General features: G+C 42.4%; 6 protein-coding genes and 1 pseudogene across 13 annotated transcripts in view; 2 read left to right on the top strand and 5 right to left on the bottom strand.

The window, feature by feature from the left end:
• The window catches only part of UBXN1 (UBX domain protein 1), a 13,203-nt gene extending 5,114 nt beyond the window's left edge, over positions 1–8,089 (bottom strand). Inside the window, exons 1-7 of one of the 2 annotated variants that reach the window (XM_042439222.1) lie at positions 7,940–8,089; positions 6,300–6,388; positions 5,103–5,156; positions 4,888–5,009; positions 2,541–2,619; positions 1,955–2,146; positions 739–790 (exon numbers count right to left, since the gene is read on the bottom strand). In XM_042439222.1, the coding sequence (XP_042295156.1) occupies positions 739–790; positions 1,955–2,146; positions 2,541–2,619; positions 4,888–5,009; positions 5,103–5,156; positions 6,300–6,388; positions 7,940–8,032 (681 nt within the window). In that variant the 5' untranslated portion in view covers positions 8,033–8,089. Of the gene's footprint in view, positions 1–738; positions 791–1,954; positions 2,147–2,540; positions 2,620–4,887; positions 5,010–5,102; positions 5,157–6,299; positions 6,389–7,860; positions 7,886–7,939 lie in introns of those variants that run through there. The other variant, XM_042439224.1, reaches the window with a different exon arrangement.
• A 75-nt stretch (positions 8,090–8,164) lies between these two features.
• On the top strand, positions 8,165–14,436 carry LOC121915215 (zinc transporter 1-like). Of its 2 annotated transcripts, XM_042439220.1 has the most exons (3): positions 8,165–8,216; positions 10,282–11,225; positions 13,183–14,436. In XM_042439220.1, exons 2-3 carry the CDS (start codon positions 10,688–10,690, stop codon positions 13,851–13,853), a joined length of 1,209 nt encoding a protein of 402 aa, XP_042295154.1. In that variant the 5' UTR covers positions 8,165–8,216; positions 10,282–10,687; the 3' UTR covers positions 13,854–14,436. The 2 variants fall into 2 exon arrangements, with proteins under 2 accessions (XP_042295154.1, XP_042295155.1); XM_042439221.1 differs by lacking the exon at positions 8,165–8,216 and having other exon boundaries at positions 10,064–11,225.
• A 2,684-nt stretch (positions 14,437–17,120) lies between these two features.
• Positions 17,121–28,263, bottom strand: LRRN4CL (LRRN4 C-terminal like). 3 transcript variants are annotated; one of them, XM_042439225.1, is made up of 4 exons: positions 28,096–28,263; positions 24,798–24,924; positions 24,213–24,555; positions 19,312–22,237 (listed from the first exon to the last, which is right to left on the bottom strand). In XM_042439225.1, the coding sequence occupies exon 4, from the start codon at positions 22,230–22,232 to the stop codon at positions 21,378–21,380; it is 855 nt and encodes a 284-aa protein (XP_042295159.1). In that variant the 5' UTR covers positions 22,233–22,237; positions 24,213–24,555; positions 24,798–24,924; positions 28,096–28,263; the 3' UTR covers positions 19,312–21,377. The 3 variants fall into 3 exon arrangements, 2 of the variants coding, with proteins under 2 accessions (XP_042295159.1, XP_042295160.1); XM_042439226.1 differs by having other exon boundaries at positions 24,338–24,555; XR_006100670.1 differs by lacking the exons at positions 24,213–24,555; positions 24,798–24,924; positions 28,096–28,263 and adding an exon at positions 17,121–19,302 and having other exon boundaries at positions 20,883–23,145.
• Positions 19,546–19,713, bottom strand: LOC121916338 (annotated as a pseudogene).
• A 1,457-nt stretch (positions 28,264–29,720) lies between the features above and the next one.
• Positions 29,721–59,760, bottom strand: BSCL2 (BSCL2 lipid droplet biogenesis associated, seipin). 3 transcript variants are annotated; one of them, XR_006100669.1, is made up of 12 exons: positions 50,056–50,134; positions 47,660–48,268; positions 45,608–45,692; positions 41,059–41,202; positions 39,756–39,890; positions 39,437–39,534; positions 38,366–38,507; positions 37,617–37,692; positions 37,310–37,390; positions 36,231–36,311; positions 31,698–34,201; positions 30,732–30,869 (listed from the first exon to the last, which is right to left on the bottom strand). XR_006100669.1 is itself a non-coding variant. In XM_042439219.1 (12 exons), exons 3-12 carry the CDS (start codon positions 47,866–47,868, stop codon positions 34,041–34,043), a joined length of 1,212 nt encoding a protein of 403 aa, XP_042295153.1. In that variant the 5' UTR covers positions 47,869–47,969; positions 48,195–48,268; positions 58,517–59,760; the 3' UTR covers positions 30,745–34,040. The 3 variants fall into 3 exon arrangements, 2 of the variants coding, with proteins under 2 accessions (XP_042295152.1, XP_042295153.1); XM_042439219.1 differs by lacking the exon at positions 50,056–50,134 and adding an exon at positions 58,517–59,760 and having other exon boundaries at positions 30,745–34,201; positions 47,660–47,969; positions 48,195–48,268; XM_042439218.1 differs by having other exon boundaries at positions 29,721–34,201.
• GNG3 (G protein subunit gamma 3) lies at positions 53,581–58,534 on the top strand. Its single transcript, XM_042439227.1, has 3 exons — positions 53,581–53,894; positions 55,814–55,919; positions 58,027–58,534. Exons 2-3 carry the CDS (start codon positions 55,821–55,823, stop codon positions 58,153–58,155), a joined length of 228 nt encoding a protein of 75 aa, XP_042295161.1. The 5' UTR covers positions 53,581–53,894; positions 55,814–55,820; the 3' UTR covers positions 58,156–58,534.
• Positions 59,761–63,187: 3,427 nt separating the features above from the next.
• HNRNPUL2 (heterogeneous nuclear ribonucleoprotein U like 2) overlaps positions 63,188–69,549 on the bottom strand; it is a 27,902-nt gene continuing 21,540 nt past the window's right edge. The window contains exons 12-15 of one of the 2 annotated variants that reach the window (XM_042439762.1): positions 68,855–68,899; positions 68,214–68,320; positions 67,549–67,656; positions 63,188–66,105 (exon numbers count right to left, since the gene is read on the bottom strand). In XM_042439762.1, the coding sequence (XP_042295696.1) occupies positions 66,037–66,105; positions 67,549–67,656; positions 68,214–68,320; positions 68,855–68,899 (329 nt within the window). In that variant the 3' untranslated portion in view covers positions 63,188–66,036. The remainder of the gene's footprint in view (positions 66,106–67,548; positions 67,657–68,213; positions 68,321–68,854; positions 68,900–69,549) is intronic. The other variant, XM_042439763.1, reaches the window with a different exon arrangement.

Here is a 69,549-nt window from a genome sequence, read left to right as displayed (position 1 = left end):
GAAAGCTCGTGCTGCCAACTTTTTTCTTTCAGTTAGTCTCAAAGGTGCTACAAGATCTCTCTACATACTGAAAAATAGTGTCACGGGGGGAAATTAACCTGAGGGATCCTAGAGGGTGAGATTCAGCCCCAGTACATAAGGTTCCCTATTGTTCCTTGTAAAACTGAGGAATTCAAGAGTGGCACACAGCACAATTCTCACTAATCTGTGACTGAAGATTTCTCACCAACTGTTAGTGTCACTTGCATGCCAGAGAATGTGAATGTAGTGTAAGCTCCAAGAGACAGAGACGGTGTGATGTAGTAGTTTGAGTACTGGACTACAGTTCTGGAGACCAGGGTTTGAATCCCTGTTTAGCCATGGAAAGCCACTGGGTGACCTTAGGAAAGTCTCTCAGCCTCAGAGGAAGGCAAGGGCAAACCCCCTCTGAACAAATCTTGCCAAGAAAACCATGCTAAGTCAGAAATGACTTGAAGACACACAGCAAAAAAGCTCCAGGAGAACAGGCCTCTATGAACCAAACAATCAAATTATACAGGAGGGCCTGAGTGTCCCCATCCCAGGGCTAAACCAAGTAAAAGAAAATCAAATCACACTTGTGTATTCTGTTGCATATAAACATTGTGATTTTCTCCTTCTACGGAAAGACAGTGTGATTGAGCTTAGAAGAGTAAAAATGGGATCTAAAGTCAAGCTCCTGCCCTACTTTTTCCCCACTTCTTTCCCCACTTCACTCACCTTCTTTGCTCGTTCAGCTTTGTCTCGTTCAATCTTCTCTCTCACCCGCTGCCTGGAAAGGTAAACAGTTTTAATGGAACAGCAGCAGGCTTCAAGGTAGCAGTTTTAAGTCAAATCAAAACAAAAATGGAATAGGATGCTGTCTTATACCAAACTAGTCTACCTGATCCATTTACTGTATATACTCATGTTTAAGTCTAGAAATTTAGATCAAAAAAATTGACCCCCCCCCCAAAAAAAACCTGAGTTGACTTATCCATGGATCAATGTAAGTACTGTATCTTAACTCTTATTTAAAAGAAAGAACTACTCCTGGTGAAAAGCAAGAGTATAATATGTGAGGCACTAACCCCCTCTACTCTCTCATCCATCCAGTCTTAAGAATAAGCACAAGGAGTTATGTCTGCTGGAATTTTGTAATTCCTTTGACATTGTTTTGCTTTGCTTCATTCTTTAGATCCTTTACTATGTGCCCCTAATTTACACTCAACTTATCTACAGGGCATAGCAAAATTCATAATTTTGGCCCCAAAACTTGCCCTCACTTATACATGAGGTTGACTTATAGTCGAGTATATACGGTAGCTCAGTACTATCTGTATTGTCTTGACAGTAGTTCTCCAGGACCTAAAAGGTGTTTTTCACATCCATCTTTAGGTCACTGAGCTACAGTTTTCACTGCATATGAGAAGTAAAATGAAGTAATATTCTTGTCCTTGTGATTCAGACTAAGCTGGTTTCAATAAGAATTCAGGAAGCTACCTTGGGAAGCCTGATCACAGTCCCTAGTTCAATGCTATCTCCTGCATGGCAGGGGGTTGGACTGGATCACCCTTGTGGTCTCATCCAACTATGATTTTATCATTCTGCACCAATTGGAAGCAACTCTTCAGGATCTCAAGAGATTTCTCCCTTGCCTTTTGCATGCAAAGCATGTGCTCTTCAATTGAGCTATGGTCCTTCCCCCAAACAGAAAGAGACTTCATGGTTCTTAATACAAATATAATTTTATATACAAATGCACGGAGCTACTTTAGATATGAGAAAATCCAAATGTGCTTCATTCTCAGAAGCTGTACCAATTGAAGTCCTGAGACTGGACAGAACAAACAGGTCGTGCCGTAGTTAGAAGATCCCTCCATTAGTGGAGCCCCACTGCCACCTGACATGGACTATGTTGAAGCCTTTGTGGTCTCACTACTCCACACATGCTCACTTGGCTAACTTCTCCTCCAACTTCTCCCTGCGCCTCTCTTCTGCCAGCTTTTTCATCTCATCCTCTTGCAGCTTCTGGCGGATGACAGAGAGTTCTTGGCCCTGCTTCCGGCGTTGCTTCTCCCGCTCAATGCTCTCCCGTTTCTCCCGTTCCTCACGTTCCCGCTGTTTCTGAGAGATCAACTCCATCATCCTGAAGGGATAAAGCAGTAGTCTTTGTTAACTGGTCAGGAAAAGGTGTTCCACTTCCACCTACATAGCGTCAACCCTCACAGAGAAACCCTAGCACTAAGCATGCCATCACTGTTATATAATCCAGGCTTCCCCCAACTGCAGCCTTCCAGATGAATAGGACTACAACTTCTATAATCCCTACTGTCCAACAAAGCTGGAGGGGGCACAATGGGGAAGGCCAATTACAAATGCAAAAATTGAAAATAACTCATCTTGCTCTCTCCTCTCCCGTTTTAAGCTGTTACTAGGTCCCAAGGCATGTATCCTGCTAAAGCTAAAGAGGGCCTATCTTAGCTAAGGAAAAAGTATTTTTCTCCTTAAGTGAAGAATACAGATATTGCCACAATGATTACCTCTTTGTCTGCTCCCGTTTCTCTTCTTCACTCAGAGGGCGTCTGTTATCTTCCTCAGTCATTTCCTTTAACGCAGGGTCTATGGGGAGAGAAATCCATTATTCTCAAATCCACGGGGCTTAGAGAAGGCAAGGAACAAGAAAGCAAATAATAAAGAGAAAGCTGTGTTACTTTGTTTCAGGATAAAAAAAGAAAGCAGACAGAAATATATTTTTTGGGTACAGTACCTATATTAATGCACAAGTCCTTGCAGTTACTCATACAACAAAATAAATTATTCAATAAGGCTTTCAATACAAGGAAATTGAATTTTGGTAAGGGTAAGCAAATGTATTGCTTTGACAGCTGAATACTAACAGACCAGCTACCTCCAAGTCTGTTTCACTTGATACAACTCTTTGAAGATTATGGTCATGGTTAAAATTTGCATCCTGTTATATTCTGCCCTACTCACACAACTGAGTAAGTGTCAAAGAACTTGCCAAATCCCAGCAGACATAACTCTTTGTGCTGACTCTTAAGGTTGGATGGATGAGTCAGTACTTCACATATTATACTCTTGCTTTTCAACAGGAGATGGTTCCTTCTTTTAAATAAGAGTTAAGACACAGTTCTTACATTGACCCATGAATAAGTCGAGTCAGTTTTTTGGGGTCAATTTTTTTCTGATACACAGGCATCCCAACCAGAAGCCATCATTGGTCCCATCCATCAATTTATCCGAATCCTATCTAGAGCCATCCAAATGTCAGCTACCACATCTTGTGCGTGCCACAATCCGTGTTCTCTATGATTTATTAAAAGCATACTTCAGTTAGCAAAGTAGATTCTTTCTTCAGCACTACTTCTTTTAACAGAAAATTATGATACCAGAGGTAGACACAGCATGGAAAAAGTAAGCACAGGTTCACAGAATCATAGAGTTGGAAGGGCCATCCAGTCCAACCCTGTTCTGCCATGCAGGAACTCACAATCAAAGCATCTCTGACAGATGGCCATCCCAAAGAAGGAGACTCCACCAGTCTCCGAGGGAGTTTGTTCCGCTATCACAAAGCTCTGTCTTTTCCTATAGCCATTGTTCCGTGTTCTAGTCTCTGGAGCAGCAGAAAACAAGCTTGCTCCGTCCTTAACATGACACCCCTTGAAATACAGGGCTATCATATCACCCCTTAGCCATCTCTTCTCCAGGCTAAACATACTCAGCTCCCTAAGTTCCTATAGCACTCCCAAAAGGGCAGCTGAGCAATACTTTTAGTCAAATCAAATAATATGCATGTCAGAAATAAACAACAAAGTCAGGTAAGCAAAATTAAGCAAAAAACATTTCAGATTTTCTAGACCACTTTAAGATTCTTTCAAAATACAATTACTTTTTCTTTCCAGAAAACATAGTTTTTATTCTGGTAGCTTTTTGACACAGTATTGAGACAGATTTGGGAGCCATGCAGCCCTTGTGCTGACTTGGTGTTGTATGAATAGCTACAATGGCTGAAGGGTTTTGGGAGCTGTCACTCAAACATTTTCCTCATAGAAAAATAGTGCTTGTCACTGATAATGTTGATTGCCCTTTTCTGCACCTTTTGTAGATCTAGAATTTCCTTTTTTAGATATTGTCACCAAAATAGTACACAATATTCCAGAAGTACTCAGGCCATGTTGTTGTTATTGTTGTGTGTCTTCTAATTTCTGACTTACAGAATCATAGCAGCTGCTGCCAAGCGGCAAAATGAAAGTAGTTTGACACCACTTTAACTGTCATGGCTGCATCCTGTGGAATCCTGGGGTTTGTCTTTTGTTGTAGCACCAGAGCTCTATGAGAGAAAAGGCTATCTATCTCACAAAGTTACAAATCCCAGAACCCTATAGCACTGGATTCAAATGACAAGAAAAAGAGATTCCACCTAAACATTAGGAAGACTTTCCTGATAGTAAGAGATGTTTGGACAGTGGAATACATTGCCCCAGAGTGCAGTGGATTTTCCTTCTCTCATGGTTTTTAAAGATGGCCCTTGAGATTCTTCCAGCTCTATGATTCTATTCTATGATTCAACAAAGACACTGAAACAGTGAAATAGTTTCCACATTTTGGCTCAGTTGTTAATCAGAATGGAAACTGAAATCAAGAAATCAGAAGAAGACTAGGACTTAGAAGGTCAGCTATGAAGGAACTAGACAAGATCCAGAAGTGTAGTTTAAAAAGTCACTTTCCAAAGTTCTGCCTCTGGATGGCAAATTAACTGTCTCCTTCCAAGTGGGAATAACCATTATAGTAAATATAACACAGGCTGCCTTCTGAGGCGGCAACATACCAGGTCTCCTTTCTCAACACCTCCACTTTTGCTCTGACCTGATCTACTTTGCACCAGCTCAGGCATCCTTCCCTCAGGAGTCTCTTCTGTACTCTGTACGTGGTTCTGGGGTGGTACATATGGCTCATCAAGGTCAGGATCATTTTCGTGCTCCATAAGCCTGAAAAACAAAAGGGCAGCATTTAGGTGATTAAAGGTACAAGAAAAGCTAAGGTGCCTACATCAGGAAGAAAGGCCCTGATGAAATACTCACCAATCCATTGCTGATTCGATGCCCTGGTTTCCCGTCAGTGCTAGAGCCTTCTCACTGTGGGAGAGGAGGACAGAGAAGATTAAACGAATCACATTTGAACTCAGGACTCTTGCAGGGCACACACAGCAAAATATTTTCTGAATTTCCACACTGCATTATCCACCATTTTATTTAATTAGTTATTCTGGCCTGTTATAGACTGCCAAAATAAAGCTGCTTCGGGTCTCTTTGGAGGTATGCTATTTAATGATGCATGGGTCCTAAGAGTCGCGCCAAAGCCACACTCTGTTCCTAAGCACTGGAGTGCAGCTTTGGTGCAGCTTCTGGATTCTTAGGATGCAGGCATCATTTAAACAGCATACCTCCAAAGAGACCAGAAGCAGCTTTATTTTAGCAGTCTGTAATAGGCCTCTGTTATTTCATTTCTATGCCACCTTTCTTCCAGGAAGGGACCCAAGGCGGCTTACAAGATAAAAACATTTCAAAGACATCACGGTAAAATTTTTGAAAACCATAGTAAGCCAGAGGTGCCAGGAATTCTGGTTTACCCCAAACAAGCAGGAATGGTATTCAATGAGTATCACTTGGTTCCTATAGGGAGCTTCTTCCCTCCAGTGTAAGAAGAATGAAGGCCCCTGGCCTGTTGGCTCTTCTACCAATTAAGAATTCCAAGCCAGTGTTTGTTTTAGGTTCATAATTCTAACTTGTTAGGAAATGGGCTCTCATGCAGACATACACTCTCGGGTTTCCATAAAACACAAGTCAGAGGGCCTCCTAGGTAATGGACATGGGACAATGGCTGACTATTCCTTATCTATGTTTTAAAAACAAATAGGTTACATGGTGAGGTCTAGTGGCACCAGCCTGAATGGCACTTGGATGAGAAATTGCCTGGGAACTGCTATGAATATTGCTTTGGTTCCAACAGAGAACATATTATGGGGATGTAATCTGTATTGATTCCACAAATCTTCACAGGCTGCACTGACCCACCCCTGAGATGCTGGAACTGTTTTATCCTCCATGTCTATGTAAGCTTGTTCTGCACTATTAAACGCTATTAATGTGTTTAACCCTATTTATTTATTAAAACACTACCCTTTTGAACACATTTCAAAGTGGCTAGCTAATTCACAGTTCTAGCATTGAAAATATGGGGCCACACATCCCAGCGCTTCCCGTGGGATAGATACATACGCTCTGTTTTGGGGGAAGCCCATTTCAATTAGACTTTCCAATGCAGTGGCCTCCATGGTCTCTGTAGCCACAACCACAGCTGGTATTTTCTGCAAGACAAACAGCAAAAGTCAATCCAAATGAATTCTTGTTATTATATTGCTCTGATATTTCGTTGTACACTTTTGGAGGTTTTCCCAAAATACTATCTATCCATAATAGAGATAACAGAGGGAAATTTGTGCATTTCAGTGTTCTTCACAGCTCTCTCATTGTGTCTTGAGTTGTCTGCTCTATCTATCCATCATCGGGAGCACAGCCTCTAAGTGGAGAGAAGGCTTTGTTGCTGTAGAGCAACAAGTCTGAATGAAATGTCCATAAAACAGGTCCTGCTATCACCCCACATCCCATCCCATCCCTTCTGTAACTTAACAATTGCCTGAAAAAGGAGGGGGGAAAAGCAGCACACGGACTGTTCAATGCCTTTTTAATGCCAATTTAAGGATAAGACATTGAGAAACTGGAGCCATGTGTCCAAAGGAGGGTGTCTAAAATGATGAAGGGTCTGGAAACCATGAAGCCCTATGAGGAACGGCTGAGGGAGCTGGGGATGTTTATCCTGCAGAAGAGAAGGTTAAGGGGTGATATGATAGCCCTGTTTAAATATTTGAAGGGATGTCATGTTGAGGAGGGAGGAAGCTTGTTTTCTGCTGCTCCAGAGACTAGGACCCAGAGCAGTGGATGCAAGCTGCAGGAAAAGAGATTCCACCTCAACATTAGGAGGAACATCCTGACAGTAAGGGCTGTTCAACAGTGGAACACGCTCCTTCCTCGGAGTGTAGTGGAGTCTCCCTCCTTGGAGGTCTTCAAACGGAGGCTGGATGGCCATCTGTCAATGGGGATGCTTTGATAGGGAGTTCCTGCATGGCAGAATGGGGTTGGACTGGGAGGCCCTTGAGGTCTCTTCCAACTCTATGATTCTATGATTCTAAACAAGTTTATTTCTATACATCAGTAAATACCTTTAAATAGGCATTCCCCAAATCATGTGCCAAAGTGCCCCAAGAACCTCAAATGGTGCTATACTAAGCTGGTCTGTCATCCCTGGCTTTTATTTGCTGTCAGCTTCACAAACAGCGCAGGTGTTACACAGGTGAGTCTTCCTCTTCTCCCTCGCCTCCTCCTTTCGCTTTAGATCTCTCTTGTGGATTAAGTCATAATATGTATGAAATAAGTCACAGCATCATGGCAGTAGAAGGCAATGGGAAAAGAGGGAGACAGCCTGACAGGTTGACAGACGGAATACAAGGAGCCAGGGCTGCAAAGGAGGACAAGGCACCGCCAAAGGGAGGGAATTCAAGAAGAGCTAGTAACACTCATATGAATCTGAATCCCTGCTCCTTAGTCAGGCTCAAAATGGAGGACGTCTGGGAATGGCTCCTGGGCGGGAAGTGGGGGATGGAGGACGCGTCCTGGAAAAGGAGGACGGGCCTGGTCCTGCCCGAGGGAGGCTCCCTGAACCGCCTCCCCTTCTCACGCCGCCTTCCATATTATTATTATTATTATTATGAGGCAGGAGCACCCTCTTGCTTCTGAGTCCTTCTCAAAATGGCGGCCGGGCTCCCACCCGCAGCCCAAGGGCGCCAGAGGGACCTCCTCACCCCAAAGACACTCTCTCTCTCGCAGCCACACCGGAAGCGGCCCAGGCGGCTCTCTAGTTCGCCTCCCCCTCTGTTTGGGTCACGTGGCGCCATTTCGCCGGAAGCTGCTACGGCGGCCGACGAAGGAAAAAATTGCTTCTGAAGCAGACTAGGCCCTTTCGCAGTTTAAATGGAAAAGAGGCTTGGGCGCCACCTAGCGCAGCAAAACGGCATCGACGCCTGGAAGAAAATGGAAGTGCCTCAATGCCAGAGGAACCAGGGCTGCAGAGAGAGAGATGTGTGTGTGTGTATATAAATTAAATATATATATATAAATAAATAAAATAAATAAAAGTTTATATATATATATATATACACACACACACACACACACACACACATTTAATTACTATATAATTATATATATATTATAATATATATAATTATATAAAATTATATATATTTAATTATAATTAAAATATAAATTATTTATATATGTGTGTATATATAAATTAAATATATATATTTAATTACTATATAATTATATAGATAGATAGATAAATTATATAATAATTATATATATTTAATTTTAATTAAAATATAAATTTAAATATTTTTAAATATAAAATATAATTTTAACGATTCCTCCAGTTTTCCTTGTTGTAGATACATATAGAGATAATTTTATTTTTAATATTATTTCAATTGTTATTGTTTTACTTTACATATATATATATATGTGATGAAATGGTTTAAGGATTGTGGAGAAAACACCTTCTTAGAAGAATGGGAAATCAACTGGCAAAAAAGGTTAAAATACTCCAGTTGTGTAAACCTAAGAAAAATATTACAAGGTACAATTTAGGTGGTATCTTACACCAGTTAGAGACTCTAGTGTCTAGTCAGAACTAGTCAATGCGATTAAACTCTGGGAATCATTGTTGGTTGTGAACTTGTGACACCAGAGCTCTACTGCTTTGGCCTCACCTTTGGTTTCTACTTTTGGCTTTAGTATGAACTAAGTGTTTCATTCACTATAACTCCCTCAGTCCACCTGGTAGTAACCCTGTTGTAGTTCAAAAATGTAATTTCCAAAAGTTTTGGAGGGAACCTTCAAGTGATTTTTAAGCACTCCTCACCTCTACTTTTGTTCATCAAAGACCATCTTTAAAGCTGGAGTTGCCACTTCATTTCCATACACAGAGGATTTGGGATTTGAATTTACCTTCTCTGACACCAATGGCATATATAGGTCTGTCCCTGGCTTTATACTCTACCAAATGCATCCGATGTAGTAAGCTTAAGTCTATAAAAGATCATGCGGCTAACTTCTTTCAGTTAATAGTAACAACAACAACAGAATTCAAAGATATAGCACCTTTGAGACTAAATGCACCTGAGGAAGTAGACTTAAGTCTATGAAAGCTCATGCTGTCAACTTCTTTCAGCTAATAATAATAATAATAATAGAATACAGAAATATAAAGGTCTTATAGCACCTTTGAGACTAAATGCATCTGTGGAAGTAGACTTAAGTGTAACAAAGCTCATACTGCCAACTTCTTTCAGATAATAATAATAATAATAATAATAATAATAATAATAATAATAATAATAGAATTGAAATAGAAATATAAACATTGGCTTACCTTGTGAGATGTTTGTTTTCATTGATGGGAGAGAAGGTATCCTTTGAGACTAAATGCGTTTGTGGAAGTAGACTTAAATGTAAAAAAGCTCATGCTGCCCACTTCTTTCAGATAATAATAATAATAATAATAATAATAATAGGATTCAAAGATATAGAGATCTTATAGTGCCTCTGAGACTAAATGCATCTGAGGAAGTAGACTGAAGTCTAGGAAAGCTCATGCTGCCAATTTCTTTCTTTCAGTGAATAATAACAACAGAATCCAAAGATACGGGGATCTTGTAGCACCTTGATTCGGTGGAAAAAGAATCTGTGGCTACTGAGGGCCAGCTGTACCTGAAGAGGCTTTTGGCCAAGAAACAAGGGAAGAATGCTGTAAAATGAAAGAAATCTCTTTATCTTGATGGATTTTATTAACGTAACTTCGTTATCTTTTACTTGGGGTTCTGAATGCATAGGGCAATTTGAAAAGGCAATGCTGGCAGGGAAAACAATTCTGTCACGAAGAAGTTAACATTGCACTGGCAAATACATTGCACTGGTGAATACAAATGCTTCATTTTAACTGATATGAGCCCCCTGTCATTTTCTGGAGTGTGACCTTGCATGGACTTTCATTGTATCCCAGTTGGCCAAAAAGGTCCTCCTCCCTCCTCTCTCCTATTATGTAAAGAGGGGAATTAGATGAATAATTATGATTCTCTCTCTGCAGCTGGTGGAAGCCTGGGCCTGGAGCCAAAGGAGGGAGAGCGAGAAGCCGCCTCTTTAAAGGACCCCTGGAATCCAAGGGGCAGTGTGCAGTGACTATTCCGAGTGCAAACTTGAAACAAGTGCAAATGCAAAAAAACACACCAACCAATCCTGGGGGAAGCAGCAGAGGCCAAAAAAACAGAGCTGTCAGAAAAGGGCCAACAAAAAGAGAACACGAGTGACTTAGGAAGCTGAGGAACGGAGCAGTCCATCTCAGGATGAAATGAGGGACCCGAGGAACACAAATGAGTGACCCCAAAGCATGAGCCCTGGGATGAGTCAACTGCAAGGTAAAGACTTAAGCGCAGACTGAACCAGAGACGAGGCTGGACTAGCATCCAAGGCTAAAAGAGGAGGTGAAGGTACAGATGGGAGCCCACCTAAGAAGGAAGCCCTGGACAGGTGTGGACGTCTTGTCCCCATGGACTGTTGATGCCACAGCCTGGCCTGTGGTGCAGTTTTGTATCTCCTTTTGCTTCTTTCTGGTAGAAGTGGTGGCCAGCCGGGTGACAGGATCCCTGCTGCTGCTTTCGTCTGCGTTCCAGACCCTGGAAGGGGCACTGACACTAGCCGTGTCTTTAGCAGACATCTGGCTGGCTTCTGGAAGGTACCTCAGCAGGAGAAACACCTTTGGATGGGCCCGAGTCCGGATTACGGGAACTCTGGTCAGTGCTGTCTTCCAAAGTGCCTTGTACCTGACTATCATCCCGGAGTCAATTCTCAGGGTTGCAGCTCCGCAGATCACAGAGCATGCCTCGGCACTAATGGGGATTGGGGCAATGGGGATCCCTATCCACTTGGCCAGAGCATGGCTGAATGAGAGGCAGTCCCAAGATGGGGGTCCCAGGCCCTGCTGTAGCAGGAGGAGAATCACCCAAGCTGACAGTTCTTTCCAGGAGACCGAAGGTAAGCGTTCATTTGAGTTCATGGGATGGAGATGCAGGGAAGGAAAGAGGTAGGGAGCAGCATGTCAGTTTATACTACAGTCAGAGCTTTGCATCTGCAGGGGATCTGTTCCAGATTCCTCCCGCAGACATGAAAAAAACATAGGACCTCAAGTCACATTACAATGGCAGCATGTCATGCGCACGGCTGCATGCACATACCGACAATGGGGCTTGCCATCCATGACCATGGATAGCGATGTCCCGCTGTATAGTGGGTCTGCTCTTGTTTTTATTTTCTTGTTTAAAGAAGCATATCCCTTCAGGATGACTAGAACCCATGATTAGCTGATGTAACTGATGTTTGACAGGACCAGAACCAACAAAAGAAAAGAAAGATAATACCCATCTTTAATGTGTTCAGAAACGGTCTGTGTCTGAACAAACCAACTGAGGGTGTCTCTGGGTTTTTGTTTAGAATTTTATATTTATTAACTTTAGAACATGCAAACAAATTCTTAACAAATAATCTTCATACATAAAAGAAGAAACTGTACATATGTAATATCTATATATATCTGTAATGAAAGTAAAACTAGTAGCGTCAGCATGGTGTAGTAGTTTGAATGTTGGACTGTGACCCTGGTGACCAGGGTTTGATTCCCAATTGTCAAGTCAATTCCAAAAGTAGACATTTGGAGGAATGTGATGCACAGAAGCAGAGGAATGTAGAATCATTCTGTAAGCTTGGAGCTAGACAATTGATTAAAAGCTTTCTCCCCTGATGATGAGAAAATATCAGTCCACAGAGAATGTGCAGGAGACCTTGGAAGATTCAGCACATTGAATGGCCCCTGCCAATCCTCAGAGGAGATGTGTGGCAGTGGTAGGAGACCCCATGTAGAGGATGACAGAATGTCTTGAGAGCTGTGTTGCCTGTCTGGGGAAAACATCTGTGCTGTAACTGAGAGGTTGACAATACTAGTCAAGCCCACTGACCATTATCACTTCCATTTGGTCCATGTGGGAACCAATGACAGTGTATGGCATAGATCTCAGAATATCATAAGGTATTATAATGCTCTGGATAAGAAGGTGAAGGACCTTGATGTGCAGGTTCTCACTTTTTTGTCTCTCCTCCTAGTTGAGGGACATGGCTCAGGAAGGGAGAGAATAGTGGAGGTGAACAACTGTCTCCATAGATGGTGCTACTAGGAATGGTTTGGCTTCTTAGACCATGATCTGTGGTATCATGAAGATGGGCCTCTGGCAAGGGATGTGTTGCACCTCATAGCAGTTGGCAGGGATGTTTTTGTTAAAAGTCTCACAACATGATCAGGAGGTCTTTAAACTGAGTTGTGTGTGGGAGGGAGACAGTATTCCTGACAGCAGGCATTCATTAAGTGCTGGAGATAGTAGCAGAAATATTAGAGAACTAGGCAAATAGTAAAAGAACCCAACAGTGGGATGAAAAAAACCTTAAATGAGTAGACAGGGGAAATGGCCCATGCTCTTAGATGTCTTTACACTAATGCACAGAGTATGTGAAATAGACAAGATGAAATTGACATGTATGATACAATAGGCATCACTGAAGCCTGGTGGGATGAGTCGACTGGAATGTAGTAACAGAAGGGTATAACCTATGGTATGGTTTTCCAAAGAAATAGACAAAAACAGGAATGGTCTGTTTATAGACACTTTTTATAGGCACTGTGATATAAGCATTTCTCCAAGAGCCTGGCATCCATGCTTTCCCTAATACTCCATCACACACCTTCTTAAGTGGTTGAATTAACTAATCTTGCAATTTCTTATAATATACTGCATGTAGTCCATCTGGGTCTGTAGTGTTTTCCACTTTAGACCTCGCGGGGGAGGGGGGTACTTTTTCAATTTTCATTTTTATGATGTATTCCCAAGGGTAAAAATATCTCAGTACTATTCTATTTGAGCTGTTTTTCCTTCCTCCTCCACAGACCTGCTAGAGAGTGGATCCTCAATGAATCGATGGCCCTGGGTAGCAGAGCTCAGCCCCATGGTGCTTGCAGATAAACCTGGACAACTTAGACTTGACTGGATGGTTGCCTGCTTAGGTCCTATTTCTGTCCTCCTATATTCTGTCACTTACTACCTACTAGTACAAACGACTCCTTGTGTTAGTCATACAGCTTGCTTCGGCCACTGCCTTACATGTTCAATCTGGAATACCTCTGAGCACACACAACTGCCTTGTTGGCTGCTTTATCTGGACCCTGGGTTTGCCGTCGTCGTGGCTGTCACCCTTCTGTGCATTGCATGGCCAGCCTTGCGGGTTTGCTTCCTGGTGCACCTCCAGGCTGTGCCGGACCAGCTGGACCTTCACTTATTGGAGCAGCACCTGCGTGCCACTGAAGGTGTGGCAGCTGTGAGAGACCTCAACATCTGGCAACTGGATGGTCCCACCAGCTTGGTAGCCTCAGCCCATGTGTGCTGCCTTGACATGGCTAAGTATGAAACTGTGATCAACAACGTGCAACAGGTGTTCTGTGAACACGGCATCCATGCCACCACAGTGCAGCCACATCTTGACACTTGCTCAAACGGGACGCATCATGAAAAATGTGATGTGCCCCCCCTGCAAGAAGTGCCTGACCGCCAATCCTGTTGAAGTCACAGAATATGAAACTACAGTGTGAGCACAGCAGGCAAACCCTACTTGAGGGGAAACGGATGGGATGAGCAGAGTACGTTGGAAGCTTCTAGAATGATATACAATATTATCTATGGTTTCTGCTGTCAGGGTCCAACCTCCTAGCTGGATGCTCCCATACAACCCAAAGGTAGCCACAGAAGGCCCTGCGAGAGCTATGAAGAACCAATATTTTGTCAAACGTGGTTGGATTACAGAGCCCATCAAACATGATCAGTGACCATGTTAGCTGGAACTGATGGGAACCACAGATTTTCCATCTCTAGCTTATAGGAAAGATCAAAAAGATGAACAGTGAGCTGTGATGAGTAAGATTTGGTGTTACATGGCTTCTAGAATCCTCCAGCTACCTTGACCTGGGGATTCTGGGAATAGTAGGCCAAAATCTCCTCTCCTTCCCAATGCACAGGGACAATAAGTTTAATTTAGATATATATGTACAATTCTGCAAGAGCTCAGGAAAAAAACCCTCCAGAAACTGATCTCAGTTTTCTAACCCTAGTAATACAGTTTATAGAATAAATCATGCAAAGCACAAGTATGCATGTCTCTTGGACTACAGATCTGGGATGGGAATGGTAGGGGCTTGAGTCCAACACAGCTGGGAGGCAGCAGGCTGGTAAAGGCCACCTTTAATATTTAACTCCCACTTTTCTTTCTGCATTCTTCATCCATACACACAGTTTTGAAATTCTGATGGGATATTTTGTCATTCCAAACATCCCCAAGAGATCTCTGCATGTGGAAAGGTATTTCTGGAAACTGTTAACATCTTTCCCTTCTGGCAAAGCATAGCCTCCAAACACTATATATTTTGTGAAGTTGAAGGCTTTCATGGCTGGCATCCATAGTTCTCTGAATATGTCAGCCACAGATGCTGGCGAAACATCAGGAATAAACTCTTCTAGAACATGGACACATAGCCCCAAAAACCCACAAAAAACTATATTTTAACCATGGAAGTACATACAGCCCAGGGCACTGGATAGACATTGCAGTGGAGAGAGGTGGATGGTGAGGGGAAGCTGGGGACGGTAGTGGTAAGTCAAGGATCTGCCAAGGCTGCTGCTCGCTTTCAGGAAATTTGGTTGTTATTTGCATCCCAATGAGTTCTTTCAGTCCTGCTATGTCTGAATGAGGTTGGCATTTTCTTTATAGATGTGTGCCTGACTTACGGCCACCCTAAGGTGAACCTATCATGGGGTTTTCTTAACAAGATTTGTTCACATAAGTTTGCCACTGCCTTCCTCTGAGGCTGAGAATGTGACTTGCCCAAGGTGGCTAAACAAGGATCCAAACCCTGGTCTCAGAGTCCTAACCCCAACAGCCAAACCACGACATCACACTAGCTCTCCAGTATTTTCTGCCTCTTGACGTTGGGTGTTTGTTTCAACAAGCCTTTCAAAGACCGACTCGCTATATATGGCAAGAATACATGCGTTCTGGTCAAGCAAAATTAATAAAAAGGAGAAAAACTGATTTGGTAGCAAAATGGATAAAGGATGCTTGGGATTAATTTCCACCAGAAAGAGTAAAGAAGTCATTTTTGAAACGTGGCATTTGCAGTGCTGTGGAAGGCACAGAAGACAATGCCATCTATGAAGACACAGATGAATCAGCAGTAGATAATTCTTCAATTGATTGCAATATGACACTTATGCCAATGACGTCACCGAATAACAGTTCCACCATTTATTCAGCTATTCCAGCAATGAAGAATTGGGCTTTGAAGGATTTGAATAAGACGTTTATGTACATTTGTCTTCTGGATTAAAAGCAGGCAAAATTATCACATTAAAGCTGAAGGCTGTAACCACTACTAATATAGTCACCATTTTCTTTGCACTAGCTTTACAACCTTTATGATATGCCCCTATGTTTTACCCCCAACATCCATGGGTCATATCAAAATCCATAATTTTGGCCCCAAAACTTGGCAAATCTAGCTCAGAAGTAGGGTGTTGTTTTTTTCATCCCAAGGGAGAGCTAGACTTAGAGTCCTGGCATCTTGGCAGCAAGCCTGGATGCAATTAATTTGCCCATTAGTCAGAGAGTGGACTGAACTGTTGTGAAGAATCAATGGAGCTTTGTCAGCCACCCGTTTGGGACCTGTCCAATTTGCCCAATTGGCAACGCCTTTCACCTTGCTTAATATTTCAGTGTCAACACTGCCAGGCTAAAATAAGATTTCAGAGGAAGTGTACATAAGGGAGTTCAAGATAAATACAGAATGAATATAGAAAGGAAACAGTGGCCGTTGCATTTGTGGAGCTAAAAATGGCTACCTGGGTCATTTCTATATAGAAGATCATCCAAGAGTGCAGCGATGGGTGGGAGGGATAGGGCAAGTGAAGGCCCCCAATGAAAATTCTGCCCCCCATGAAAATTTCTTTCACTTTTCAAATTTCTAGCATTGCAGCATCTTAAAACTTTATTCAGCCATTTAGAATTAAAGTCTAGGCACTCCCCCCCCCACAAAAAAAAAGGAGTAGGCAAAGTTTTCATGGGAGTTAACACAGAAAATATAAGTCCATGGTGTTAAAAGAACTCTCCTTCTGTACCATATTCCAAATTAATTGGTTTTCTTCCTATCAGCTTTCTTCACTGTCAAGGTGTAACGGGGTAAACTTAGCAAAGTAACCACCCTCCAGCAAACTCTGGCTGAAAAGAATGGAACACTAGGAAACTATATGGATTTGGTGGGAGATAGCTGTAGATGATGTATAGTGTCTGGAAGACTCTAGATCAAGGGAAGTCATAGTACCACTCTATTCTGCTTTGGTCAGGCCTCACCTGGAATACTGTGTCCAGTTCTGGGCACAATTAAAGAAGGATGTTGAGAAGCTGGAGCATGTCCAGAGGAGGGTGACTAAAATGGTGAAGGGTTGACAAGAGACTTAGGGAACTGGATATGTTTTACCTGGAGAAGAGAAGGTTAAGAGGTGATATGATAGCCCTGTTCAAATATTTGAGGGAGTGTCATATCGAAGATGGAGCAAGCTTGTTTTCTGCTGCTCCAAAACTAGGACATGGAGCAGTGGATTCAAACTACAGGAAAAGAGTTTCCACCTCAACATTAGGAAGAACTTCCTGACAGTAAAAGCTGTTCAACCGTGGAATATGTTCTTTCAGAGAGTGGTGGAGTTGCCTTCTTTGGAGGTTTTTAAACAGAGACTGGATGACCATCTGTTGGGTGCTTTGATTCTGTGTTCCTGCCTGTTAGGAGGTTGGACTGGATGGCCTTGGGGTCTCTTCCAATTCTCTGATTCTATGAAGAGCCAAAAACCAATATAAGCACAGAAGGTGTGGTGAAGAGCAATGGGGCAGCCCTTCAAAAGGGCAGAATGCCAAGCCGGTGTGAGGGGTGGGGAGAGGTTAATGTGAGATAGGAAGAGAACCACAGAGAGCAAAAAGAGCCATTTTCATTGATGGTTGGGTAGCAAATAGTGTGGAGCAGTGGCCGACAGCCTTCACACAGGCATTGATCCCTTGGATTTATCCTGCTGTGGCAGGACCACTTCAATGTTGGCAATACAAAGCACCAAGCCATGGGCAGGACAAGTGAACAAAACTAGCTGCCTTTCAAGGAGGGAAGAAAGAGCAAGCAGTGGGTAGGAATGCTTAGATATTAGCACCATCTAGCGGTTCCCTGACCTGCCCCCCTTTTCCATCCCATACCAAGCATTCCCATCAACTTGGCTTTGACAGTTCAAAGTGCCTTTTTCTCTTCTTTTGCATCTCTTCCCTCATTAGCCAGCTTCCTAACAGATAAAAAAAAATCTCTGCCTCGTGTCACCACTAGTGCCACTTAACCCACCATCTAGTATTACAAAGCATATACAAAATATATGGCTAGTAAGCATGGCAGGACCTCAGATGCTTACAAAGATGGAGATTTAGGGATGCATGTTCCATCTCCAGCAAGAGGAAAGATGGGAAGTCAGGGGAGTTGTTGAAAGAGTGTTGACAAAACTGTTAGATAATAGGTGTTATGTGAAACTGTCTACATGTGAATTCCCTAAGGACAAATGATATTATCTGGGGTACTGTATTTCTACAATTGGTTTTGAAATGGACCCTGAGAAGGTCACAGCCGTTTTGGATTGGGACCATCCTACAGATGCAAAGGCAGCTGCAAATATTTTTGTGGTTTGACATTTTTTATACAGTCTATTCTTAACTTTGCACAAGTGGCATTGCCACTGATTCACTTGCTTAAGACCAAAAGAAACAGCAAATAACAGGGTCCGGCCTAACCTAAGCCCAGCACCAAGTGAAGGCATTTGAGGAGTTTAAGAGGTTGCTCAGTTCTTAGCCCATAAACACTGCCTTTTGTGGTTCAGGTGGATGCTAGGGAGGCTACCTTGGGAACAGTTTTGTTGCGAAAAGATGATTGAGGTTGTTAAGACTATGTGCTTACTTTTCCAAAAAGTTCTTTGGGCCTGAATTCAATTGGTCCGTGAGGGAAAAGGAACCTGCAGCCATTAAACAGGCATGTAGGGACATGGTGGCATCCATGTTTCGTGGAACCTTTGGACTACTTGGCTCACCTGGCATCCCTAGGTAATTCTCTATGTAGTGAATATAGCCCTTGGCCTCAGAGAGAAGGTCATCAAAACTGTAAGCCTTCTCCCAGTGCTGTGCTGTCATAGCACTGTGGTGGTTACGGGTTGGGGTTATTGAGGAAGCCCCAGACAAGTAGGGAAAAGGAGAGTGTGCAGCCTTGGGGAGGCTTTTACTGAGAAGGAAAGTAATACACTGCCCAGCCACAAACACAAATCAGACCATGCAACTGAACTTGAACTGGGGGCAAATGGCCTAAATCAAAATAGTATTCAATGATTCCTAAAGAAACAGATGTTACAAGACCTCATTGACAAGGACTTGGTGCAGTGGTTCATATGCTTTGCAATGTTGCCCATGTGAAAAGAAGGCTTGAACTTTGAGGATAGTCACAGTCTCTTCAGGCTGAGCAATAAATCGAACCCTGTTCTCCAGAGTCATAGCCCAATGCTCAAACCACTACACCATGCTGACTCTTAAGCAAAAGAAAAAGAAAAGAGGTCCTGAACACTGAATTTCTAACTGCAGTGTCTGCCCCTTTATTTCTTTTGCAAATGAAGTATGTGCAATTCCTCACAACTCAGATGAACAGGTGCCAAATTTCAGGGCTTGTCAATACTTGAGCCAAGCATTGAGAAACGTTTAATGAACAGCAACAAGCTTTCGTCACATCTCTAGCCATACTTGTTGGGTGACTCTGCCCTGCTCCCCTCTGGCTTTTTAATGAACCAAGAAAGTCAAGGATCTAGTGGACATGGGGTGCTCACCTCTCCATGGATCCTGTCTACATCCTTAGGCTGTTCTCTCTCTCTACTCTCTACTAGTTCTCTCAGATCAGATGTAACTGTAAAAAAAGATGGTGCAAAAGCAGAAACATATTGGAAGGACAAAATAGCAATCAATTTTCCAAACTGGCATAATTATAATGCAAATTTGAGTAACTTGCATAATTATAGTAGTTTGCATAATAAGCAAATTTGTGGAAGTGGGATATGGCAACCTGTTTGCAGTGCAACCTTATACATGCCTCCTCAGATGTAGGGACTTTTGAATTCAGTAGGGCTTATTTCCTGGAGTACATATTCCCTAGTTTTAGCTTTTCCTCCACCAATCTGCAATATGGAGTTAATGCTGCCTTAACTTACAGGGAGATTGTTACAGAGAAAAAGTGAAATTAGCATTTGCTTCAAAACGTTTGACACAGACTATGCTACACATGCTACAGTTGATCTTAGCCAAAAGGCTGAGAAGCGATATAAGAATATAAGAGAGAAGATGGCAGTGACTCAAGCTTGGCATCTTTCCTCTTCACCTGCATTTGAACAGAACAGAACAGTAATTAATATTAATTAATAATTGGAAAGAAAGAAACAAGTGCCCTTGCTTCTCTCCCTCTTATATTTCCCTGAGGCCTTTGACTACATTTTGCCTTGGCTACATTCAGAGGTGGGCACTTGTTTCCGGATATTTCCACCCTTTCGTCTAACAACATGTGCACATCTGGAAAACATCTAATTTTCCAGAACACAGCTTGGCGGCTTGTGTGAATCCTGCCTGGGCCAAATGACAGTAAAAACTGTATTCCTGTCCTGTGCTGACATACAGTGCTCCAAAAAAGAGTTTGTCCTATTTCCGTAACTCATTAAGATTTGGTGGGAAATGAAAACAAGCAGCAACAAAAGGAATTATCCCATAATTACAGTTCAGAGTTTTATTCTTCTCTTATTCCATAGATTTGTATCCATATAGTCAGTTATGAGATGCCACCTGTGGATGATGTAAATGATTATTGCAAGTTCCAAATTGCTGAATGCACAATTTAAAAGTCTAGCCTAGGCTCAAGAGAAAAAGAATCTAGTGGGTGCTGGGATGAGCCCACCCTATTCTTCTAAATCTCACCCATTCCAAAACTAATAAATAAACTGTCTTATTCCAATTTAGATGACTGATCTATCTAGTTGATATCTTCTATACCACTCTTCCTCAACATAGTGCTTTCTAGATATGTGATGGACTACACATCTGGATGCATTGACCTAGCACTGTTATCTTGAGGATTATGAAAATTACAGCCCAACATATTTGCAAGGTGCCAGTTAGTGAAACCCAGCCAACTTTAATGGGCAGAGGTTCTCTACAGTTTCAGGCACTGGGTGGTGGTGGCCTTGCCAGGAACTGAACCTGGAATCTTCTCCATTCCAACCATGTATTGTCCCACTGAACTACACTCTTCGTCTTTATAAGAACATATGGAGCTTCTTTATACCAAGTCAGACCACTGGTGCACGAGTTAAGCATGATCTACAAACTGGCCAAGCTCCAAGCCTTCAGACAGTGGTCTTTCTCAGTCGTATCTTAAGATGCCAGGAATTGGACCTGGGACGTTCTGCAGGCAAAGCAGTTTTTCTGATAGGCTTCACTTACACCTTGATGAGAGAGGCAGTGAAGGAAACCATCTGTCTTCCTCAGAAAGTATTGTTACAAGTACTATGCTGACCACTGAATGAGTAACTGTGAAACCAATTCATAAAAAGACATTCTTTTCAGTATGTGCGGCTTGAGGCAGTTGCCTCCCTCTGCTCAATCATCCATACACAGACTTGTGAGTACTCCCTAGTAACCCCAGAGATCATAGGGTGGATATATACTCATTCTCCAGCACTGAAAGTATGAGTTGCTGAATCAGACTCAGAACTAGTATCTGCTTTGTGAAAATCTCTAGGCCAGCTGAACGTAAACAACAGTTATCAATATCATAACTCATAATTCTTCAGCAAAACAGAAATCATCTTTGTGGCAGATGTCAACAGTCATATTAATCTTCCAGCCTTGTGAAATGGGTCTTTTTGAGCTTCCAGCCAGATCCTGGACAAGACAGAGAAGACCACAAAAAGGACTTTTGGAGGACCTTTCACAACTTCAGAAAGAGGTGTTGGCTACCCCACTGAGACCTGGCTCACCATCCAGGATGTTATGCAGTGATCCATGGTAAACACGTTTCTTCTTGTGGTAGCAAAAATACCAAACCAAGATAGATATGACCACGACAATGAGGGTACAAGCCAATCCCACTGCGATATAGGCATATGATATCTGATGGGAAGGGGTCCAGACAAGACGACAGGGCCCACGCTCCTGAAAGCCATTGTCTGTAGGGCTGGAACCAGCCTGGTTGTAGGCAACAACACAGAACAGATATTCCTGGCCAGGCAACAAATCTGAAACAGCTGCCAAGCGGAAAGTGCTGTTAAGGGCAGGCCCAGAGATGAAGGGCCCATTGACTGGCCGGTACCACAAGCGGTATTCTTGCACTGTGGAAGAGGGTGCACACCAGTGCACACTGGCCCCAGCTTCACTCACATGGATCGTCTGCAAACGGGGTGGCTCAGGTGCCACAGTAGGGTCTGTGATTCCAGGGCACATGCATTGGCTGACTTTGCTCAGTTCCATGCAGGGAACTTGAAGATGATGGCAGTGGTTGTAGTTGCAGCGGGGAGGCAGCAGCTGTGGGTGATCAGGCCTCTTCGGCTCTTCGGTGAGAATGCTACCATAATCATAATAGTCGTCATCTGAATGGTCCTGAGGCATCTTTATGTGAGCAGGTGGAGATGTCTGTCCTTTATTCATGGCTGGGATGTTGCTCCCTGAGGCAGGCAGAAAGATGTGATTCTCTTTCAGGGGAGTGGGCAAGGGATGCCCCAGGCTGGTTGGTGAACCCTGGGGCCAAAGTGTCAAGGTCCAGGACACAACCAGAAAAAATGCCGGGATGGACATGACTCCTATTAATAGAGGGATGAAGTAAAGACATTTCATTAATAAAAAGAAAACCAAGTATCAGTACAAATGCCACTTTACAGCAAAAGCGGGAACCCTGAGCCCCTCCAATTTCACCAACAATGATCAGGCATGATGGTAATGGTGATCCAGCAACATCTGATAACATCAGGTTCCCCAGTCCTCCAACACAGAAAATGGCCCAAAGAGCATGGAGATGAAAATAGATACCAGTAATTGGAAAAACTAATGAACAAAGGGAATGAGAGATAGGTACTGTATAAGGAAGGATGTGGGCAAATACCATTAAAGTATGCCTAAAAGCTTGTTTATATTCATGGATGGTGGCCAAAACTGTCATACTGTAGACATTTTTTCTGTGACTGAAAACTCAAGTACAACAAAACCACTTTATGTTTGCTCCAGGACACTGATGAGAATATTGTCATGGGCTTACAAGTTGTTCAGAACTGCAGCCACTTATTTGGGTACTGCAGGAGAAGCGTGAAGGCAGATTGCTGCTCTTTTAGGGAAAGAACCATAGTTAAGTGGTGAAGCACATGCTTCGTGTGGCCACCAGATTGAATCCCTATCTATTTCCACCTAAAAAAGAAACAGGTAGCAGATAGGAACGTTTGAGACCCTGCTTGAGATCCTGGCCAACTGCTGTTAGTCAGCAGATGATACTAAGACAGAAAAGGCATCACTTTTGTGTATTTCTCCATCATATCTCTCCTTTAGCCATTTTCCTTCCAATGGAAATATAGTGACATACCAAAACGAGAGACAGACATTAGCATAGGGAAAATGACATGCAGATGCAAACTAGGCAAGTGTCATCTTACTCTGTCTGTTCAAGTCTTGCGGTGACCCTATCACAGGGTTTTCTTGGCAAGATTTGTTCAGATTTCCTTTTCTCTGAGTCTAAGAGTGTGTGACTTGCTTAAGGTCACCCAATGGGTTTCCATGGCTGAGTGGGGATTCGAACCCTGGTGTCTAGAGGCATAGTCCAGTGCTCAAACCACCACATCACACTCACCCTTTCTGTGTATGGGAATCTGACAGTGATATCAGAGCAGGATTTTGGGGCATAGCAGGAGGGGGAGCCCAAAACGAAGCAGGTTTTACTTACCACAGTTAGTAGGGGAAATACACATCATTTTTTACTAAATATTATTAATCCCAAAGCCTTAAAATATCTGACTGCACTTTGTGTGTATGGATGTGTCTTCAAGTTACCTATTGACCTATGACAATCCCATCAATTCCACAAGGTTTTCTTAGGCAAGGAATTATCAGATTGTTTCGCTAGTGGGGAAAACTTTTGGAATTCGTTAGCCATCAGATCTGGCATGCATATGGCTCCATTTTGACACCACAATGACCTTAACATATATTTAAAAGTTAAATAAGTTTTGAGGCCAGAGGTGAGGGTTTGTTTTTGTTTTTAAAGGTTCAAGTGTAGCATAGTGGTTTGAATGTTGGGACAATGACTCTGGAGATAAGGGTTGGATTCCCAGCTCAGCCATGAAACTCACTGGGTTAGCGTGGGCAAGTCATACTCTTTCAGTCGCAGGGGAACGCACTGACAAACCTTCTCTGAACAAATCTTGCCAAGAAAACCCTGTGATAAATTCACTTTAGGGTCACCATAAGTCGGAAAAGACTTGAAGACCCAACAACAACAAAATAAATGAAAGAGCAAGTAAAGAATTACTGTCTCAGGACTGTAGCAGGTGGACAACTGAACAAAAGCTGAATAAGCTATTAAAGCTTATATCAGTACCAGCAATGTGATAGGACCCTCCATCACACCTGAAGGCAGTGGGGCCAAGTTGGAGGTCAGCAATCCATTTCTGTCTCCAAGAGGAGAAAGGTTAGGGGTGTCTCAGGAGGAACAACCTAAGAAGCTGTCTCTCAATATTTGCTGCCCAAGCCAATTCATTCCCTTTGCAGAGAGTCAGTATTGTCTTCACTCACCTGGAGTGTAGATGGGAAGGTCAGCACTTGGTTGTCAGGCAATAGCAATGTCAGTGAAGAATCTCCTGGACCAAAAATGTGACAGTTGAGAACAAGACAATAAACCAAGAAGGAAGGTAGCAGACCTGTTGCCTGAAGAGAGATGGTTTTGTCATCTGGGTTAACTCGATCCAGGAACTAAAACCAGTGAGATGCAGCGGACAAACAGCAGTTGCCTGAATCAAGGTGGGCCTGTGGCTATCTGGTGTTGTTGTTGCCTCTAAGTTGGGAGTCTGTTTGGCTTTCCAAGGGAGGTGGTCTTGTGATCCATGGAAATGGTGAGACACGTTCTTCTTACACTTGCCTGGCGGGGAACTGACACACAGTTAGCTCTTGTGTTTCTGCCGAGGAACGTTTATATCCTTCCTACTCATAGCATGACCTCATCCTCCCCCTCTACAAACTCTACCTCCCCCCTTTCCATTTACAACTAGGCCCAGCCGGTAGGAAGGAGCAAAGCCAGGGATGTGGAAATGACTGTGGCTGCCCTGGGCAGACCCTCCCAGTTCAGGTGTCTGCAAAAAAATAAGCTTGAAGATTGCTCACATCCTGCTCAGCCATATATCCATTTCAAGAAACAAGCTTTGCCCATGAGAGAGAGAGGATCTGGGGAGCGGAAAAATCCAGAAAGAGGGTGCGGACCTGTTTCAAGTCCAAGAGTAAAGGATTATCCCTAGACAGATGACAAAACAGATGATATTCATCGCAAACAGACAGGCAGACAACATTTTCCTGGTAGCAACCCAATGTCTATGAACTGGCTATACTCATCCAGGTGTCAGATATGCATTACAGAATCACTCAGGAATGGGTAGCCTTCCATCCAAAGTGGGACTAAGGTGCTGCACCCACACCACAGAAATAATCCAGTTTGACATCACTTTAACTGCCCTGGCTCAAAGCTAGGGAATTCTGGGAATTGTAGCTGGTGCCACAACAAACTACCTTTTCCAGAATTCCACAGCATTGAGCCAGGGGAGTTAAAGTGGTGTCGAACCAGATTATTTCTACAGTGTGAATGGACTTCAAGAAGAACGTAAATTGTACAATTCTTTCTTAATTGCAAAGGGAGGTCACCTCATGATCCTTTACCCTACCACTCTGATATTGTTATCCCCATTTTACAGATAAAGAACTTGAGGTCAACAACTGAGACAATAAAGGCAGCCGAGAGCCAGAAAGTAGATAAGATGGCTATCTTCAGATGTTAGAAAAGAACTTTCTTTCTTTCTTTTTGGCCTACAGCTCATGGTGTAATGTTTTGAGTGTTAGACCATGACTCTGGAGGCCAGGGTTTGACTCTCAGCTTGGCCATGAAACCCACTGGGTAACCATGGGCAAGTCACACTCTCATATCCTCAGGGGAAGGCAATGGCAAACCTCCTCTGAACAATCTTGCCAAGAAACCCCCATGATGTTTGTCTTAGGTCGCCATAAGTCCAAACAAACTTGAAGGCACACAAACACTGTCATGTTCCTCAAGCCAGCTTGGACAGTGAAGTGTAGCCAATAAACAACTTCACAAGGGCCCGTACATACAGGCCAAAATAAAGCTGCTTGGGTCACTTTGGAGGTATGCTGTTTAAATGAAACATGCATTTGAAGAGGCCAGAAGCAGTGCCAAAGCTGTGCTCTAGTCCTTAGGACTGGAGCACGCTTTGGCATGGCTTTTGGCCTCTAGGATGCTGCATCATTTAACAATGCCTCCAAAGTGACCCGAAGCAGCTTTTTTGGTCTGTCTGTACGGGCCCCCAGCTATAACCTCCCCACCATTGCCCAGGACTGGCTCTACCTTTGAGAAAAAGACAAGGCAACCAAGTCAACATATGCAGGGTGCTTGAGAGATAGTAGCCCTCTATCCTTTGCCCTTTGCACAGGGTGAAAGTAGACTCCTGTCTCATGTGGAGAGGAGGACCCTTTACTGTTGCCATATGGCAATAAAATTCAATCCACATTTCTCCTTAGGGCAGCCATCAGTCAGAAATGAAGGCATGCAACAAGAAAGAGAATGATTACCAGAAATGTATGATTACATTAAAACAGATAAATTAACATGATTGATCAGAAATTGATCAATTGAGAAATGCCAGCAAGAATGGTCAGACTTGATTGACTATTCAAAACATACATAAAGAGGAAAAGGTCAAGGTAAAAAAAAAATCACTATAGAAATGGATAAAAGATAGAAAAGAATAGCAAAAGAACAATAAAACAGAATTTCAACAGAATACAAGTACAGTACAAATGAAAGGAAATAAAGTAGTTCTCACAACTACAAGAGAGCCAGAGTGGTGTTGTGGTTTGAGTGTTGGACTAGGACACTGGGAGATCAAGGTTTGAATTCCATCTCTACTATGAAACCCACCAGGTGACCTTGAGTGAGTCACACTTTCTCAGCCTAAGGGAAAATCAATGGCAAACCCCCTCTGAAGAAACTTGCCAAAAAAACCTCATTATCGGTTCACCTTAGGATTGCCATAAGTCAGAAAGGAGTTGAAGGCACACAACAACAACACAAGCTATTATATCCAACAAGCAGAGGTTAGGCAGTCATTTTATTTCAATAAATGCATATTTTTATGTATGTTCAAGTAAGCTTTTGTTATCCGCTGGGGTTTGGTTCCAGGACCGCTCCCATGGATACCAAAATCTGCAGATGCTCAAGTCCCATTAAATACAGTTGCATAGTAAAATGGTATCCCTTACATAAAATGGCAAAAATCCAGGTATGTGTGTGTGTGTGTGTGTGTACATACCCACACACAGAGACACACATATATGGAACATAGTTAGGAATGTTAGCAGAACGTGATCTTGGTTTCATTTTATGTATTAACTTTTAAAGCTGTTGTGCAATGCCTTTTGTGTGGTTTAGGTTTATGTAGTTTATGTAGTTTAGCACATGAGAGCCAGCTTGACGTAGTGATTTGAGCATTGGACTAAAACTCTGGAGACCGGGGTTCGATTCCCAGCTCGGCCATGAAACCCACTCAGAGAGCTTGGGCAAGTCACACGCTCTCAGCCTGAGGGGAAGGCAATGGCAAACCTCCTCTGAACAAATCTTGCTAAGAAAACCCCAAGATACATTTGCCTTAAGTCGGCAACGACTTGAAGGCACACGACAACAATTTTAGTATGTGTTCTAATGAGATAAGTAAACATCAGCCACATGCCCACTTTGTTTCTTCCAATGGAATGGGCAGGGCACCCCCTTGCCCCATCCTCAATCTACTTATCAGCTACAGTTATATGGTTAGTGAATAAACAGGGCTACCAGACAAGCCATTTGAACTGACAATTTTAGCAATGAAAAGTATGTCTTCAGCTGCTTTGAGATCCTTCTAAAGATTATCTCCTTGTTACTTAACACAAGCCATAGCTTTTTAACAAAATTAAATAAAAATGCCATGACCCACATTTCAAATTATTTTATTCCCAGCTGATCCATCTCCTCACCAAGAGTCTTGTCCCTCATTTTAAAAACTCAGCCCTTGAGAAAGAATGCACCATTTTTCTTAAAGGAAAGCATAATTAAAACAAACTTTCTTAATCGACATTGCCAAAATATGAGGGTTGGGCTTGGGAGGACTGACTCAAACAGGCAGGAACATTAAGTAATTTCTGAAGGAAGGAAGTGGGGCATACAATTCAACTAGAACATTTGTATTCTACAAATCTGATTTCTGAAATTTGTGCCTAGTCATGATCACTGGTTTCTGACTCAGCAGCCTTGTGCATTCCTGTATAAAAGCCGATTTTGGGGGGGGAAGAATGGCTTTGGATGAGTATGAATCTGAAACATCTAGTCAGTCACAGATTTTAGGCTTAAGTTTTGCTTACATACCGGAGGGAAATTCCAATGAACGCCATGTCATTACGAATGAAAAAACGTTCTCTTTGCTTTTTGGAAACAGCTTGCTCAAAGCCCTTCTCAGAACTCCATTTAAGTGTTCGGTTGGCAAGGAGTGGTTTGGCTCTGTTCAAGAAAGAGGTCTCCATGGAAAAGGGATATTTGGTAGAATCATTTTTGGCAGTCAAGCAGAACAGGCGGTGCTTATTATGCCTAGCCAGCACCTTTGTAGGTCTTTTAGAAAACAGATGGCTTAGATGCAAAAAGGGAACCTGATAAAATAAATGGAATGAAGAAGGTGGGGACGTACATCTATAGTTTGCAGTATCTCCAATCAGAAGGTTCTGAGACCTATGCTGCAACCGTACTGCAGAAATAATCCAGTTTGACACTGCTTTAAGTGACACAACAAACTATAAAAGTTTTCCAGAATTTCATAGCATTGATATAGCATAAGAACCAATTCAGGCAATTCAACCTGTGAAAGTGAATGCCTTCTTCATTTATCAAGAAACTAGCTGAGGAAGTCTGGGGAAAAAGAAATTTGCAGCGTGAGCTTCCCTAGACTTCAGTCTACTTCCTCAGATGCCTCCTAAATGTATCTGAGGAAGTAGACTAAGTCTACGAAAGCTCACGCTGCCAATGTCTTTCTTACAGTGAGTCCTAAAGGTGCTACAAGATCTCTCTACGTACTGATTCTACAGACTAACATGGCTATACCTTTGAATTCTACCACTGGGTTAGGTGCGTTTCTTGCCATATTTACATTGCAATTAATATTTGGCATTACTGTAGTCTCAAAGGTGCTACAAGATCTCTCCACATACCTAGCCAAGCGGTAGAGGTAAAGACATCAGTACTGTAGATTGATCAGGACTAACCTCTCTAAATAGTATCTAGACAGATCTGTTAGCACCTTTGAGACTAACTGAAAGAAAGAATTTGGCAACATGAGCTTTCGTAGACTTCAGTCTACTTCTTCAGGCGCATGATTAATTTCGTAGACAAGTCTACAAAAGCTCATGCTGCCAACTTTTTTCTTTCAGTGAGTCTCAAAGGTGCTACAAGATCTCTCAGCATACTGATTCCACAGACTAACATGGCTACAATATATATTTGAACTCTCTAAATAGCGCACTAGATGATTAGTCCTAGATAATAATCTTTATTTTCATTGGAGAAGATTTTTGATACAACTGAGGTCCCCTAGACACCGTGGAGCAGCTGATTAAACTATTCAGGCTCAATAAAAATAGGCAAAGATAAAGCCAAAATCAGATTGCTTTCAGCAGCTTGCACTACATGAAACCATATTGTTCCTGATTTACAGACAAATAACTGCCCCAACAAACTGCCAAATATATTGCTATACTGGTATTGATAAGGTACAGTAATATCCAAAAGTCCACAAAACAGAGTTACCATAATCGGACAAACAAAAATGCACAAAACACATAATGCATCAACCCCTTTTTCTCACCGTGTGACACATCTTCCTTTTTTGTTGTTTTTGGGATTTTGGATTTTATTTTACTTTGTTGTATGGCAAAGATGGCTACCCATGGATATATTTTTCAGGTATTGCTAAGGTTATTCTAAAATAAAGAAACATCTAGAAATGGATGCCCATCAACAGGTTTATTGTAATGGATGCTGTTAAGATATTAACAGTGTTCAAGGAGATGAACCCTTGAATGCCAGTGTACACACAGAAACCTGTTAAGAGATGTATAGTTCCTCAAACAGATAAGAATGTACTGTATATCTGAATGGACAGTTGGCTAAATTGTATTGTTAAATGGTTATTAATATGATACGAGGGACAGTTCTCTGTACATGTGAAAGCATTTATGAAATGTCTCTATAAGAGATTAAAAGACTGAGTCTTAAGAAAATCCTTATGAAAGTGAACATCTGGAAAGCCACATGATGCAACATAACGTGTGATACCTTATATGCAATGGAATGGAATGAAGCTGAAGTGCCCAGACATTGACACATCTGTTTCTCCCTATGGGGAATGTAAATATTTCTATATCTATATATCTACATATAATAAATAGCCTAAAACAGTACCAAAGAGTCTGCTCATTTGCCATGCAAAGATCCTGAGATTCCAATATTTAAGAATGCTGAAATTGGAAGGCTGATGTTAACTCCATCTTGAGTTGCACACCAGCAGCTGATGGAGGTGACCCCAGACAGAATCCAGATTAGTTTACAAGTGGCAAGGACCCTCAGCCCCTGAGTGTTAAGAGACAGGGATGGGAAACCATGCCTGTTTTACTACCTCACTTTCTCCTTGCACCCTACTACTGCTACTTTCTGGCTGGGTCTGCACTTCGGAAATAATCCAGTTTGACACCGGGGGGACTCAGTGCTCTAGAATTTTTGGAAGTGTAGTTTGTAGTGGTACCGGAGCTCTGTGACAGAGAAGGCGGAATGTCTCACAAAACTACCATTCCCAGAATTCCATGGCACTGAGCCATGACAGTTAAAGCAGTGTCAAACTGGATTATTTCTTCAGAGTGGATCTGGCCTCCATCTCCTTCCTCCCCCTCCCTGCCTCACAGCACTTTCCCTTCCATTTTATTCTCTCACCTTGTGTCTCCGTAATGCACTCATCCTTGTTTCTCGACTGTTTCTCATACTGCTCTCTCATCTCTCCTATTCTCTCCCTGCTTTGCTTCTTGCAGTTTGCTGCTTGCACCGCTTGCTGTTCTTTCCCTTATGCTTGAAATTTCCAACTCAACATGTTTCTTGTGTCACTGCCAGTACAGTATTAAAATAAAATAATAATAAATAAATTGCAAGTTTAGTTCACTTCTCTACAAGATATGGCTGAGGAATGCCATCTTGTCTTTTGCTTCAGACAGCAAAATGATTTGGCCCAGCCTCAAGCTTTCTTCAGTGTCAAGGCAAGTGCTGTTTCATACAACACATTTCATATATGTTCTAAAATACAGTTTGAGGGGCAGGAACATAGTTCCATAGCTGCTTGAGGGAAGCCAATGAGGAATGAAACCAGCCACAATCACAAAAAGAAAAGTGGTTTTAAAATAAATGGAGAATGCCCAAGAATGTCTTGCTGCCTGAGACAAAACCAATGCCAAATAACACAAAGACAGCAAATGATTTGGCACGTGAGGCAGAAAGTTCTCTAACAACTTCTCAAGGATACTAAAAATACAAGAATGACAAAGTAAATAACTAAGAAATGTCTGTCTTTTAACAACACACCAACAGGGTGGCTAGCCCTGGGAATGTTACCCCAACAGAATAATGTATTTGTCATATTGTAAAGCTTCCATAAGATAATAAAATACATAACAACCAGCAAGACCTGTTTGCGACCAAACTTTGCTTGTGGGCTTCATCGAAGCAGAGAGCAGCTACTTGTGGGAAAGAAGATGCTAGATGTTATGTACTTACTATGCACGAAGAAGTGGAACATGCAACATAGCTTTAAAATTAAGTTGTAAGAGCTAAAAAGTAGTGTTTCCCTCCCTCCATGCAGAGTTTTCAAATCAGTAGAGAATGCATAAACACTGGAGAGTTCTGGAGTTTAAGCTGAGCAAAACAAAAAAAATACTCACACCTCATCATTGAACGCTGGAATGCGAGCAAAACATTATAGGAATATGACAAAAACATGTGACTTATGCTCATTGCCAGTTGCTGCAAAACAAAACAAAACACTGTGCTGTGTGTGTCTTCCAGCAGAAGAGGGATAAACTCTTATAGTGGGTACAGAGAGAGTAACAGAGACTCACAAATCACACCAAGCTGGACCAACAAAAGGGCTATTCTGAGCTGTTACAACATGCATAAGCCCTCAAGGGTCAGGAAGGTCACTGTCCTTGGCTAGACTGAAAAACAAGCAAGCTTGGGTGGGATTGTTTTTTATATGAGGATTCTCAGAAAAATTCTATTAATTGTAAAAGCAGCATCCACCAGCCCAAAATCAGAACATGTTGCTGTTCTTCCAAGTCTGGGTAGCGGGGGAATTAGCACTCATCCACAAATTAGGCAAATAGAATAGAGTTGTTCTCATTTTGCATAATTTATTCTGGTTTAATAGTCAAGGAGGAGGAAAAAGATTTTTCCTAGGGCAGGACCCTGAAGATCTCAGCAGGCTCTTTGCCAAGATATTTTCAAGCATGTTCTATTAGCCACGAGGGCCAAAAATATGTCTTATGTTTAAAACATTATAGCAGTGCAGGCAAAGTGCATTGTTCCTTTTGGACTGAAGCTCCTGACATTCTTCACCACTGGCCATACTAGTTAGGGCTAATGAGAACTGCAGTCCAAATACATCCACAAAATCTTAGAAACTTGCATGAAGTTAAACTGCCCTATCCCCCATTCTACCCTCTCATTCCCTGCTCTCCTTACTCACCAGAGAAATCCAGGTTCAACACAAGAGTACTACTTTTAAACAGGCAAACTGTACTGTGATAACCTAATCCTTGTTAAAGACAAGACTCTACCTGTTACTCAAAATTACTTAATCTACTGTCAGGGGTCATATGCATGCTGCAGTTCCATACTTCTTCAGCAAAAAGCAGAATGCAGAATTCAGATTTCATTTATATATAAAATATAGCCCATATAATTCCAAAAAAGCATTTTGTAACGCTTCTGTGTAGCAACTGGTGAGATCTCATGAGCCAGAGAAGCAATAAGATAAAACATACATTGGTTATGGATTGGGCCTTCAATGCTGGGCTTCACCTCTCAGAAGCGACGTGCAAAAGTAGACTGTATGCTCAAGTTTTACATGCAAAAGACCCCAAGTCAATCATTGACATCTCATCAAATGTGACAGGTAGCAGGTGATAAGAAACATGCTAAGACTCTGGAAAGCTGCTAGTAGTCAGCAGGTAACAGACAGCTGAATCAGCCATGATTTGACTCTGTATAAGACAGTCTCCTTTATAATTATTTTATCACGCAGCTTATACGTAGTCCTCCACAAAGTACTACTGTACTCTGTCAACACATGGCAGGACAAACATGATGCTGAGTCCAGAAAGACTACAATTACTGTAAGCAAAAGGGATTAAAATGTGATCCAGCAAAAGCTGATGGTGCCTAAATTCTCCTTCCTATGTTACATTTCCATATGCCAAGATTTCAAAAATAAGTTCTAATTAATAAACCCATATTACAGAAGCATAATGCAAACAAAATTACCCCATGTCAGACACATTTGCCATCCATATATCAATGTGGAGGACTGTGCATTTAGTAACTTAAAGGCATTTTTTCAAATACTACTGTGGAGGCTATAAGTGTGCTTTTAATATATTATCCTTTATAAATTAGTATTTGTTAACTGAATGCTGCTAAAAACATTATATATCTATATCCTGTTTACTGGTGCCCATTATTAATTCTATTAGTGTTCTGTGATTTTAACACATATTTTTGAAGCCTATCTCAGAATTCCACCTCTGAAACAGGTTCCACCTCTGCTACAAATGCTTCAGTGCCATTGTTAACTCCATGCCTGCTGTCTGAGGACTAGCCTAGCTACATAGGGAGCAACCTGTCACTAGAACATTGGCCACCATGAGGTAAGTTGGCCACCTCAACTACAGACACAATGGTAGGATAATACATTTGCAAATTTGAGGGACTACCTGCCACAATGAAATCACATATCTTCAAGGTACCATAGTCATGGCTATAAACTATCTCAACTCCAGTTCCTACAGTCTCTATAACATACTGGAAAATAATTGCTAACAAGTATACTTTTATTTTTTGGTTAGCAGGTTTGTGAGCAAAGAATGGTGGGGTGGGGAACAGGAGTCTGAATGTGAACACAAGATGAGAGCAAATGCTTTCCCTGGGAGAGCAAGGCTTCTGGTTTGCATATACTATAAGGAGTGCCAAGACCAAGGAAGGGTTGGTTCAACAGCAATCTGAACCCATCAGGAACTTGAGCAGATATTTCTCTGACGGATCTCCAAGCCTGGTGTAAGAGATGTGGCTCCTGGAGGCAGCAGATTTGAGGGGTCTCCTTTCAAGGAAGGCATTGGTAAATTGGCTTCAGTGAGCAGTGAAGAATCATCCACAGACTCAAACTCAGTATCTGTATACAGACAATAAAAAAATAGTTACTGTAATGTACTGGAATAAAAGAGGACAAATATGTGTTAAAATACGGTACTGCAAATGACATAACAAAAAGTGACACTGAAGGGTGTTCAGCACCTGCTTGTACACAGAAGGTCCCAGGTTCTATCTGTAGACAAGGCTGGGAAAACTCTTGAGAGCTGCGGTCAGTTCTTCACCTGTGGGCCAGGGACTTTCAGGAGGCTGCAATGTTTTTACAGGTTGTCCATGAAGGCTGCTCAGCCTACCTTGTCCTCGCAACAGAGTGACCACTTGTCAGGAGCCAAGGCAAAGGCTGGCTGGGCCCAAATGCTGCCTGTCATGTGGCCACTATAATGCAGGGAGGAGGCAGGCCGATCAGCTGAGAGACAGCGGAGCTGACAGCCATCCATCCAGCCTTTGCCCTTCTCTTTTCCCTCTCCCTCTCTTCCTTTCCAGCCAGGAGCAATCCAGTTTGTCTATCAGAAACATTTAATTCCCCCCTCTTTTTGGCCTTCTTCATCAGGAGGGAGTGAGGGAGGGATGGAAAAAAGAAAAAAAAACAGAAAAAGAGAAAGAGGGAGAGAGAGAAAGAATGAAAGAGTGGACTAGTAGGCAAGCAAGCAAGCAAAGGGTCTAGGACCGCTCCTCAGCACTTATGTCAACAAATACTAACCTATTCTAAGTTAACCAGGGCACTTACACACAACGCAGCTCTCTGCTACCAGCTGCCCATCTTGTATCCTCCTCACTCCTCGATCTCCCTTCTCGCCAATAGCTTCATACCATCCTTCCATGCTTTGGCACCACACTGTGTCTGCCTCATTCCAAGGCTGATTCCATCAGACCTCAAATCCTCCTACTCCACCTCTTTTCTACTTCCCAGTTCATTTCAGATCCCATCAAAAGATTCTGAAGGATATGACAGAATCTGGAAGAGTAGCTATTGACTTTCACGTGCACAAGTTCCTTTTGGACAGTGCTTCATGATCCCTTGCCCCTGGGGAGCAGAGTTCAATCCACTCCAGACTCAGAGAACAGGTTGAACACACAGGCCCAGCCGGTCAGCCTTTCTCTTGATTCCTGTCATCTGGCCATTCAGTTGCTCAGTCCATCTCCTCCCTGGAGTAAAGCAGCCACATGTCAGGAGCCAAAGCAAAAGCTGGTCACTGGGCCTACACATTGCCATTCAATCCACTCCAGCAGCCAACTGACAGAAAGAAGAAGGAGAAACATCTTCCCTCCCCCTCCAATGCATCTGAGGGAAAGATTAATGGATGGTGTAATTGTTCACGGTTCTGTGTTGTTGCTGTTTTAAATCTTAAGTATTTCCAGGAAGGGTTCCATGCCAACACAATATATTTAAGGGGGTTGCCTTGATAAGGAAAAGGTTAAGAACTACTGATATAGATAAACCTGAGTTAGAGGAAGTAAAGATCTGACTTAGCATATGGTAGTTACCATGTTTCTGTTATCCAGTAGAGGGTTATTTGCTTAGGAAGGAGTGGGGAATGTATGGCCATCTGGATGTTGTTAGAATGCAACTTTCAATGGCTATAATGCCTAGAGGTGACTGAAATTGTAGTCCAACAGCATCTGAAGTAGCATATGTTCTCCAGCGTGGAGTAAGACCCTTTCAGATTGTGACAACAGATGAGATCCAAACCACAGGCTTCCAGATTTGCAGTTCAGTCTCTAAAGTGAAGAGCTAAGAAACCTGCCAGAACTTGAGTTTTCCCTTTTAAGGGAAACATACCATTTCCTGTCAATCTATAGACAATGTATGTCATTGTTTTTGTTCCATAATACTAATGGTTCTGGAATCTTTAAATAATGAACCTTCTTAAAATTGTTTTTCAATTCACATGTGGCACTGGCCCATATAGCCAAATTCTCGAAGATAAACATTTATTGTGAAATGGACTTTTACCAGCAATAATTCCAAAGGGGGGGAAAAAATGCAATGTTCTGTACTCAAACACTTATCTAAAATCAGTGAAAATGCCTTGACTGAAAATACCACTTACCATCATTCACCTCCTTGTCCAGGCTGGAGTTTGTTCCTGAATAAGGTTCTGGAAGGTTGCTCTTTTGGTCTTTTATCATAGCTATATGAAAGCAAAAAGTGATGAAAGAGAGAGTGAGTGAGAACAAATGGCTTATGGCCAGAAAGTGTGCTATAAAACTGAATGACGACGAAGGAGTGGCAAGGAATCACTGCCAAACATCTAATACACAAATACATCTAGTTATTTGATTGCTTTGAGAGAATACACCCTAATATTTGTTTTCTTTCTCTTGCTTCCAAAATAAGATCTAGAATAGAGAGGCTGTTTGTGGTTTATCAATTCCATTTAGGGAATTCTTGAAAAACTGTGTCTTTACTTGATTCTGCCCTTAACAAAGATGGTGGCCATTTTGACCAGGGACAGAGTATTGAAAGGGCTAATAGGTACATAACTGAAGGGCTGCAATTTTTATAATGAATTGCTGGTGCAGTCCTAAAAAGATATAAAGGGAACCTTTCCAGCAGCCATGTTTAAATTTTTCACAAGGTGGTGCTTCTTTTGGCACTGTGCACGCTTAATAAAAAACAACTGAGACCAAATGGGGGTAGAAAAATGTGAAAACCACGAATCTAAAGATTTCTTTAAAAGTGGGTAAAATCTGTCATGAATTTTAAAGTTGTGGTTTGTCACAGTGACTGAATTTCTCATGAGGAGGTTGCAAAAGCACTGTTTGTACATAAACCAGAGATTGCACGTGGCCTATGCCTGAAATTAGGACAAGTTCATGGAAATGAGTAATTCTAGCTATGAGAAGTGAAGTCTCCTTGTTTGAAATGGACACTCCATGTTCAGATGCATCCTACCCCTGAATCAAACATGATGCAAATGAACATGACTTCTGTCTTCTGATCATTTGGTTAGAAAACAAGAGAAGCTGCTTTTATGGAGTATAACCTTGCTGGAGAACAGTCTAAAGAAGTCACATTTCCAAGCTCTGAAAGACACTGTCAGCATCCTTCAATCTGACCTAATTGAGTATACTGTTTCTAAGTGGCTGGGACATGAGAACTGCCCAAAGACAAAACTGAAAAGCAGACCTGATTTCAATAGCTCTTCTCCTTCAGTAGCCCCCAAATCCTCTGTCTGTGGTGGGGTAATTGCCTCTTCTTCCCGAAAGTCTATGGGAGAAAAAAACTAGCTGTTGAAAGTCACATTTCCACTTTGAAAGGAGTCACAAGGCATGGGGAATGTCCAGCCTTCCAGATGTTGGACTGCAACTCCTGTCATCGCCACTGGCTAGCATTGATAAGGGCTGCAATCCAACATCATCTAGAAGGCTGCATGTTCTCTATCCCTGCCATACAAGAAATCCCATGGCCATCCTTGATCCCATGTTCACATTACCTTCTTTAGAGATCACAACCCGCCGGCAAACATCTTCAGTCGGTTGTAGGGATTCAGATTTTTCCCGGAGAGACAGCTATGAAAAATTGGAAACAAGAAAACAATTTAGCAAAGAAGTATATACTTATCTATTCCATTTGCAATATTCATTTCAGATATAACCTATTCACACAAAATAGAATGGAGAGAAAGGGATAGATTTGGTGGGGTGGTTTACATGGATTAAATTACTGTTGCAGGGGTAATCCAAGGGTGAGTAACTCTTTTTACAGAGTTGGATGATTTATCCAGGCTTGCATACTGGCAATGGACATGGTTAAAATCAGCAGTGGATGGGGTCAGAAAAGGTGAGCTAATTCTTTCTCCCACAGGCTGTTTTGGAAGGGACTGGCTATTCTTGCAGAAACCTGAAAGCTTTTGTAATCAAACTGAGGACTGTTTGCAGCCTTCGGTTGCCCATCTGTCTTAAAATCAACAGAAGACCCTCCCCACACAATCCACCTGTGGGCTTTTTCTGCTCTTCACAATATACTTTTGAAGAAGTGGAAATCTTGAACATTAGAAAAGAGATAATTTTCACAGAGGGGTTGGTCCCTTCCAATTCTATGATTCTATGCAGACCATGATGGACTTCCAGACTCTGCTCCAGAATGTGCAGTAAAAAGGAAATCTTCTGCAGTGGCCCACTCTGATTCATGGGGAAGGCACCATAAGCAGTTTTAATGACCCACCCATGTCCCATCTCAAACCTGCACAGTAAGAGACTCTCTGGGCCACATGCTGCCCCAGATCCACTGCAGATAGCTGAAGAGGACGATGACACTCAGGAAAGTGAAATTGCTAGCAACCCCCAAAATGGCAGACGTCATGGGGAAGTTGTAGAGCAGATACCTATGGGAGAGAGACCAGGAAGGGTAAAGACCCTCTCTTTTGACATTTTGTTCCTTAGTGTGCTTTGCAATTATCCCTCTTAACAACTCTGATCAATTCCGTTGACAGCAGTATACCTCCTGGAATAAGATGAGAAAGACTTCTTGCCAGTTGAAGTTTTGGGAAGCCACTGCCAAGTGGACATAATGACTCAGACTACTAAATGTTGTATGGACTACAAATCTCATGCTGGCCATACTGTCAGGGATAATGGGCAAAAATCTATGGTTTTTAGTATGCTCCAGTAGACAGAACCTTTACTGGAGAGTGTATTGTTTGTTATTTCATTCTGTTGTACTGATGGTTTAATGTTTTTTATCCTGTTTTTAATTTGTGTTTTTAACAACAAATTTAGTTTAACTGGACTTTAACTTTTGTATTAAGAATGTTTTAAACTGTAGTATGTTTTTAGAGGCTGTACACTGGCTTGAATCCCATGATAGGAGAAAAGCAGCATATATTTAATAAATAAATATTTAACTCATTCAAAGAGAACTGTACTTTGTGTTTGCAGTCCTGTTATGCTACTATTATGCCACTATTCATGTGTAAGTTCATGTAATAGAAGCATGATTCCTTACCCTGCTAGTTACAGAGGAGACAAGAGAATGTACTGTGGATGGGTGGATAACCACATGTTTTTCATGTAAGAAGCATCAGGTTCAACTCCTGATATCTCCAGTTAAGATGATTACATGACTACAAGTCAGTAAAAGTACAGTATTAGGGTAGCTGTAGCAATGCTCTGACTTAACACTACAGCTCCAAAGTGATATACTGCTTCTCAGCCTGGGATTCTGCACACCTCTCCTCCAAGCCCAATCTGAGAAAATATGTCCAACCCTGTAGCCCTCTCTAATAAGCTTATCTACAGGCGAGCCCAAACTCACCGCAGTCCAGTAAAATGGGCATGGATTCGCAGTTGGGCACCATAGATCTGAATCTTTGTGGTCTGTATTTCAATTACAGCCCCAACTGTTGGATTATACTACAGAGAAGGAAAGAAAAGTCAACAGTTCAGTGTTTTGGAAGCTGCAGAACAGATTAAATAAATAAATACCAAAATTGTAAGGATATCCCTCCCATAAACATTTCTGTGAGGCAAACACCTGCCAAATATCTAGTATGAGAAACTCAAAGAGCAGGGAAATGCAAACTCCAGTCTATTCAGAGTGGCAAAAGACTAAGGAACAGAATACCACTTCTTACCGAGTCCTCCTTGTAGTCAGAGAACAGTTCAACTTCCAGCATCTGCTTCTGCTCTGTGAAACCAGCTAAGAAAAGGCTGGCAAAAGCCAGGGTGTCAAGAATCTGAAGCAGGCTTGACCGATAGTGAAGCATTGCCTAAACAAGGGAAGCAGCAGATTTGGTCACTGGGTCACCATTGAGAAGGTGCCATTAAGGCTATGCATCTAAGGATCTTATCCTTTAAATGTTATTGAAGCTTCAGAAACAATCCTATTTCACCCCTAAATACTACAACATGATGGGTAGTAGAAATACTGACGATACAAGATCAACCTCTTGAGATACAAAACAAATGGCAATTGAATACAAACCAATACATTTTCCTTCATCTACCAACCTGGTTGGGGTACAGTGCTTTAGCCAACATTTTCAAAAAGAAGAGAACATATGCTGATGACTTTCAGAACAATAACACAGATTTCCAAGAAAGCTATTAAGGTGAATTTCCCCAGCCTTGTGTCCCCCAAATGATTTGGAGTGTATCTTGTTTTTTTGTTTTAACATTGCTAACTTGAGGACAGGCAATGTCTCATTTATTTTCTTTGTAAGCCTTTTTTGGTTGACGAGAGATGTAAAAATGAATAAATTAGGGACAGGGTGTAGGAGGAGATTGCACAGAATACAGAATGACACTTTGGATATGTGAGCTGGGAGATGTAATGACTTGGGTGGGCATAGATTTCTAACTACTTTGCAATTGCATTCATTACAGACATTTCAGTTTACAGTGAATTTGTTACCACTGTCTATCAAACACATCCAGGACAAGCTCCAACTTGGCTCCTCTTAAAGCTTTTTCTAAATATTGGGTCTACTTGTGTATCTGTCAGGAGGTCAGTCAAAGTGTCTAATTCCCAACTATTTAAGTACGGCAGCAACAAAATAATCCTCCCATTCATCCACCCCTTTATATTGTAAGTCTGCAAACAGCCAGGTATGGATTTTTGTGGGGAGGGTGTATAAATGCTGTTAAGTTCTTGTACTCAAACTAAATTCCTGCATTTAGAAGCCTTTCATTCAAAAGTGCATATCTTGTGTACCATTTGGTGGATTTATCTAGTAAAAGTAAAACAGAGCCTGCACACATGAATTTTACTTATTCATGATTTGATGTATGCAGCCCAAGCCCTTTTTCCAGGCAGGTTTAGAAATAAGCAATGTCTGCTCCTACAAGAAGCAATGCCTCTCAAAGGGTAGCAAACAAACAAGTTCTTGAATGTCAATGGAAACAGTTCATCAACACACAACTGCAACTTGGACATACAGATCTGGCTGAGGAGGAGATGATGCGACCGCCTTTGGTGTAACATGAAATAACCACCATGAACATCCCTAGGTCCTGGTTGACTGGTGACTCTGGTAGCTCCATCTCCAGTGAGATGCGATATGGCTGGCCATACATAAGGACCTGGAAAGCAGACAGGAATACATTAAGCAACTATGGACTTATGGAGGACTTTTATTTGTTTATGGCACTATCAGGCTGCATGGCTACCAAGTTTCTCACAGATGCTTCCATATCATACATATAAAATAATATATATTTATACTAACAATAGTATATAATTGATATAAATATATATAATTGATATAGATATCAATAAAAATAGTACAAAATAGTCCTGTAGCCTCATGATTTATAATCTGAGAAAGACATGGCACAATAGGGATGGAGAAGAACATGGAAAAAAGAATATACAGGCAAAATTGTAAAATCTTTTGAGGTTTATGTAAGCTCATATTTAAGACAGCAATAATGCAGACTTCTTAAAAGTCTTCTCTTTTTGAGGACGTCCAGAGAAGGAGACCCCACCATCTCTAGGTTACTGGTTCCATTACCAACTGCACTTACTGTCAAGAATTTCATTCTAATGTTCCACCAAAATCTATTCTCCTGTAACTTAATACCATTAGACCTCTGGGGCAGCAGAAAACAAGCCTGCACCCTTCTCTCTGTGGCAGCCCTTGAGCTATTTAAAGAGATCATATCACCTCTCAAGTCTTTCATATCATATCACTAAGCCGAACATAACCAGCTCTTTCAACTCCTCCCCATTTTTGTCCATACCTCTTATCATCTTATTCACCCTTCTCTGAATTCTCTGCAACTTGGCTATACATTTCTTAAAATAAGTTGATGGAAGAAATACAGAATTTGGAGGAAAAGCAGAAGAAAATTTTTGATTATACTAAACTATTATTCTGTGGCCTTTTATGCAAACTGAAAGAATCCTTGACTCAGCACTTATAAACGTGAAAGTAAGCCAACAGCTGCAGTGAGAAAACATAGAACAAATAGTGGTCACAACATCAATGCTATGACTAAAAAGAGGGAAAGAGCTGCCTCACCCATGCTATCAGATAATCAACTTGGCTCTGACTTGAATAACAGAAGGAATAAGATTCTATCTAGCAAAGGTACAAATAACAATCGCATAAGATAGAAGAGTTTGTTGTTCTAAAGCTGTCTTCTATTTCTGACACTTCTAACATTCCTACTTCAAATAAATTTGCACTCATTGAGAGGGGGAAAGAGAAGAGGAGACTGGGTTAAATAAGATGGGGGTTGAAAAATTGGAAGATATAGTTGCAGCCCCAGTAGACAACAATATACCATTTGACACCAAATTAATAGCTGAACAACGTACAGTTGTCCCTCCACATTTGTGGCCTTGACTTTTGTGGATATGATTATTTGTGATTTTGAATAATATGTTACCTCTAGAAATCTCTAGGGCAGGGTTTCCCAACCTTTTTGACTTACAGAGCCTTATTAGAATCAATTTCTATGGTGGAGTCCCTAAAAGGCCTAACCTATGTCTTGCAAGTTAATGGTATTTAGGAGTAGTGTTATTTGGTGGAGGTAGGGTTAGGTGGAAGTGCACATAGAGCCGTAAGGGCTCCTCGGAGCACAGATTGGGAGCCACTGCTCTAGGGCCTCCAGCACAACTCTGTCAGAAGCTGACCACTTCTCTAGGCATTTGTAGGTCCCCCAGCATGAGTCCATGATCAACTTCTGGCAGATGTTGACTACAGAGTTGTACTGGAGGACATGGAGATTCCTAGAGAGGTGTTCTCTTAGGTAAAAAGAATAGGGGTTTTTATTTGCATTTTTTTCCACATTCACGGGAGTCCTTCACCCCTAACCTCAGTGAATGTGGAGGACCACTGTATATTAACAGCCCAAACTCTTCACATGGGCTGCCCTAAAATAACAGAGGTTTTAACAACTTTGGCTCAGCTAACCTTACTGCTGGGGCAAGGGCAACTAAACACTAATAAGCCTGGATAAACACCAAACCTACAAACCAACTAACCTGAACTAAGAGGTGGATTCAATGGAAAGATAATCAAGAGGCTTGTGATGAGCTGAATCAATCAACACCTAAGAAATAAGACTATCTATTCTAGGATATCACCTATTGGTCCTGTCTTTACTTCTGATACACTGTCAAATGCACACAATTGAGTTACCTCTATTTCTACCAAATGACTCATTAACACAACCTGTTAAGGCCCTGGCCCCCAGGACCAAGACAAATGATTTGTAATGTCTTTCAACACTCTTTAAAATGGTTAAATTTTAATAACATCAAATGTGTATCATATAATGTCAGAGCAGTAACAAGGAGCAAGATTCTCCAACAAGTCAAGTGTCTAAAAACAAATATTCTATTTTTGCAAGAGACACACACCAAAGGCATAGGTCCAGCCTTAACTTTGAACTAGTTTGGGAATCAATATGCAGTGGGAGGTCTGGGGACGGACAGAGGTGTAGCTGTTTTATTTTACAAAAATTGTGTTTTTATTTTAGAAAATGTGAAAAGAGATTGAAATGGTAAATTCCTTTGCCATTATCCTTTCAGGTTTAGTACTTTTTACATCCTTAGCTCTAGACAGATCTCCTTCATTTCTGAGTTTCTACAAACATTCATTGAAATAGTGGTGGGTGATATTATAGTGGGAGGAGATTCCAATCCAGTATTAGATGGGTTCCTTGAAAGACATAATAGGACTAAAGATAAAGAGCACAATACGCCTTCTCCATTCTCAAAACGTCTTAATAAGACTGAATTGATAGATCCTTGGAGAGTTCTTCAATACTCCAAGGGAGATTATACATTTTTTTTCAGTCCCACATAATTCCTACTCTAGGATCAACCATTTTTTCATTAACAAAAAGATAGTACGTACCTCCAACCTCCTGCCATGCAGGAACTCACAATCAAAGCATCCCCAACTGATGGCCATCCAGCCTCGCAGGAGGAGATTACACCACTCTTTGAGGGAGTGTGTTCCACTGTCCAACAACTCTTACTGTCAGAAAGTTCCTCCTACTGTTGAGGTGGAAACTCTTTTCCTGTGGTTTGAATCCACTGCTCTGTGTCCTATTCTCTGTAGCAGCAGAAAACAAGCTTGCTCCCTCCTCAATATGACATCCCTTCAAATATTTAAACAGGGTTATCATATCACCTCTTAACCTTCTCTTCTCTAGGCAAAACTCCCTAAGTCACTCCTCACAGGGCATGATTTCCAGACCTTTCATCATTTTGATCACCCTCCTCTGGACACACTCCAGCTTCTCAACAACCTTTTTTGAATTGTGGTGCCCAGAACTGGACGTGGTTTTCCAGGTGAGGCCTGACCAAAGCAGAATATACTTATGATTCTTTTATTGCAGTCAAGAATTGCATTGGCTTTTTTAGTTGCCGCATCACACTGTTGACTCATGTTCAACATGTGGGCTACTAGGACTCCTAGATCCTTTTCACATGTACTTCTATCTAGCCAAGTGTCTCCCATCCTATATCTGTACATTTCATTTTTTTCTGCGTAAGTGTAGTATCTTGCATTTCTCCCTGCTGAAATTCATTCTGTTAGTTTTAGCCCAGCTTTCTAATCTATTAAGGTCATTTTGAATTTTGATCCTGTCATCTGGAGTATTAACTACCCCTGCTAATTTGGTGTCATCTGCAAATTTGATAAGTATGCCCTCTCCAAGTCATTAATAAAGATATTGAATAGCACTGGATCCAGGACAGAACCCTGTGACTCCCCCCCCCACTGGAAACGTCTCTCCAGGATGAGGAGGAGATCTTGGTGAGCACCCTTTGGGTTCAATTGGTCAACCAATTAAAAATCACCTAAGAGTCACACTGTCTAGCCCACATTTTACTAGGTTGTACCATCTGCAGAGCCAGTTGTTTATCTCCACTCTTTTCCTCTCCTTCTCTGGACCATATCCTTCCACTGGGAAAAGAGATGAGATGACAATCAGTGCATCCAGCTCTTTCAGCTTTCTACCCAGAGCCTCGTAATCCCTTATGATATTCTGAAGGCTGTGCCTTGCAGTGTCATTGGTACTCATGTGAACCAAAAGGAAGGGATAATGGTCAGCAGGCTTGACAAGTCTTGTTAGCCTCTCTGTTATGTCATGGATTTTTGCTCCAGGAAGACAACATACCTTCCAAAACATGCTGTCAGGCCTGCAAACCACTGTACCTCAGAGAGGCATCCCACCACCCCCACCACCATGTGCCTCCTCAGAGATCTGGCAATAGTCATCCCCTGTGCTGATTCTACCATGGTCTCCAGCATATTCCCTATGGACTAGTCCTGCTGCTCTTCCTCATCATCACTCATAAAAGAAAGAGCTTGAAATCGATTCTGTACCTGCAAGCTTGCAGAACGATCCCGGGTTATCCTACTTCGATGTGTCACATTCCTGCAAATGTCTACCTCCTGTTAATGGGGACAAACTCCTCTCCAGAGGCATTTCATAATGCAATAACTCCTCACACAGTTTAACTCACTTGTTGGTCCCGACTGTCCTTGATGAAAGAAATGTTGGCAATGGGAAAGGAGCACAGTTCTGGTCCAGAAAGGCCACAGTCTGTCCTGAAAAAAGTGGAAGCCCCCCAACCACAGCAAAAGGTCACATTCAGAATATAAAGCGCTTAACTGAATCAAACTGATAGTTCAGCATCTTGTTTTCCAAGGTAGCCAATAAGACATCCCTGCAAAGCTCAGAAATAGCGCACATGGTCAAGAGCCATCTCTCGACATTTACTGTATATACTCATGTATAAGTCTAGAAATTTTAGTCAAAAATTGATCCCAAAAACCTAAATCAATTTATCCATGGGTCAATATAAATACTATACTTTAACTCTTATTAAACAGAGAACCATCCCTGGTAAAAGGCAAGAGTGATATCTGTCTTGGAAGTACAGGTACTGACCTCTCTCTGCTCACTCTTCCATTCATCCTTTAGTGTGAGCCAAAACCATTATGCCAGCCAGAATTTTGTAGGTTCTCTGGCATTGTTTTCCTTTGCTTCATCATTTGGATCCTTTGTTGTATGTCCCTAAGTTTTAACCTCGACGTATGCATGGGTCATATCATAATCCATAATTTTGCCCCCCAAACCTGCCCTCGACCTATACATGAGGTCGACTATGTCTTCGTAACTGGTATTCAATATAACACCGCACCAAGTTATGGAGGATCCATCTAAGACATTATGATTAGGAAGAACACCTATACTGAACCTGAGCACAACACTTGGTTCTCCTAGTGACCAACAAGTGGAAAGTAAGCAAAATAAGGATATCACGTATTCTCCATTTGTATTTTCCAACAGGTGGTATTTAGATTTGCTCTGAGTAAGAAGACTAAAGTCCTGCTTCTCAGCAACCGCTACTCACAGCACTTCCTCTGATCCTGCAAAAGACGCATAGGCAATATGGCAAGTAGCCATGGGCAGCCTTATAGTATGTAGTCTTATTCTCAGTCTCTTCTCTTCATTTTTTTGTTTCAATCCCTTGCAAAGCCATCACACCATCTGTAGTCTAAAACTAACTTTTCTAACATCTAGAGAGAACCAAAATGCAGGGGTCAAGGATTTACTTGGTAAACAGGAGTTGTACTTCCTGGCATCTCTAGTTAAAAGGATCTGGTAATTGCAAAGTGTTAACTTGTATGTGCTTTGAACCCCAGTTACAATGATTGTGTGCCTTCACCAGTTAGATGCTCATGGCTTGTAACATTCCAATATGTGTTTTTAAAGTAAGTAAAAATATCAGTAATTAGAAAGCAAATCTTTACTTGTAGAATTCTAACTATAATGGCAACGAAATACATTTCTGGCCATAGAAACATCTACCAAGTACTTTTAAAATGTAACTTTCCAAACTCTATAAAAATGGGCATGGCCTAAGGATAGGAGCGTCCTGATTTCTGTTCCAATTACAGTGCTACCTCGGGTTACGAAATTAATTCGTTCCGCCGCTGCGTTCGTAACCCGATACATTTCGCAACCCGAAAAGGCTTTTCCGAAGCGCGGCTAGCGGTCGCATTTGAATTTCGCGCCGAAATAAATTTCGTAACCTGAAAAAAATATCGTAACCCGGAACAGTTTTTTCCAATCTAACTTTTTCGTATCCCGGAAATTTCGTAACGCGATCAATTCGTATCCCGGGGCACCACTGTATAAGGTGTCCACACATTTTGTTGCTGTAACCAGTAGAATAAGAGTGGGCAGATCATGTTTCCGGGACTTATTTTTTAGGTTTTTAAACAAAATCTTAAGGTCCACAATCAAATTTCTCAAGTTTCTGCTTTGGCCTAGTTCTTTACCAACTATTATTGTCTGGAACTTGGTGCAAAAGAAGTCTAAGCCCTGGTATTTATTCCTAGCATTCAAAATCAAAGAAATGTGCAGTGTGTTGAAGTTTTCTGTTTTTAAAATGTACACTGCCTTGAATGCACTGTCAGAAGGAGAGATATAAATTCAATAAATAAAGATTAAACAAAATGCAAGAACCAGCTTCTCCTCCATCCACTTTCCCTCCACAGCAACATACCTGAATTGGTAATGTACAGGGCTGACATAGCTGACCGTTGGCATATAGGAGTAGTAGAAGCTCCCATAGAGGAAGATTGAGATCCAGAGGAGAAGCAGAAGAACACAAAGTAAGATGGCCGTCTGCAAGACTGTACGGCGTACGCGGAGCATAAGTAGTGTGGCCACTTCTTGGACCCATACCAGGAAGGGTCCAGAGCCCTCCGACATGGCACCAGAAGGAGAAGGCAACAGAGAGGGATCCAGGGGAGCAAAGTGAAGAGCACTGTTGAACTGACGCACAGAGCAGGAAAATGCCTTCCAATGGCACACTGGAAGAAAGTAAGAAAATATAACAGTGGTTCCTTGCACAATGTAAAAGCTAGTAAAAAAAAAAAAAGAGTTCCCTTAATCCTAGCTGGACGGCAACCAGGCCTCCTACTCAGGGGAGCGAGAATGACTTCTGGTTTGCATGCCACCCTGCCTGTGTCTCTTGGCTTTTTGGAAGTTGTTTATATCCATGTGAGAGATGAAGAAGATGGAAGTCAGCAGCTTACAGCATGGCGAATGATGGAGTCACTTAGTGTACCGTCATCTTGGGAAACAGGCACAAATGTTGTCTGGAAAAGGCCTGGGTAAAACAAAGATACACAAAGCAAGGATTAGCACTCTTTTTATCACAGGGAAGGGAAACAGACAAAAAAATTAAACAAGAGCAAGCATGAGCAATGAGAATGGGATCAGTGAGCTAGCACAGTTGGTTAAAGAAGGACCTGGAGAAAAGGGGGATTTGAGCAAGGGATTTGAAATCTCTGGGACAAAACATGGTTAAACAGCAAAAGCATGTTGCATGGGATGTAGGAATCACATTTCTCAAAGTTCTTCCTCTGACCTAGTTCTTCACCAACTATTACTGTCTGATAGTACCAACTGATAGAGCCAGTGTGTTAGAGTGGTTTGAGTGTTGGACTAGGACTCTGGAAAACATGGTTCAAATCCTGACTCAGCCATGGAAACCCACTGCATGAACTTGGGCAAATCGCACTCTCTCAGTCGCAGAGGATGGCAAAGGCAAACCCCCTCTGAAGAAAACTTCCAGGAAAATCCCATTAAAGGGTCACCATAAGTTGGAAACAACTTGAATCCACACAACAACAACTACCAACCGATAGTACAAACTACTACTTCAGAAGGCAGCCAGAGGCTCACATGGGCCTCCATACAAATAAGCAATTTAAATCCCTGAATATGGAATATATACTAGGGCAAACCATGCTCACTTTCCACAATACATGCAGCAATATACTTAGATATGGAGGTATGGATATGTAATTAGTACCACTTGGACTAATGTGTAATTAATTCATGTGTAATTATATGTGTATCTTACATATAGGGATGCAACTAAGGCCCCATACAGACAGGCCAAAATAAAGCTGCTTCGGATCACTTTGGAAGTATGCTGTTTAAATGATGCATGCGTCCTAAGAGATCGGAAGCCGTGTCAAAGCCATGCTCTAGTCCTAAGAACTAGAGTGCAGCTTTAGCACAGCATCTGGCCTCTTAAGATGCATGTGCCGTTTAAACAGCATACCTCCAAAGTGATCCGAAGCAGCTTTATTCTGGGAGATGATGTCCACAACACCTGAAAGATCAAATTTTGGAAACTACTGTACTAGAACAAGCTTAGGAAGACAATATTTTCCCTAGGAATCCACCACTGAGACCCAGGTGCAAACAGTAATTTGGCTAAAGCTCAGGAATGGGGAAACAAACTCAAAATGAGACTCAGGGGGTAGACAATTAGCTACTACACCTGTACAATTACTTACTACGCTTAAGAGCCACGGACTGAGCTAACCAGCATGCAGAAGCACAAATGCAATAATGTTAACACAAAATTCTGAACACATCCTTAGTGCTCAGAAGTCACACAACAATAACATGAGCAAGTCACACTCTCTCAGCCTCTGAAGGCACACAACATAATATGCAAGTCACATTCTCTGAACCTCAGAAGAAGACACACAACAACATGGGCAAGTCACACTCTCAGCTTCAGAAGAAGGCACATAACATGAACAAGTCACACACTCTCAGCCTCAGAAGGCACACAACAACAACAACATGAGCAAATCACACTCGCTAAGCCTCAGAAGAAGGCACACAACAACAACATGAACAAGTCACTCTTTGAGCCTCAGAAGAAGTCATATAACAACATGAGCAAGTCACACTCTCTCAGCCTCAGAAGAAGGCACACAGCAGCAACAACAACATAAGCAAGTCACACTCTCTGAGCTTCAGCAGAAGGCACACCACCTCAACCCCCCAAACTGGGAGAAGCTGGAGGAGAGAGACCCCTGGGCTCCTCCATCCCTGTCTATGGCTGAAGGGAAGGAACGAGAAGGGGGAAACCTGCCTCCCTCCGAAGGCGCCCACCGCCTCCTCCTTCTTCAGTCTCTCCAAAATTGGGCCGAGGCTCTTCCGGGTTTAGCCCCGCCTCCTCCTCCCCCGTGTGTCTGGCCAAAGGGAGGAGGAGGACCAGCATCCTTCCGTCACGTGACCCCAGGGATGCTGCCTCCGCCTCGGCTTTCCGTTGCTATGGCAACCGAGCAGCCACCGATGTGGTCCAGGCCTCCAAGAGAAGCCTATGGGAAGAAGCGAAGGGAGTTTTTCCTTTCTTCCCTAGAGAAGCAGCTTGGTGGAGTGGTTTGAGACCAGGGTTCGAATCCTGGCTCGGATATGTAAACCCACTGGGTGACATTGGGCAAGTCACACTCTCTCAGCCTCAGAGGAGGGCAATGGCAACCTCCCTCTGAAAGAACATGCAACGAAAACCCCAGGATAGGTTCACCTGAGGGCAGCCATAGGTTAGAAACAACTTGAAGGCACACAACAACATCTCTGGCAAGTCACACTCTCTCAGCCTCAGAGGAGGGCAATGGGAAACCCCCCTCTGAAGAAACATGGCAAGAAGACCCCATGATCAGTTCAATTTGAGGGATTCCTTCAAAGCACACAAGAACAGCAACAAAAATCCCTTGCAACCAGGGCTGCATCCACACTCCAGAAATAATCCAGTTTGATACCACTTTCAACTGCCATGGCTATGGAATTGTGGGAGCCGTCGTTCTGTTTGGACGGTTTAGACTTCTCTGTCGGAGAGCTCTGGTGCCACAACAAATTCCAGTTCCCAAGATCCCATAGCACTGAGTTGTGGCAGTTAAAAGTGGCGTCAAACCGGATTATTTCTGCAGTGTGGATGCAGCCTTTATGCCCTAACCGCAAAGGAGGGCGAAGCACCGCCAAATGCAGGGCATTCAAGAAAAACAGAGGACATTACACGACATAAGCTAGAAACACCCATAGGAATGTAAATTTATGCTTCTTAGACGTGCTTAAAATGGAGGGCATTTTGGAATTCCTCCTGGACAGAAGGTTGAAATGTAGAGCATGTCCTGGAAAAGGAGGACACATATGGTCATGCTTGTGAGGCTGTGGAGAATCCACTCTGGGTTTTATTGCAGCCCTTAAAGGAGCTTTCTCGGTTTGTAGAGTAAGGTTCAGTATTATGGGAAAGCCCTTTAAAGGATAGCATGGAACCAAGAGTAGATTTATTGTACACTTGGTGTGTAATCCAATGCTGGCCACTGTATAATTCTAATATCGGAATCACTATATTGATTTCCTTCCATGAAACAACCAACCGCACATCTATGTGATCAGTAAATATAGTGATTTGTGAGTTCTGCGTATATGGATAAAAACTGGAACCATTGTGGAAGTAATACTCCTAACTTTCCTTACTCATGAATGAATCTTTCCTCTGTCATCTCAAAAAAACAAAACAAGTACTTTTTGTTCTTCTTTTGATTAATTCTATGATGACATTTGCATGCATTTCTATAATCCTGTAATTAAATATGGATATGACTGTATTGTTGTTGTTTGTGAATTTTATTTTACTAATCGCTCAGGGAGACACCATAGAAACAAATGCAATACATGAAACATAGCTATTGTCAGTTCATTAACTGATTAATATCACAAATTGGCTAAGATTTCTTTACCTGCTAATAGTCATGCTACTCATATTGATAATAAATGTAACAAATAACACACTATTAAAATAAATGGTGCCACAGAGTAAAATATGGCTGGGGAAACTGTGGTCCTCCAGATGCTGTCAGGGGATCCAAACTGCCTTATCTATTACCATTGGCTATGCTGCCTAAAGATGATCAATAGCCTGTAAAACAGTGGTCCTCAAACTGTGCCCTTTAAGAGTTTAGTTTTTGACTTCATCTCCCAGAAGCCTCAGCCATGTTGGCCAAGAGTCTGGGTTTCTGGGAGCTGAAGTCCAAAATCCCTTAAAGAGCACAGTTTGGGGAGGCAAGAGAGAAAGGAGGAATGGAAGAAGCAAAGGTAAGAACATATATATTTATAGTGAAGTCCTATGGATCAGAAAGCCAGAATGGTGTAGTCAGGTTTGAGTGTTGGATTGTGACGGAGACTAGGGTTCGAATTCCCACTCAGCCTGAAACCCAATGGGTGATCTTGGGCAAGTCACACTTTCTCAGCCTCAGGGGAAGGCAATGGCAGACCTCCTCTGAACTAATCTTGCCAAGAAAACCCCATTATAGATTTCCACGTAATGTCGCCATTAGTCGGAAATGACATGAAGGCGCGCAAGACACACACCTATAGATCAGCTCAGTCAAACTCTGAGCGGAGAACAGAATGTAGACTGGAGTGATGATGCATGATTTAACTTTAGTATAGCAACCACTAAAAAAACCCACTTGAAATTACTGAAGTCTACTCGTCCTTGCTTCTTTACTACCTCTTTACTAAGAATTAAGTCCCACAACATTCAGTGGAGTATATTCTCAAGTATGTGAGGGTAGGATGGAGGCTTAGAGCCCGTACAAACAGGCCAAAATAATTGGCCTGTCTGTGCAGGCCCTTAGACTCATCTGCACTGGGTCATAAGGTTTGAGGCAGTTAGGTCTTTATCTATGGGTAAAGGACCCTAGGAGAGCTAGCATGGTGTAGTGGTTTGAGTGTTGGACTACGATTCTGGAGAGCAGGGTTCAAATCTCCCTCAGCCGTGAAAACCCACTGGACAGTTTTGGGCAAGTCACACTCGCTCAGCCTCAGAGGATGGCAATGGCAAACAAATCTTGCCAAGAAAAGCTCATCATAGGTTCATCTTAGGGTCACCATGAGTCGAACAGGACTTGAAGGCATACAACAACAACAACAACAACAACAACAACAACAGACCTTAGGCATGCCACACTTGCTCAGCTTCAGGGGAAGGCTATGGCAAAACCTTCTCTGAACAAATCTTGCCAAGAAAACCCTGAGACAAGGTTGGCATAAGTCATAAATGACTTGAAGGCACACAACAGCAACAAAATATAATATCAGCTGCTTCTCTTGATGTAGGGCTTCATGTCACAACCAACACCTCATCATGCAGAACCAAGAGGCAGCCTCCGGTCAAAATGCGCTCGCTTTCCTTTGGCAGGGTGTGTTTTGTTATGTGCATGCCCACAGAGAATGCAGGCACAGCACATCTTCCAAGTGCCACAGGGAAGGCAGCAGATTTTGGAGCCGATGGCGAAGGGGGAGGGAAGGAGGAGACACAGAGAAAGCAAGCAGTGCATTGATGTCAGATTTCCAAATGAAAGAGCCGATGTCACTATGTACTGCAGCTTCCATGTGTTCATACCACCACCTGCAAAAGGGGTGAAGGGACCCAAATCTCCCTGTTTCTGGTCCTGTTCTTCCTTGCTTCCTCACTACCTCTTTGCTTTCCTCTTAATGATTTTCTTTGGTGGCAAGCCAGGCTTTTTCAACTCTTAAAATAGCTTGGTTTTCATAGAAGCCCATGTAGGTGTGGGCAACTCCACCCCTTCCTCCTGATACAGAGATGGTTTGGTCCCAGCATTAAGTGGTTTGCAGCATCCTCAAGGTACTGGACCACTGAACTAAGCCTGGGAAAGGTGAGCAGAGCAATTGGGGAAAGGGAGACAGGGAGGCCAGTTTGGACCCAGCAAGGTGGTGGCAAAGGAGAAGAACCAAGGAGCCAAGTGCTGTCTGAAAACTCTCCCTCCCTTGCTCTGCTATCACCCAATATCATCTACTGAGGAGAAGGCAAGAGTCCCCCACCCTCCTTCAGAGCTTCTGAATACCTAAGGCTGAAGAACATCCATTTTATTTGCTCTCCTTTTCTTCTATTCTAGCAGGTAATACCAACAGAGGGTCTTTATTGGGCGGGAGAGCTCCATCCAGGTTGGCATGTGTATATGTGGGTGGTTCATACACTGGGCGTCATACTTGAGATCAATGGCAAATGGAGACTTCTTCAGGGCAGGGACCTGAAAAGATGCCAACAGCAAACCAAAGGAGTCAGATGAGGAGATGCCATATATAGCGTTGCATTTTGCACTAGGGAAACAAAACGAAAGGCTGTTTCTTGGATGGATGGCATCGGGTGGGCAGAGGGGAATGAGTGAGATCTTTGGGCAATCTGTTTCTCTTCCCATCTCTCTCTTGTTCCTTCCCCATCAAGGTAGGAATAATAATACTGGTGCTCCTATGACAGTGGTTCTCAACCTTCCTAATGCCTCAACCTTTTAATCCAGTTCCTCATGTTGTGGTGATCCCCCAACCATAAAATCATATAAAATATGTGTTTTCCGATGGTCTTAGGCGACCCCTGTGATACAGTTGTTCGACCCCCAAAACGGTCGCGACCCACAGGTTGAGAACCGCTGTTCTATGAGATGATGGGATATGTGTTTCAGTTCCAAGGCAGCCATCAGAATGGCCATCATATCTGCTGCCTCTCAGTAGATGTTCCTGTGGGGTGGTGGCTGCATCTGACAGAAGAAAAAGTAACAGGGGAGGGATTTGAGGGCAAGGGTAGAATAGGGAGGACTCAGTAATTGGAGCTCTAAGGTTTGTTTTCCCTTGAAGGACAGATCTTTTAAAAAGGAGGATGTACTGGGGGGGGGGTGTTCTTGGACTAAAAAGAAATCCATGTGGGGGAAATGCTAATGCACCCAACACTGAGGAACAACAATGGCAATTCACATCTATGGATGGTATACTGGTAAAGGTAGGCATGTTGGCTATATTGATGTATACTGCAATCTATATTAATTAATTGTAAGTTGCAGGCAGGGTAAGTCATATGTTTTCGTCTTATCTTTCTAGAGATCTAGGGTGGCCAAAAGATAGACCTGGGGCAATATGCAGACTTTTCTTGTGGCCCTTGACCAATCAACTCCCTCCCTCTTCAATAAATGCTTTCATTTTTGCAATTAATCTCTCAGATGTTGTCGGTTCTATTCAACTTGTTAATATAATTCCATCCATTTCCAGCTTTGTAGGGTGTTTGGGGGGATTTTCTTTCCAGCTTTACAGCCCTTGGAGATTCCCAGGGGAAGAAAATTGGCTCCTGGGTGTGCTGCAGTTGCCTACTCCTTCTATAGATGTTTGGTATTCAAAAACATGGAGGTGCTGTACAAAGCTGGGGATGATGGGAATGGTATAACCCATTAATTAATTAATTAATCAATCAATCAATTGTGCAGCATCACTACCATCAATGCTAGTTCTAACTGCATAATAGATTCTGAAACAAACCATTTAGTCCAGCATTCTGTTTTCCATAGCCAAATGCCCCAGGAAGTTGCCAAGAAAACTACTATTCCATTAGGTGGAGGCTATTTCATCAGTGAGTAAATGTTATGAGATGGCAGAGCCAGTGTAGAGGGAACTATGTGATGCAAGGTCTCTTCTGCCTTCTAGTTTGTCGGCTGCCTTTAGATGTGGTGGTAGATTCTCTCCCATCAGTTGTGTTGGGAAAAGATTCAACTGCCAGTCCAGTTCTTGAATTTGGAATGGGAGTGAGATACCATCTTATTCAGGCAGACAAATGGCTTGATGTTGGCCTGGCTTCAGATAGACCACTCTTGTTCTATCAGAAGTAGATCACTCCTGAATTTGGAGGCTCACTTGAGCTCTGGCAGCTAAAATCTGTTGCTGGATGTTTCCTTTGTGAATTGGACCGATCTTTGTTGAAAAGGCCACTTAAAAGGGGATGGCCCCTTCCACCTGTTGTAATAATTGTTTCTTGACTCCCTGCTTCCCTTTGCAGAATTACCATGAAAGGTGAGACGCCAGTGAACAGCACCATGAGTATTGGACAAGCCCGCAAGATGGTGGAGCAGCTCAAGATTGAAGCCAGCATGTGCAGGATAAAGGTGGGAAAGGGGATTGAACAGGGTGGCGCTATAGGGCAGCAGGGGATCACTTCCTCTTAACAAGGTTGAAGGACCCAACTAGGACATGCGCTTTATGCCACCCTTCCCCAATTTGGTATCCTCCAAATGTCTTGTGTTACAACATAAGGCTGCCATGAGAAGGTAAGGAAAAGGTGGCCATCCAAGTATTGCTGTACTGCAGTTTCCATTAACCCAAGTCAATATGGTCAATGGTGAAGGATCATGGGAATGGTTGCAATTGTTATGAGTCATCATGACAGCTCAAAAGTTTGGCAACCCTATGAACAAGAGATCTGCAAGAGCACTTATTCTTAACAGCCCCGGTTAGGCCTTACTGACTCAGGACTCTGCTTTCCTTGATTCAGTCTATGTTATTCTCAGCTCGCATATGTCAGTGGTGTCACCTGGCACAGCGGGGTGGCCAGGGGGGCAGACAAGGGAGGGAAGGGAGGGAGCTGGATTGGCTCATCCATGTAGGCGAACTAAGCAGCCTCCTAGGGTGGCAAAATTTAGGAGCGGCTAGACAGCTTTTTTTGTACATTTTTTTTGCATAATTAAACAATATTAAAGTGAAACCCCATTACAGCAAGCAACGTAAAAGCAAGCTACCATATGACGATTTCTTTGAACAATGGCCAAAACATAAATGTGTGGCTCCTCCCGTGCCCTTCATATGTTTTTTAATTGGCTTTTTGACTAATTCTCAATACTACGACGAGAGATTGGAACCTAAGTTTTAAGTCATGTTTAGCTTTAACAAATGAAATAGCGGAAATCAAGGGGTGAAAATAATTATGATGGTCGACAGGTGGTGCCAAAATATTTATCGCCGAGGATGGCCAAATACCTAGTGCCGGTCCTGGGAGGGAGGCTCACCTCCCCCCGTTGTCTCTGTGCAGCTTCCTCACGAAGAAAGAATGGGGTCACAAAGAGTGTGTGGACCACACCAGGTGACACCCCAGTAGAGGGGTGACCACGGTGGGGCCCTCCTCCCACTGCAATGGAGGCAAAGCCAGGGGGCCAGGCTCACCCCTTCCCTTTGCCTTTGGGTGGCTTTCTCATGAGGAGGGAGCCACCAGGAAGACCAAGCCCACCTCTGCTCACCCCCACATGATTCCCTCCTCGTGAGAAAATTGCATGGAGGCCATTCCAGGTGGGCTAGGCTTATCTCCCTTCACCTCCATGTGCTTTCCTTGTGATGAGGGAGCTGCACTGGGCAAAGCCAGGGGGAACATGTTAACTCCTCCTCCTCTTCTGCTGCCTTGGCGTCCTCCTCAGGGAGAGAGACACTGAAGCAGAGAAGAAGGTGTGGGTGGCTGGCAACAACATTGTGTTGCAGTGGGAGGAAGGTCCCACCAGGTGTCACCTGGTGCTGTCCACACCCCGCTTGGGATGCCACTGCTGTCAGGTGAACTTCAACTTACGATGTCATATCATATCATAGGTCATTCTATGAATGACAGACCTCCCACTCGACCCATTATCAACAGTCCTGCTCAGGCCTTGCAAATTCAGGACCGTGGAGTTTGTCCATCTTGAATGTGGTCCTTCTCTTTTCTTACTACTGTATCTTTTATCTTGCCAAATATCATTGTCTTTTCTAATGAGTCATGTCTTCTCATGATAAGCCCAAAGTACAGCAGCCTCAGCTTGGTCATCCTGACTTATAGAGAGAGTTCAGGCTTCATTTCCTTTAGGACCCATTTGTCTTTTTGGCAGTACATGGGATCTGACTGCAGAACTCTCCTCCAGCACATGATCTAAAGCTGGACATCCCAAGCCAATAGCAAGAGCGAGTAGCAATAGCAAGTACATTTCTATACCACTTATCAGTGCACTTAAGCACTCCCTAAGTGGTTTACAATGTGTAAGCTAATTGCCCTAACAAGGTGGGTACTCATTTTAGCAACCTGGGTCCTAATTTTAGCAAGCCTGAGTGGAGCTTGAGCCCTTGGCTGGTACTGAACTCGTAACCTTGCAGTTTGTGAGTGAGTGGCTGCAGTACAGATGTTTAACCACTGAGCCACCAGGGCTTCTAACCACAAGTCAAACCATCTAACCACTGACTCTCCTTCTTGACCCACAGGTATCCAAAGCAGCAGCTGATCTGATGACATACTGTGATGCCCATGCCTGTGAAGACCCTCTCATCACCCCTGTGCCCACTTCCGAAAACCCCTTCCGGGAGAAGAAGTTCTTCTGTGCCCTCCTCTGAGCAATGTCTGGCATTCCTCACTTCGACCCCACCCCAACCAGTTTCATGGGGCCAGAGGGCACAAGGCCCATTCTCCTTTCCTTTCCACTTCCCCTGAGACACCCAAACCATCAATTAGTAAAGGAGGCCGAGAGTATCTGCACATCTAAGCCTTTACCATGGAGGGGCAGATGTAGCTGTTTCTGCTTGCAGCCTCCCACCAAACCAACCGCAAGATCGTGGTGTGATTATTCCATACACTTCACCTGAGCACAATAACCTCTACAAGCAAGATGGACACAGCACCCCACCTTCCTCCAAGAAGGGAGCCTCCATTCAGTTTAACAACAAAGGAGAAGAGAACGGCACATTGTTTACTTACTGTGAAGTGTATTCTGGGTTGTTGGGAGGAGAAATCTGCAAAATCTAGATTGTCTCCAGCATTTCCCACAATGAGATCTGAGAGTCATTCAGATCCATGACAGTGTGCGTAGGTGTGTCCAACGTGGGTTGTTTTGTGGCAAAATTCACCTTCAACGACTTCTTCAAGCAGATTTAGTTCCTAGTCAGAGCCCTGAAGCTGTTCCTGTCTATTCTCCCAGCCCCTCACTTCTACCCAGGAAATGTTCTTGGGTTTTCCACGCCAGGCCCAGGTGGTTTTGTGCAACATCCATTCATCCATCCTGTATCAAAGAGCACAGAAAGGAATAAAATTAACTGGAGACACTAAACAGAGTCCATAGCTTGGGATGGTAAAATGAGAATGGTTGTGCTATCTAAGGACGCTCTCTAATGAAGGTATTTCTAAATCAAATCACACCTTCGAGACCCTCAAGATAAAACACACACAAATGGAGAAATCCAAGAGGTTAAATTGCATGCATTTTAAATTTCTGCCTTTGAATTTAGAAAGGAAGAACAGGCCAAAATACTCCGGCAACAAAGACAGTGAAGGTGAGGATAGTATACATGTGATTTTATCATATGCAAGGGCAGCTGTGCAAATAAAACAAAAGCCACAATTCACAAAAGGGCTTTATTGGTCAGTCACTGGCTTCTTCATCAGGCAAAAGATGTTTTAAAAACTCATAAAGGAGGGAGGGGAAATGACAGGTGTTTCAGGCCTACAGTTTCTATAGATGTTGTTCAGTTGGTTTGGAGGGATCCCATTGCATGCCAAGGGATCAACCATATGGGGATTAACACAAAGGACAGTAACATTTAAACTCCATTAGCAGGTAAAATGATTTTACCATTAGGGATGTTAAAACTCTGATGCCAAATTTTAAGGAAAGAGAAAGTGTCCAAAATGCCAAATCTAAAATTGATAACCATTGATGTGTTTGAAATGTTTTACTTTCCTTTTTCACTTTTTATGTTGGAGTTCCTCCAACTTTTGGTTCCTAGATTAAATGCAGTAAAAATATAATTTTGTAAAGCGGCGGTTCTCAACCTGTGGGTTGCGACCCCTTTGCGGATCGAACAACCCTTTCACAGGGGTCACCTAAGACCATCAGAAAACAGTAGCAAAATTACAGTGGTTAATCTGTTTTCTCTAGGGATCTTTAGGTTGTCCAGTGCAACTCTGCCAGAAGCTGACCACAGAGTTGTACTAGAGAACCTAGAAGTTCCTAGAGAAAACACTACTCTAGGCATTTGTAGGTCCTCCAGATGACTTCTGGGCCGGCAGATGTTGACCACAGATTGGCACTGGACGACCTGGAGAGTCCTAGAGAGGTGTTCTCTTGGGTAAAAAGAATAGTGGTTTTTCATCTAGGCTTTTTCCACATTCATGCAGGTCCTTCACTCCTAAATGCAGCAAATGTGGAGGGACCACTGTATTCTTAATGGCAGTGCTAGAAGTAATCTTTTATGAACACCAGTCTATGTCTGTTTTAATAGCCTTGCTCAGCATTTTTGATTTCACACTCTAATTAGGAGGGGAGGGAAATCCCTACTTGTTCAGTCACTATTATAATGCCCTAAGGAGTCAGAAATTCCTGTTGATCTTGAATCAGACAAGTACGTAAATGTAAAATACAGTGGGCCTTCGGTATTTGCTGGGATTTAGTTCCAGGATCCCCATCGATGCCAAAATCCATGGATGCTCAAGTCCCATTATATACAATGGGGTAATAAAATGGTGTCCCATGAATAAAATGGTAAAATTTGCTTTGTGGAACACACACACACATCCATACCTTAATATTTTTTAATCCGCAGATGGTTGAATCGGTGGCTAAAGAATGCCATGGCAATGGAGGACTGACGGTATATGCTTCTGAATGACCCGGTCCTGGAAAGATGTGCACAGAACATACTGTATTTATTTCCACACTAAGGCTGCAAAGAAAAGGGCACCCAAGGACAGTGTGGCCAAATGTCATAACAACAAAGGAGGATAAGGCACCGCAAAATAGAGCATGCTCAATAAAAATGTCAGACATGATGAAATAAAAGCTCAAAACACTCATATAAATGTAAACGCATGCTTCTTAGTTGTGCTCAAAATGAGGAAATGTTGGAATTCCTTCAGGAACAGAAGGTTGGAATGTAGGACATGTCCTAGGGGAAAAGGATGCCTAGTCACCCTTCCCAAGGATGTACTGTATATCCCATCACCCTTCCTCAGCCTGTCACACTCATACATGGACTACACATCCCATTATTCTCAACTAATATTGCTGGACTGGTTAGGGATGATCAGGATGACCAGAGCTCCTCCTTTTCCAGGACATGTCCAACATATCATCCTTCTGCGCAGAAGGAATTCCAAAATGTCCTCCATTTTCAGCACAACTAAGAAGCATGCATTTACAGTTACCACTGAGTTTTTATTTGGTCATATCCTCTTTTCCCCTTTTAATGTCCTCCAGTTGGCATTGCCTTGTCATTTGTGGTGTTGACATCCGGTCATCCTGGGGATGATGGGATATCTGTAGGTGGTGGCGTACTGCTGGGAATGATGGAGGTGACAGTCCCACACATCAGTATGCAAGGATGTATTAAAACAAATGCTCATAGGGAAACTATACCTCCCCATAGGGAAACATAGAAGAATGCTTGCCCATAGATAATAATAGGGGAATACTTGCCCATAAGAAAACATTGGGGAATACTTGCCCACGGGGGAAAATTGGGAAACACATGCCCATTGGGAATCATTGGGAAATACTTGGCCATGGAGAATCATTGGGAAATAATTGCCATAGGGAGACACTGGGGGATACTTGCCCATAGGGAGACACTGGGGGATACTTGCCTATAGGTTAAAATCTCTATGTGTCACCCATATTCCCCTGTGAGAATGTATTCTCCAATGCTTCTTTATGGGCAAGTATTGTCATGTGATTTAGTACGTACCCAGAATGCAATGCAGTTACAGAAAAAAGGCTTATATTTATGGGGGGAAAAAGTCAAGAGGGGGTCCTTCATATGGCTATGGCCCTATAGCTCACAGTCCCTACAGACTCAATGGAGAAGCAATCCATTTTGAAAGCGTTTTAAGAGCCACGGCTCCAGGCTATGGAATTCTGGGATTGCTTCTGCAGTGGGGTTTCTTTTTTTTCCCTGGCCATGTGAAGCCCTTGGCGAATGAGGGAACTCTAACATGGCGCCTCCCAAATTTTACCTCAGCGCCTGCCTCCAACATGGCGGCCAAAGCCTTAATCTCCCCTTTCCCGCCCTTTTAAAGAAAGCCAGAGCAAGAGCGCAATCTGGCCAAGTGTCACACTCTGCAAGGAGAGCAATAAGCACCTCAAAATGTGGGACCATGGTCCATAAAAATGGGGGACCTTTAAAAAAAGGGGGGGGGGGCTAAAAGGATGAGCTTTCCTAGACTTCAATCCACTTCCTCAGGTTCATCTAGTCTCAAAAAGTTGCCACAAGATCTCTATATCTTTGAATTCTGTAAGGTTATACTATCTGAAAGAAGATGGCAGCATGCACTTTCATAGACTTAAATCTATTTCCTCACATGCATTCAGTTTCAAAGGTGCTATCTCTATTATCTTTGAACTATTATCATTTATTATTATCTGAAGGAAAGGAATAGGCTGCACCAGCCTTCAAAAACTTCAGTCTATGCCTTTGGTGGGTGGAGTGGAAGGGCAGGGACAGATCTATATATGCTATTGGAGTGTGAGAATTCAAATTCCTTTGTGTATGGAAATGAAGCGGCAAGTCCAGTTTTAACATTTCATTTCCATACACAAAGGATTTTGAATTTGAATTGACATTCTCACTCACACACCCATGGACTATATAGGTCTCTCCCTGGCCTTGGACTCCCCAAAATGCATCTGAAGAAGTCGACTGCCAACTTCTCTCTTTGAGTTAATAACAGAATTCAAAGACTAAATGCATCCCAGGGAGTAGATTTAAGTCTTCCAAATCTCACGCTTTCAACTTCTTTCTTCCAGTTAGTCTCAAAAGGCGCTACAAGATCTCTACATATTCTGCATGGTTTATTTAGCTATAATACGCATACTGTATTTAATTATTTTTACTTTATCCTGGCTTATCCTATTTGCAGCAAGGACATATTGCAAAGTAGACACATTTCTCAAAGGGGGGCAAGCAAACCCAGTGCTTTCAAAGTCACTCTCTCTCAAGACTCAAAAGCAACCCCCCTGAACACACCTTGCCAAATAAAAACCTGGGGATAAGTTCACTATACTGTACTGTCAATGTTGTGTTGGAAATGACACGAAGACACACAGCAATGATAATGTAATGCACTATGGACCTGGTTTCTTTTGCTGGTACACAACTTCCCCGTTTGTGCTAAAAAAAAGGTCTCTAAATGTGTTTGGCTCTTAAATTATAATCGAGAAAAACAATCCATGCGAGTTGCCTTGTTCTGTATCAGCAGCAAAAGGGCACACATTGATAGTATCCATGAAGCGAGAAAGCTTCTACCAGAATGAAACCGAACCTGGATTTATTTTGGTCTTTTAGTTGCTTTTTTATTGTGGTAATTTGTGGGGTTGGGGGACACACACAAGCCGGAAGCATTAAATGACACTTAAAAAGCCAGCGCAGCATCAGGAGGTTGTGGAATCAAGCGAATGGTTATTTATTCTAAAAATGGAAGTATTTCAATCTACATATGCCAGAATTGTTAAAGAAAGAGTTACAGATGTAAACAACCACACAGTTACATGTTCAATGGCAAAAACCCTTTTACTGGCCACTTAAACGTTTTACAGTTTGTAAAAACATTTACAGCCTGTTTCACTTTGCGCTTTCGATCTACAGCAACTAAGACGTACAATCATGAAAAAACACTAACAGATTTTAAACAGGCTGATTTTTTTTATACCTTTTGGGGAGAAGTTTTTACTGTTTATTTTTTCTTCCTTTCCCTCTTTTTTTCATTTTTTTTTACAAAAATGTGCAGAAAAAAAGACATCTACTAAAGTTGCTAAGATCTTTCGGTCTGATCATCTAAGGATGTTGCCGTTTTAGTCATCCCTCCAGTTTCGCTTTTTTATTTCATATCCGATTCAAACAGCTCCCAAAGCTATTCCGTTTTAACCATAACTGGAACTTTCTGAAGATATTGAAGTTAAGTCGGGCCCCTATGTTGGTCGTCCTGTGATTCCAAGATGTGTTTGTGCAACTGTTTGCAGACAGGCAGCACTCCATACGCTGGTTAAAGATGCCCAACTTTTCATAGCCTCAAACTATTACGGTTCCATGTGAGTGTAACTATGGAAGTTATTTGCATTCTCTCATACACACATACCCCTTTCTTCCCCAGAAGAATATTTTCTAGTGGCCGGAAGTGTTTAAAATACCAATTAACTTTGTTATAAAAAAAACAGTTGTCACACAATCACACATTCTTGAATACACACATGCAGGGAAATAGAAGAATCCTGCTTCTCTCTAACTCCTATATGTTTTGAAAAAAGAACAAGAGGGCTGAAAAGACCGCTGCTGCCCTCCTTCAATGCTCCCGCACCCCATCGCAGCCCTGTTTCAATGACCAATTTCTTCCAGAGCTGGCAGGCTTCCATGCTTTTATCTGGCTGGGATTGTAGGAACGGATGCAATCTTTATGGGTATGGAGACAAAAGCTGCTTGCAAAAAAGCAAAACAAAAAAACCCCCAGAAATTTTGAATACTTATTCTTTAAAAAAAAAACCCAATGTTTGAAGAAGAAGGGAAAAAAACCATAAAAGTTTGAATTTCAAACAGTGAATCACAAGGAATAGAGGCAAATCTTCAATCCCTGTGGCTAGGAGAGATTGGATGCATTGAGCAAAAGGGTGGGACCAAAAATTTACACAATTGATGTCTGAGAAGGAAGGACGCCCTGTTGTTGAAAGCCCCCCCCCCCAAATATTTATATTGTTCTGTGAAGAGAAGCCAACGAAGAAGCAAAATTAAGTGATCTTTAAGTAGCAGGATGGGAAAGAAGATTTCTCTCCGCTTCTCAGTCCTGCAAAACAACCAACAAAAACCCTCAACCTTGCCCTGAATGTGAGGCACTCAACCCACTTGGACATAGAAAGATGTTTTCTTCTGTCTGCACAATGAAATGATAATTGAAGAGGACACTTAAGTTTATAGATGGACACTTCAGTTACGGGTGAAAAGTGGGAGCCTGTAACCTGTACGCCCAACTTTCCGAGGAAAACACGAAACTTACCAAAGGCCAGGATCAAAAAGCCAACATTTTTCAAGCAAGGGTCATGCACACAACCGTCCCCCACCCTCCATTTGCAGATTCTTGTCCCCACACCCATCCTTTCCTATATACAGAGGCTACCAGTTTATAAAAACTACACGCACAGAATGATTTCTGCCTCCCCCCAAAACTTGACTATATAAAACCTGCTGTTTCAGCACTAAGCTCCTCAAAAAAGGGTGAAAGTTAACATGCTAGCACAGTTTTGCTTATATACATTTTAGGTGCTAACAATGAGAAGATCTTGCAGAAACCCTGAGAAAAAATGTTCCTTCTGTTCACACTAAAACAAAAACAGGGGATGGGGAGAGAGGGAAGGGGAAGAGGACAGATACTATGCAGAGATGAAAAAGGGGGGCAAAGTAAGTCTTAGGGAGAAAGGATTCGCGTACAGAAAGTCCCCCAACTTGCTTTGGCCAGGGGAGAACTTGAGAGCTTGGCAAATTAAATCCCTGTACTTCCTTCTCTGAATGGTTTGCCAGTATGCCCCAAAACATTCTGGGCAAGACACCTGGAAAAACAGGGAGAAGCTTAGGAGATACCTCTGACCTGGGATCTAGGATGCCTAACAGGCCTCCCAGCAATTCACTGTCTGAAAACACAGGATGGTCTCGGAAAGGCAGGGAAAGAGGAACGTTATGCAACCTCTTTGCAGATACAACATTGGAAAAGGGTTTCCTTTTGAATGGGAAGGTACGCTACTGTCGTTGCCCTCCCATGGGAAAAAAGAATGGCCCATAAAAGCCCTACATTAGTTTTGGTTTTGAAAAAAGTTTTAAAAAATGCCAAAAGATGTACCCACGGCCAAACGTTCCCCATTTGCACCTCCACATGCTGCCCTTGCCCCCTGAAAGTCCTGCGCCCCCTTCCCTGCGCCCAGCCGCCAGTCCAGGTGCTTTCTCACATTTTCCTGCTCAGTCGTAGGTGGTGCTAAGTGTGCCTCTCCTCTCTGCACAAATTTTGATTACAAATGTCTAAAGTAAGTTCGAATTTTTTTTTAGAATAAGACAATATTCTTTTCAACAAACTTTTTAAAAAAATTTACAATTTCTTTTTCACCCCTCCCCTCCCCTCCCGGCCCCAACCCAATGCCACTCTTCCCCCAACAGCCCTGTTTTCCACTGCTTTGTGTCTTGGGAAGTGGTGGAGACTCCCCCTCCATAGCACTTTGCTGCTTGGCTGAAGGGTGGAGACTGGGTAGGGTTTCACCGGTATCCTTGGTAGCCGTAGTAGTTCCTGTAATACCGGTCTCTGTCTTGGTAGTAGTTCTGCCACTGAAAAGGACAACGGAAGCGATCATTTTCCAGCCACTGGAGCCAACTCAATGTCTCCTTATTCACTTGAAAGAGCAGCAGTCAAAAACAAAACCACAGAACTACTTGAAAGCATGCAATACAATAACATAAATGAAACATCAATATATTGCACAAAAATGCAACAAAAGCTCTAGAAGGTTCTAAATGTGCTCTGCACAGGAAAATCCATTTGTGAGATTCGCAGAGACCATGAAGAACATAAAATAAATGTAAGGACAAAAAACACCCTGAACATTGCAACATAGCAAAACTGTATATACTTAATATGAAACAATTAACCAAACATGAATATTTCTAGATATATTCCTGTTTGACTTGACAGGGAGTATATCTGGAAATCCCACCAACCTTTCTGTGGTATTCATGTTACTATGCTAGGCTATATTTCTGGTTAGTTCTATTGTTGTGAATCTCACTGATATTTGTCAAATTTTATGGTGTTAAGGAGATGATGCTCATCCATTTTTATACGGATCATTTATTTTGTGTTATTATACATGGCATTTATTGTAATGTCTGCATTTATCATTTTGTAATTAGATTTATTTTGCAATTACTTTGTTAAATCTATAAACAATATATTGATATTTCACTTATAGTATATCATGAACATCCTCTCATAGACTCTCAATTCTACTGCTGAAGAGTGGACAGATACAGTACATATATTACGTACATATTTATGTATAAAATGGTGCAAATGCTGTGTTCAACTAAAAGATCTTCCCAAAGATTGAGGAATTGAAGCCTAACAAATGTCACCAAGAGAATGAGCAATGGAGGTGGACTTGGAACTGAGGCATTTAGTACAAAGATGTCCCACCCATAATCCTCTTTTATGTTCCAGTCCATGCCAAACTAACAGGTTCCCATGGACAACCATGTGAACAGAAGATAAGACTAAACAAACCTTAGGTCTGATCCTTAAATAATTTTAAAGAAAACCTGGAATCTAGCTCACTGTTTGGTCCCAGAGTTTATCTGGTCACAAACATCTGCCTATCATCCAGCCAGTCTCCTTTTAGTACAGATACAAACAGTGAGGTAGAGAAGACACAATAGAAAAAGATTGTAACCAGAAGATAAGAATGCCACTACCAACAGGAGTCTTCTCCAGGAAGTACTTCAACAATGGTCCAAAATACACTGCAGAAATAATCCAGTTTGAGACCGCTTTAACTACCATGACTCAGTGCTAGCGAATTCAGGAAATTGTAGTTTATTGTGGCACCAGAGCTCTCTGACAGAAAAGCTCAAAGTCTCACATAACTACAGTTCCCAGAATTCCTTATCATTTAGCAAGGGCAGTTAAAGCAATCTCAAACTGGATTATTTCTGCAGTGTGTTTTGCATCAATGTGTAAAATCCTGCTCTAAAAATTCTTGGTTCACAGATACTGACCTCTCGATTGTAGTCCCTGTAATAGTCTCTGTATCTGTTGTACTCATAATCACGTCCGTAGAAGCGATTGTAGTCCCCCCTGTATCTGTCATAGAAGTTACGATAACCCTGCAAGTTAAAGTAGTAGATTAGACTCATCAAGGTCCTTGTTCTGTATCTAATGGCATAATGTGCAGGACTTGCCTGGCATTACTCCTGTCCTTCTAGGTCGGCCAGCCTTTTCCTACACCTTTGAGGCTACAATGCTTAAGTGCTACTAACTTCTAACTGCCTTTCATTTCTTGTTTTTGAACAAGAATGGGGAATATACTATACAAGAATGAGGAACAAACAACGCTATAGACAGCACTGTTAATAGGGAGGAATGATCACAGAATCATAGAGTAGGAAGAGACCTCAAGGGTCATCCAGTTAAACCTCCTGCCATGCAGGAATACACAATCAAAGTATGATGATAGGTGCAAGCTACCATCTTTGGAAACCCATGTTTCCCAAGACTCCTTTAAAGAAAAAATGCAAGATTATCTCAAATTGCCAGACTAGAAACTTCAAGGTATGATTAAAAAATAGAAAAGTAAAGTAAAAGGAAACTCTCATCACTATCTCTGCCTACCTAAGTTAACACATCAAACTTAAGGAACATTAATCCAAAGGGGTATACTCACGCCTCTGTTACCAGGTTGCCCCCAGTACTGCTGCTGCTGCTGATGTTGCTGCTGCTGATGTTGCTGCCCATAAGCCCGATGATTGTACCCTCGACGCTGGCCACCAACTGAAGAAAGCACAGAAAGGAGCACAGAAAGGAAAGGGTCAAATGGTGGTGTCGGCTAAGCGACAACATCAAGAACTCTTGTTGCAGCCTAGTGGTTAGCTGACCTAGTGCCTCTCTTGCTTGTGAAGAAGCAGCAGATCTTTATGGCATGAAGAAACCAGGGAACATGAGGGAGGGAGAACACTGAGCTACATTGACTTTTATAGAAACTAGGGACCAAAAATGCAAGAGAGCATTTGCCATTTACAAAAACACTACAGGATCAACAAATGCTTCTAAAAGAAGAGTGCCGGTCACTTATGCATCACTCCCTTTCCTAAATCTGCAATTTGGGGTGACAAAAGGGAAGACTTCCCTGTTGACAAGGTGACTATTTAATGTGGACAAGTTGATGTCAAACATGTCCACTCATCCGTTAATTTGATTTCAACACAAACCCTTCTCCATTCCTCCCCAATCCTCTATTCCAAAGTATCACCCACTCCCACCACCCCATGCTCCACCCAATCTCCCATAGAGCATTATGCTACTCACACAGCAGCCCGGGGGGGTGCTGCATACTTGGTTGCCTGGGCTGAGCTGCCAAAAAGAAAAACAAAAATTGCTCTCAGTGAGAATTAATACTGCCAAGTTTCTGCAAAGTCACTAGAAAAACTGCCTGCTCTATTTCACAAGCTACAACTGCTATGGGCTTCAGTAAAATCTCTGGAGAGAACTGTTCAGAGTGAGGGAAGGAGAAGTAGGAAGCAGTAGGAAGCAAGAATAGCAGAATGGCACCTATCACAGTATACAGTAAAGTGGGTATTGCATTAAAGGTGGGTGAAGGGGATAGAGAAAAATGCTATATAGTCAAGCCCAGAAAATTACTAAGCATTAGAATCAAACAAGGATAAAATCCAAAATGGTTAATTCTTAATCTGCCATGGGAGTCATGAAAGACTGGAGAAGCTTGTTCAAGATGCTTGAACAAATTGATAAATTCCATGTCAAGCTCTTCCCTGCTAGGACGCTACTTAAGACTGCTAGCTACTGTAAACTTTTAAGGAAAGGTAAAATACAAGCTAAACTAAAAAAACAGATGCGCCAGACTCTTACTACAGAACAACATAATGGAAACAGACTATGAAGAGACTTAAATACTGTACTGGCAAGAAGACCCTGAAAGAATTAACTTTTCTGGACTACAACTTTTAGAATCTTCCAGCCAGCATGGCTACTACTAGTCTCAG

The sequence above is a fragment of the Sceloporus undulatus genome, chromosome 9, assembly GCF_019175285.1.
Source record: "Sceloporus undulatus isolate JIND9_A2432 ecotype Alabama chromosome 9, SceUnd_v1.1, whole genome shotgun sequence".
In the NCBI taxonomy this organism is placed as follows: Eukaryota; Metazoa; Chordata; class Lepidosauria; order Squamata; family Phrynosomatidae; genus Sceloporus; species Sceloporus undulatus.
The sequence above is the reverse complement of the archived record's forward strand: the minus strand, read 5'-3'. Positions and strand labels throughout refer to the sequence as shown.

Coding starts and splice junctions, on each gene's coding strand:
- LOC121915215 (XM_042439220.1), top strand. CDS start 10,688: ATGGGAGCCCACCTAAGAAGGAAGCCCTGGACAGGTGTGGACGTCTTG. Junction 11,226..13,182: donor TTCTTTCCAGGAGACCGAAG/GTAAGCGTTCAT, acceptor CCTCCTCCACAG/ACCTGCTAGAGAGTGGATCC.
- LRRN4CL (XM_042439225.1), bottom strand. CDS start 22,232: ATGTCCATCCCGGCATTTTTTCTGGTTGTGTCCTGGACCTTGACACTT.
- BSCL2 (XM_042439219.1), bottom strand. CDS start 47,868: ATGTCGGAGGGCTCTGGACCCTTCCTGGTATGGGTCCAAGAAGTGGCC. Junction 41,203..45,607: donor AGGACAGTCGGGACCAACAA/GTGAGTTAAACT, acceptor TCTGCTTTCCAG/GTCCTTATGTATGGCCAGCC. Junction 37,391..37,616: donor GGTTGTGATCTCTAAAGAAG/GTAATGTGAACA, acceptor TTTCTCCCATAG/ACTTTCGGGAAGAAGAGGCA.
- GNG3 (XM_042439227.1), top strand. CDS start 55,821: ATGAAAGGTGAGACGCCAGTGAACAGCACCATGAGTATTGGACAAGCC. Junction 55,920..58,026: donor CCAGCATGTGCAGGATAAAG/GTGGGAAAGGGG, acceptor CTTGACCCACAG/GTATCCAAAGCAGCAGCTGA.